At 40.8% G+C, this 71,340-nt stretch overlaps 3 protein-coding genes, 1 long non-coding RNA gene and 4 other non-coding genes across 10 annotated transcripts; 4 read left to right on the plus strand and 4 right to left on the minus strand.

Annotated features, from left to right (window-relative positions):
- The first annotated feature begins 16,401 nt into the window (after positions 1-16,401).
- On the plus strand, positions 16,402-27,293 carry ctps1a (CTP synthase 1a). Of its 2 annotated transcripts, none has more exons than XM_086281441.1 (18): positions 16,402-16,591; positions 19,142-19,324; positions 19,403-19,573; positions 19,665-19,765; positions 21,986-22,102; positions 22,385-22,468; positions 23,373-23,453; positions 23,537-23,688; positions 23,788-23,920; positions 24,243-24,331; positions 24,435-24,529; positions 24,642-24,704; positions 25,565-25,608; positions 25,698-25,794; positions 25,874-25,929; positions 26,117-26,213; positions 26,312-26,456; positions 26,535-27,293. In XM_086281441.1, exons 2-18 carry the CDS (start codon positions 19,156-19,158, stop codon positions 26,617-26,619), a joined length of 1,779 nt encoding a protein of 592 aa, XP_086137567.1. In that variant the 5' UTR covers positions 16,402-16,591; positions 19,142-19,155; the 3' UTR covers positions 26,620-27,293. The 2 variants fall into 2 exon arrangements, with proteins under 2 accessions (XP_086137567.1, XP_086137568.1); XM_086281442.1 differs by lacking the exon at positions 16,402-16,591 and adding an exon at positions 16,665-19,057.
- Positions 27,294-27,351: 58 nt separating this feature from the next.
- LOC147304377 (uncharacterized) lies at positions 27,352-29,504 on the minus strand. The gene is made up of 6 exons (XR_015127038.1): positions 29,402-29,504; positions 28,714-28,764; positions 28,408-28,466; positions 28,189-28,232; positions 27,859-27,927; positions 27,352-27,692 (listed from the first exon to the last, which is right to left on the minus strand). It is a non-coding gene; the product is annotated as an uncharacterized LOC147304377 (long non-coding RNA).
- Positions 27,755-27,826, minus strand: LOC147304378 (small nucleolar RNA SNORD99). The gene has a single exon (XR_015127060.1). It is a non-coding gene; the product is annotated as a small nucleolar RNA SNORD99 (small nucleolar RNA).
- On the minus strand, positions 27,998-28,128 carry LOC147304379 (small nucleolar RNA SNORA44). Its single transcript, XR_015127055.1, has one exon. It is a non-coding gene; the product is annotated as a small nucleolar RNA SNORA44 (small nucleolar RNA).
- Positions 28,539-28,676, minus strand: LOC147304380 (small nucleolar RNA SNORA16B/SNORA16A family). The gene has a single exon (XR_015127048.1). It is a non-coding gene; the product is annotated as a small nucleolar RNA SNORA16B/SNORA16A family (small nucleolar RNA).
- Positions 29,505-30,008: 504 nt separating the features above from the next.
- On the plus strand, positions 30,009-37,565 carry rab42a (RAB42, member RAS oncogene family a). Its single transcript, XM_086281444.1, has 2 exons — positions 30,009-30,382; positions 32,234-37,565. The coding sequence occupies exons 1-2, from the start codon at positions 30,024-30,026 to the stop codon at positions 32,670-32,672; spliced, it is 798 nt and encodes a 265-aa protein (XP_086137570.1). The 5' UTR covers positions 30,009-30,023; the 3' UTR covers positions 32,673-37,565.
- An 877-nt stretch (positions 37,566-38,442) lies between these two features.
- LOC147304382 (U11 spliceosomal RNA) lies at positions 38,443-38,575 on the plus strand. The gene has a single exon (XR_015127062.1). It is a non-coding gene; the product is annotated as a U11 spliceosomal RNA (small nuclear RNA).
- Positions 38,576-38,831: 256 nt separating this feature from the next.
- gmeb1 (glucocorticoid modulatory element binding protein 1) lies at positions 38,832-55,398 on the plus strand. 2 transcript variants are annotated; one of them, XM_086280544.1, is made up of 10 exons: positions 38,832-38,966; positions 42,522-42,721; positions 42,861-42,913; positions 43,953-44,068; positions 44,810-44,913; positions 47,741-47,889; positions 49,101-49,232; positions 49,368-49,505; positions 49,785-49,922; positions 52,864-55,398. In XM_086280544.1, exons 2-10 carry the CDS (start codon positions 42,582-42,584, stop codon positions 53,718-53,720), a joined length of 1,827 nt encoding a protein of 608 aa, XP_086136670.1. In that variant the 5' UTR covers positions 38,832-38,966; positions 42,522-42,581; the 3' UTR covers positions 53,721-55,398. The 2 variants fall into 2 exon arrangements, with proteins under 2 accessions (XP_086136670.1, XP_086136671.1); XM_086280545.1 differs by having other exon boundaries at positions 49,107-49,232.
- Positions 55,399-71,340: the final 15,942 nt, after the last annotated feature.

Raw genomic sequence — 71,340 nt, forward strand, 5'->3', positions numbered from 1 at the left:
TCCTCAGTCCCGCTGCTTCACACTCGGCTGCGAACCATTCCAGTGTGAGCTGGAGGCCCTCACCCGATGAAGCCAACAGAACCACATCATCCGCAAAAATCAGAGATGAGATTCTGAGGCCACCAAAGCGAAAGCCCTCCGCCACTTGGCTGCGCCTAGAAATCCTGTCCATAAAAATTATGAACAGAACCGGAGACAAAGGGCAGCCCTGGCGGAGCCCATCACCCACCGGGAACGAGTCCGACTTATTGCCGGCAATGCGAACCAAGCTCTTACAATGGTTGTATAGGGATCGAATGGCCCGTAGTAATGGGCCAGATACCCCATACTCCCGCAACACTTCCCACAGGACACCCCGAGGGACACGGTCGAATGCCTTCTCCAAGTCCACAAAACACATGTAGACTGGTTGGGCAAACTCCCATGCACCCTCAAGTATCCTCGAGAGGATAAAGAGCTGGTCCAGTGTTCCGCAACCAGGACGAAAACCGCATTGTTCCTCCTGTATCCGAGGTTCGACTAGCGGACGAACTCTCCTTTCCAGCACCCTGGCATAGACTTTCCCAGGGAGGCTGAGGAGTGTGATCCCCCTGTAGTTGGAACACACCCTCCGGTCCCCCTTCTTAAAGATGGGGACCACCACCCCGGTCTGCCAGTCCACAGGTACTGCCCCTGATCTCCACGCAACATTGCAGAGGCGTGTCAACCAGGACAGCCCTACAACGTCCAGAGCCTTCAGGAACTCGGGGCGGACCTCATCAACACCAGGGGCTCTGCCACCAAGGAGTTGTTTAACTGCCTCAGTGACCTCGCCCCCGGAAATTGGCGGGTCATTCCCCTCATCCCCAGACTCTGCTTCCTCCTCGGAAGACGTGTCAGTGGGATTAAGGAGGTCCTCGAAGTATTCCTTCCACCACCTGACAATTTTCTCAGTCGACGTCAGCAGCGCTCCGCCAGCACTATACACAGTGCAGGTAGAGCACCGCTTTCCCCTCCTGAGACGCCTGACGGTTTGCCAGAATCTTTTCGAGGCAGTCCGAAAGTCTTTTTCCATGGCCTCTCCGAACTCCTCCCACACCCGAGTTTTTGCTTCAGCCACTGCCCGAGCCGCATTTCGCTTGGCCTGTCGATACCTGTCGGCTGCCTCCGGAGTCCCACAGGCTAACCAAGCCCGATAGGACTCCTTCTTCAGCTTGGTGGCTCCCTTCACCTCTGGTGTCCACCATTTGGTTCGGGGATTACCACCACGGCAGGCACCAACCACCTTGCGGCCGCATAAATATAAATATAAATTAAAATATGAAAACAAAAAGAAGATGCATATTCTCTGTCATATGGGCATAATGATTTCCCCGTCCCCCAGGGCATGAAGCAGGCATGGAGGAGATCCAGGCCCCAGACATCCAGAGGCCCCAGAGTGCGAGAGCCCAAGGAGGACCCCCGGAGGGGCATCCGTGCCACCCTCCTGGGAAGCCTGACTGAGCAACAGGCGCCAGGCCCTGCCAAGTAGCCACCGGGAGTGAGCTGGTACATACATGAGCGCCCAGCCCTGGACACCAAGAACCACAAACGCACCGACCCCTGAGGGCATCAGCCACCGGCAGGGAGTGTGGTGAGGGGAGATAGGCCTCCGTACTTTGGAGGGCCTGGGAGTTCCCAGAGAGGTGGAGTCTAAGACCCGACCTGACATATAGACACATACAAACAGGCACACACAGACACAAACATGCATTCCCACCCTCATGCACACATATACAAATACTCAGCACTCACCCAACGTAAAGATAGACACAAATGGACATTGTACACACAATCACGCTCCCCAAACATACTCTATACCCCGGGTCCAGTTATCCTCTCCTCCAGAGGGGGAAACGGCACCTAGACCCAGGAGATGTTACCCTTTCCCCCGGGGTGGAGGCAAGCAGACCGCCCTGGCTCCACAGCAGAAGGGAGGCCCCGCATCCCAGATCCCAATCGGACGGCCAACACCTCCTCCCAGCCCCCCCGCCCCGATGGCCAGCAGAGAACTGGGGTGTGTGAAGACCCCATACCTCTTATTGGTATGGGAGCTTAGTTAAAATATATAGTATTTTAAATAAGCTCAACCTTAAACACCTACAGCAGTAATATTAATCGACTTAACACTGGCGGAGAACATTTTTTTCATAATAATTACTTTTTGTTTTATTGATTTATGTAAAATTAGTGGGGTCTTTTCAAAATGATTTACTGGCACTTTTGCTAAAGCATTATTTTATTATTCCTCTACTACTCGTCATAGTCAGGAAGGAGTTTAAAAAGGTGTAGAAGATAAAGGACTAACACACAAGCAGCACAAAATGGTACGTTTTAATCTGCTCCGATCTGTCTTGAACACATTTAAGATTATTTTTAGGATGGCTTCAGATCGGAACAGGCAGTTTTGCATTTGTCAGCCCTGATTCCTGTTATTACACTGGAACCACCACTTGTGTTTCCAGGTAATCATCAAATTACTTGAAGTTTGCTGTAATAGGTTATTTGCATCGAGCATGACTTTGATGTAGTTTTCACTTAGCTAGCCCTTGTATATTTCAAAATAATATGGTCTCAAATGATATATATATATTTAAATCAATTTCTTAAGAGTAATAGTATGAGTGTAAAATTTGCATGACTTCATTAACTATGCTAAAGTCTGTTCATTCTTAGCAGACTGTAAACCTATCATCAGTGAGTCAAAGACAATACAGTATATTATCAAGACACAAATGTTGCTGCATTGGCGGCTTATTTTTAAGCATAGTGAAAAGTTCAGCAACATTATCCCTTTTTTTCAGCCTCAGCTTAACTGAGCTCCTCTCCTTTATTCTAATGGCTATGTGCTTCCTGCTGCTCATCCACAACAGAGCCGAACATTCCAGGGACCATGTGATTTTCCCCTCTGCTTCCCTCCCCCAATCTCTCAAAACCACCAAGCTATGTGACCACAGGGCTATGTCTCCCAGGGAAAATATAACAAACAGGCACTTAGGTGGTCTGCAGCAGCAGGAAGAACAACTCAGTGTGTTAAACAAGGGCCCGATTATACCTGCCGCATCACTTGTGATATCAGCAGGCACCTGCTGCACTTTTCTCCTGAATGATAGGTGTTGACACCCAGACAAAACCTCCACATCAGCAAGGGTACAGGAGGAAAAGAAGAAGTCCAGAAGCAAAGAATTCGTTTTTTCAACAAAGTCTCATCTTTACAAACTGTTTTTTTTTCTCCAAGTAGATGTGTTAGAAGCAGGAAAAATGGGTGCGTGTGACTCACTTACCTGGGGAACACCTGACACCTGGTCACTTTATACACTCTGGGCTTACTGATGTGCAAGTTTATGCTCTGAAGTGTAAATATTTTCTCAACATCCAGAGTCCTAACTGAAGTGTGAATTTGCCAAGAAGAAAGTATCTAATATCCTTTAAAACAATACAGTTTATTCTGAACCAGTAAAAATCTCTACACCTTTGCCAACTTGTCTTTTTATTACATGGAAGACCTGTGTGTGCTGCTACATACAAGAAAGTCCTGTTTGTCCGTAAATGACTTGGATTGAGCTAATAAACAGTGGTTTATGGAATATGGCTTGATGATTTCTGGCTTTTGCTTTTTAATGGTCAATAATGCTGGCACTGAACACTACACTGAGTATCTTCCCATTGCTTTCTCAGCACGCTATGATGCTAACAAGTGGGAACATAGCTCAACAGCTCAAATGGTACTGATCTTATTCTGATTGGCATACCATGGTCATCGTCATTCCTGTCCTCACAACTATAATACTTGATGACAAAATTCTTGAATTTTACTTTTTTCGGTTATGCCTAAGCCAGGTGTACATATGTGTATGTGCTCAATTCATGCACTGGCTACTAAGAAAGTCATAAGGGCAGTTCATAGAATAAAGACTGCTGGTTTTCTGACCAAGCATTGTGTAAAAAGATATAAAAGGCACAATTTATGCCACAAGACTTTATTGTAATTGATGAACAAGACTGATCCAATTTTGTGAGACAAATTAAAAAGTTCGCATTCATAAGTAAATAACAGTTCTTGTCAGGTGTTGTCAGGGCTGGACTAGGACAAACAATCCACCAAACAGACAAGCAAACAGGTTTTAATCAGGTTGGTAGTCGCTGATGGGTTAATCTTTAGTGTAGCATTTGACGAATATTTTACCTGAATCCTTGAATTTGTGACTTCCTAATTACTTCTTGTACTTGTATTTTCTTACCAAGTGAATTTCCCCTTCTTAGTTTCTTCCTCTCTTCTCCGCAGCTGGTGCCAGCAGCAACAGCCTCCTGTGACTGGGAGGCCCGGTTACTAATTGCTGCTGGTACTACTGTTCACAGTGCAGGAGCACTGACAGCTAACCTGTCGGTTAATTTTGTACATTTTGCTACATCTATTATTAGTTTCTTTTTATTGCTTTCTCTCAGCTTTCCAGCTCCACCTTTTCACCACTTCTTCCACACTAAACTTTTTCCCCAATCTACATGACGCACAACAAAGATAGGGTAGGGGCCAATCTCATTAAGAGATCTGATTGGGAAATCCAGCATCAGTCATGAAAATGAATGAAGGGGCTGCTGTCAGTGCTTGCACACCCCATTTGCAGTGGCCCTTCAGGCTGGCCCGTCAGTCCAAAAGTGTGTCAACCCACCAGAAAATTGCCCGGTATGCCAGATTATCAGTCCAGCCCTGAGTGCTGTGCTGGATCTGGTACCTTTGTTGTCTAAACAATGATATGACCAAATGTAGTATAAAATGGTCACAGTCAGGAGAGTCAAAATGAGATGTGATTAATAGACACTAACCCTTCTCTAAGCCAAGTTAAAAAAAAAAAAAAAAGTAATAAGACAATCAAGGACAGCATGTATGACTTGTTAACTATTCTCTCAATTTCTTTGAGGTCCTAAAATATAAGAAAAGATAACAAGAGGAGTGCTCACTTTTCCCTTCCCTGGGTCTTAGTTGATGGCAGCAGGAGAGGTTTTGATTTATGATTCCTAGGATTGGTGCTCTAGGAACAACCCCAGCTGTTTCATTGACACAGCTGAGGCCAGGAGAGAGATGAGTAATGTAATTAACAAGTGAATGAACGGAGGAAGATGGAGAAAGATCAGTCTGCATGAGAGGGGGGTATCGTTGCCCACTGATGTTCCCACACGACAGAGCTATATCTCAGTGTGTACTAATGTCCCACTCTGATGTCATCCTCTCAGCATAATTAAATGAGATAAATGTGAAAGAGAAGCAATAAGCCTTAAAGGGCAACAACCGCATCAGTGTGGTGCTGCTCTGTGGCTGGGCTTGTGTTTTCGTGGTACAAATATATTCTGTTACATCTCTGCTAGAGCAGCTCCACAGATTATGCGCATATTAAAGACAGGGATGGAGGAAGAAGAACATCTATATCTCCTTTTACCATGACTCTGGTCACCGTTTCATTTACAGTACTTAAATAAATTAAAGCTGACACAAACATGAAGGTGCAAGCTATGAGACGGACACTGCAAGCCCACGTGTAGCTACACCACAAAATAGCATAAATAAATCTAGTGGAATGACTGAATTTTATTCTCATAGACAGTATAGAATTATTGTGACTTTTAAGCTCAACGTTTCTAGGTTTAACTTTCACACTAGTTTAGATATAACAGTGGATTGTCTTCCAATTTGAAATAACCAGAATGAATAAACTCTGAGAACTTTAACAGCTGATAAATGTAATCACAACTGTTTCTTTACATAGCAATGAAACCGTGATTTTATATAGATAGATAGATAGTAGGGGTGCAACGATACACAAAATTCACGGTTCGGTTCGGTTCGGTTCGATACTCTGGTGTCGCGGTTCGATATTTTTTCGATACAAAAAAAAATGTTCATGCCTTTTTAATTTGTCATGTATGAAATTTTCACGGCACATTCCGCACCACATCTCTGTGCGTTCATCATTTGTTTGAAGCCAGCTCACCTCCTGCAACTACTTTTCCGAGAATACGCGCTTCTTTTGTGGTTCGGACTCCTTCTAACATTTCTTTGGAGGTGGAGGAACACCAAAGTAATTGCTTAAAGGAGCTTCTTCGACATCTTTAAGAGTTCTAAACAAATGTCTGTCCTCCTCCTGAAAATCTTATGTACGCAAACACGCGTTGCAACTTCTTATCTTGTGCGCATTTTTTATTTTGACAGCAAATGCGCACCTGCGGACCACTTATGTGCAGCCCCGGTTATATAGCTCGTCATATTGCAGCCACAGAAATTCTTTTGTCCATGAAACCATAAAGATGCACTTTCTTTTTGCCTTATAGTCTGATTTGTCATAACTTTTCTGTTTTGTGGTAAGCTTTTCTTTGGCTGTCACTTCTTCACCCTGACCTGTCTTATTTGGCTCAGCAGAACTAAAATATATATCCTGCTGCTTTTACACACTCACTCACATAATGCTCAGCGATTCTCTGCGTGATCAACCTCTCACATGTTTAAGCTGCCGGAGATTTCACTTGTCATGTTTGCATAGTAAGCTAACGATTGATAAGACGATGTCAGAGGAATTGGTGCGCAAATGATCGTCACTCACCAATCAGTGCTGTCGCTCTCTATACACAGTTCGCGCGATTGCAAAGTGAAAGCAAAAAAACAAGCGCAAATTCAAACGCGATTTCAATATGTCACATATTGACAGTGGCTCACCGATGCCAATGACATAATTACCCAGCTACATTTCTGAAAGAATGCAAAAGCATTGACATATATTTTTCCTTCCTACGATAGGCCGACGGGCAGGGAAGAGATAGATTTTGGTAGCCCGACTGGAAAAAATTTGCGAGCCCTGTATCTGATTGAGGAATCACTCATCTTTGGAAAAGAGAGTTTATTACAGAGAAATGTCCCTTTCCAAAATAAAAGCTATACTATCCGCTTCTTCTGGGCTATATTCTCAGCAGCATATTAAACATATCAGGTCCCCATAAGGAGGATCATGTGCTAACGGCTGTCTAAATGACTCGGGTAAAGTTTGTAGCATGCGTGCTTGTTGTTTTTGTCGGCTTCCACTTGTCTTTGCACTAGGATGATGTCGGAGTAAATGTGCAGTCATATTCGTTGTGTTCCCACTAGTGCTGTCAGCGTAAATCTCGTTGAAATGACGTTAACGCCAAGAAAACAGTCCATAGCCAAGAAAACAGTCCTCATGAACTGGAAAAATAAAAATTATCTTAATTCTAACCAATATAGAAATTATCTATTAGATTACATTAGTCTTGATACAGCCTCTGCCACCACATCAGATCAATTGCTCTGGGCTCCTTTGATCAGCTCCATCACCTAGTGGGGGTGGGGGGTCATAGTTTGGTCCCGCCTTCACTGTTGTGATTGGTGTGGGGGTAGGGACAGGCTTAGGGCGTCGGGGGGTTCCCCGGAGGCATCTTCCTTGGGGGGCTCAACCCGGGGTAGCGGTCATGTCCGGTTAGGGGCTCTGTTGGCTCTCCGGTGACTGTTTCCTCGCGGCTGCGTGCAGCGGGGCTAGGGGAGGGTCTGTGCTGACGGACGTGGGTTACTGACCTGGTAGCCTGGCTGCCCCTGGGTGGGTCCGGGATGGGCGTGAGGTTCTGGGGGCGCTCCGTCTCTGGGCTGGGACCCGGACCGGGCCTCGGGGGCTTGGGTCCTGGTTGGTGTGTTGCCGGGGTTGTGGGCGGGTGGGTGCATGGGGGCCCAGCCCTGGAGCAGGGTGCCGCCGGTGCGTCGAGCCACCTGGGGGGCTCTTCAACTGGTGGGGAAGATTGTCACATCTTGCAGGAGCTTTCCTCTCCTCAGGAGCTCCCTCTGCAGGAGGGGGAGATACAGGAGAGGTGGAGGAAGATCTCAGCCTGGGTGTTTATTGTCTTATGTAGTCTGGAAGATGAGTGGATGGTGGGGTGGGTGCAGTTTTCTCTGTGGTGGGGTTGGGTGGACTGTCCCGGGCTCTGTGGGGCCGGGCGGCGCTGCTGCACTGGGCCCGGTCTGGATGGGCCTGGGCCCCCTTTCCCTGGCGGGTCGCGGAGTATGGGGGTGCCTACTGGGGTCAGCGGGGGAGCTGGCCCCAGGGAGGGGTCACTTGCCCCTCCCTTCCTTCCCTCCCCATCTCCAGCTGCCTCCCTCTTCCCGCTCCACCACAACCACCCACACATGCAGGGCCTTGGAGTAGGGGTATGTCACCAGGGTGCAGAGGAGGCTACCCCCCCCCCCCCCCCTCTGTCCCCTTCTGGCTGCCTCTGCCTCAATTTTATCCCACAACTTAGACATTCACATTACTCACACTCTCATTACACATACATATAGGATCTTGGGGGTGGGCACGATACACGGAGTCCAAAGTACCATCAGGGTGTACACCCCACCCCTGGCATCGTTGCCCACCTCTCAATTTTAAATACACGTAGACATTGAGGGCTAGCAGGAGGGACCATGCGCTTACCTGCTGCTCTCTGGCAGTTAGCTCCATGCCCTCCTGGGTTTTAAATGCACCTTAGAACACACATGCATCAACATTACAATGAGCGGGTGGAGGGAGGTTCGGAGTCTTCTCTCACCCCCGTTCTCTGCGACCTGCTGGAGCAGGGGGGCCAGGACTAGGAGGAGGAGTTGGCCGTCCGACTGCGGTCTGGAGTGTGGAGCCTTCCTGCTGCTGCGGAGTCGGGGCGGTCTGCCTCCCCCCACCGCAGGGAAAAGGGAAACACCACCTGGGTCTGGGTGCAGTTCCCCCCTCCAGGGGCGGGGGCACCTAGACCCGGTTTGTAGAGTACGCTTGGGGAGTGTGATCGTGTGTACAACGTCTCTTTATGTCTGTCTCCACTTTGGTTGAGTGTGGAGTAATTGCATATGAGAGCATGAGGGTGGGAATGGATGTTTGTATCTGTGTGTGCCTGTATGTCTGTGTCTATATGTCAGGTTGGGTGTCAGGCGCCACCTCTCTGGGGACATCTCAGGCCCTCCAAGGTTTGGAGGCCTATCTCCCCCTACCACCACTTCCCCTGCCAGTGGCGGACCCCCTCAGACATCGGTGCGTTGGTGGTTCTTTGTGTCTGGGGATGGGCGTCCAGGTACACACCGGCTCACTCCTTGGCGGCCGCTTATCGGGGCCTGGAGCCTGGGGCTCACTCGGGCCACTTCGGAGGTGGGGTGCCCCCGGCCTCTCGGCCTGGGGCTCGGTCACTCAGGCGCAGCTGGCTGCCGGCGGAGCTCACGGGCGCGTCACTGCAACTCCCCCTGGCTTCTGCTCCGCGGCTGCTGAGTGAGCCCTCATCTGGGACTCTCCTCAGCTCTTTCCGGGACAGTGGCGCGGCTGCCCCTCTGTTGGTCTTCCTTGGTCTCTTGTGTTCTGGGGGCCTCTGGATGTCTGGAGTTTTGATCTCCTCCACACCTGCTTCACGCCCTGGAGGACGGGGCTGTGGCCCCCCCACACCCTCTAGCAGATTATTACATGAAAGAACCTTTTAAAAAAACAAAAAACAAGCGCGTCCATGCTCACAGGTGTACACACGGGTGATCACACCCACAAACTACACCCTTTTTGGCTCCTACCTCAAAGCACACTGTGTTCTGTTGATCTTATGTGCTGCACAATAATGTTTAACATTTAGTATTTACTGTCATATTCCCATATATCATTGTGATGTTGTTTATTCTATTACTCTTGTTCTCTTCTGCTTGCTTTCTTTTTTCTTTCTCAGCAGGTGATCCAGGTGATTGATATATGCATTTTTTTTTCTCTGCCCGTTCTGTTGGTTTTTGTCTTTTGCCCTTCTCCCCCGTCCCTCTTCTCAGCTGTTTCTCTTTCCCTCTTTCTTTCTCCCCTTCTTTCCCCCAGTCAAGTCTGTCCCGTATTCAGTAAGTGAAAATAAAATAAACAATAAAAGGTGAATCAAATGGACCATTACGGCAAGGCTGGGATGGTCAGTTTGGTAAAGTAAATCCGTTGGGCATCTTTCTTTGCCTTTAGACAACAATTCTGATGGCAAAAGAGCCAAACGGGACAGGCCAAAAAAAAAGAAAAAAAAAAAAGAAATAACGTTAACGCCACAACACGGCAAATCTCCGTTAACGAGCTACCGCGGATTGCCCTGAGCGTGGGGCTGGACGGCCAACACGTTAACAAGCTAACTGCGCTAACACACTAGCTCCCACCCATGTAATTGAGCATTGCATGGCACATCCAACATACTGTTTTACTTTAGTCCATGACGCGCTTACCTTCAGGGTCATACGTCACATGAAAACCAAAATAATTCCAAACGCCAGATCTGAATGAGGATGGGGGAGGTTCAATTTGCCATGTTGCAAGGAGAGCTTAACTTCTGTCTCGCTATATATATATAGCGAGATATATATATATATATATATATATACATATATATATATATATATATATATATATATATATATATATATCTTTGTTATCATCCGACTACATTTCTCCAGTCGGAATGACATCCCGACGTGCCTCAGGTATGGACAGCTTGCTGTATTTGTTATGCACCTTCTTTGTCGCACCTTTCTGCAACTCTGATAGATGGCTAACCTCCCTCCATGCTACTTTGATCTTGCCCTTATAACGAAATGTGCACAAAAATGTGAGGGCTGTACTAATTTTTGTGATATACTGTATCAGATTGATTGTACATATTTAAATTAGAAATCAGTTATGTGCAAACCCTAATAATAAGAGAGAAAAGTGTAGGACCAACAAGGAAAGTATCGATAGTATGTTAAAATATACACAATAAGTATTAAAAAATTTGCAGACAAAATGTTTTACATTAAACTCTTTGTTAAATTGACTCAAAGTAACTGGGTAATTGCTAAATATCAATTAACTGGTATGAAATTATAAGCTGTAAATGCAACCAAGACAGAACAACCACAGAAAACTGCTTAACCACTGCAAATAGCAGAATAGAAAAGGTTGGTCTTCATAGATAATTCAGAGACACTCCACAATATAACACAGTACAACACACAAAACATGTGATCAGTATTTTAAATTGGCGGTAAATATCTGATTAAATGTTATTGATTTTGTTATGAAAAAATGTTATGTTCTTTGTGCCTCAGTGGACAATGCCTGGGAAACAAGTCAGCAATCAATATACAGTTTAAAATTCAGTGTATTCTAATTGGCAACATGTCTTTGCAAACAATTCAAAACAGTACAATGGAACACTGATCTCTGCAGTGTACACAAACTGGCTTGGAAACAGCCTCCACAGCAAGTCTCCACTGCACCTAAAGCAGTAAATTATTTTGATAATTAATGTTTACTCAATGTGATGGTGACAAATTGCATTAAATAAATAAATACTGCAAATTTACTATTAGTCTTGTTAACCTTAATAAATCACTTTTTAAGTATACACTCACTTCATGGGCATAAGTTGCTAGTGCTGTGTTGGCCCCTATTTTGCCTTGAGAACTCCCTTAATTCCTCATGGCATAGATTCGGCAAGGTGCTGGAAAGCTTCCTCAGAGACACAGGTCCATATTGATATCATAGCATCGCGCAGTTGCTGTAGTTATGTTGGCTGCATATGAGGTGACTCTACTGTTCCACCACAAACTCAAAGTTGTTCTGATGGATTGAGAACTGATGATTGCAGAGGCCATTTGAATGCAATGAAGTTACTTTTGTTATGTTCCAGAAGCCAGTTTAAGATGACTGGAACTTGTGACAAGATACATTATCACCCTGGAAGCACCCATCAGAAGATGTGTACACTGTAATAACAAAGGGATGGACACGGTCAGCAACAATACTCAGGTAGGTTGTGGTATTTAAAAGATGCGCAAAGCCTCGATTATACTAAAGCCTTGATTATGCTCCACTGCAGACATAGAAAGCTGGACTTACCTGATGACCAAATAATCATTCCTGTTAGACTGCCATCTGGAGTGCATGCTCAGTTGGTACACTGCAATGTAAATTCTTGGTGGACAAGTCTGGTCTGTGCAGTCAAAAAAAAAAAAATGGCCAGATACATGGATGTCCGCACAGATCGTCACACTCACTGCCTGATGGCAAAATTTAAGCCACTCAGACATGGGCACATCCAAGCAGAGTTATCGATGCTGAAAGTATAGTTGAGGCTTAAACAGTTCAAAATGTCCCAAGAAAATATTTCCCACGCCATTACACCATCACTACCAGCTTGAACCATTGATACAAGGCAGGATCAGTCCATGTTTTCATGTTACCAAATTCTACCCCAACCATCCGAATGTTGCAGCAGAAATTTAAAGGACTGGCAACATTTTATAATTTTCTGTTATCTAATTTGATGAGGATGTGTGAATTATGGCCAATGTTTCCTGTTTTAGCTGACTGTTGTGTAGCCCATATGGTTTAATGTTCAATGTGTTTTGCATTATGAAATACATTTCTACATACTTTGTAACAAGTAGTTATTGGAGTTATTGTTGTCATTCTATCAGCTTGAAGTAGTTTGACCATACTCCTCTGACTCCTGACATCAACAATGCATTTTTTCCCCCAATTAACTGCTGTTTACTGAATATTTTCACTTTTTTGAACCACTCTCTGTAAGCCCTAAAGATGGTTGCGCAGGAAAAACCCAATACATCAGCAGTTTCTCAAATATTCAGTCCAGTCCAGCTGACATCAAAAAACAAGTCACTTAAATAAGAATTTTCCATTATTCTAAGGCTCGGATTGAATTTCAGCAGCTCATCTTGACCATGTCTATATTTCTAAAGGCTTGGAGTTGCTGCAATGTGACTGGCTGATCAGATATTTCCATTAACACGCAAATGATCTGGTGTACCCAATAAAGTGACCTGTAATTGGATATATTTGAGGTAATAATCTATTACACGCAAGTGTTTTTTATTTGTTACATCAGATTTTTTCCCCCCATTGTTGAACTAGTCATAGAATGGTTTTTAATTAGCATTTTAACTAATGATTCTTCTTTTCTGAAGTAAAACTGGTTGGAAGGCTCTTAAGATGCTCATGAGTTTCTTAAGCAAAGCAGGAAGCGGAGCAGCAGGAAGATATGAAGTAGGAGAAATATTCTTGTGTGCCGAAAAGCAGTAAGTTAATAAAACATGACAGATTTTGAAAGGATAATGATTACGGCTGACCTTATTTGAGATACCCGGTAATATTGCTATATGGAAGAAATGAAAGTGGACATGGAAAAATTCAGCAGTGGAGCAAAAATAAAGGTGTGTCAACCTTCTATGAAACAAAGTAGTATAGATTTTTATATTTTTTTTCACCACAGACCCTAGTTTTACAGCAGATTCAGTATGACTTAATACTTTTAGTGAAGAAATTTTGTCTAATATTCCCACACTCAAATTTGTCAGCAGAAGAAATATCCCTCTCAGGTATAAGTACACAGTTGTAGGAATCACAACTTTAAAATTAAAGGTCATACATAGCCACGTAGTTTTGACTAGACATCTGTTTAGGTCACACATGAAGGTTAAGCAAAGAAAACACACAGTAATTAGTGATCTTCAATGTGATATACATTTTCACTTTGCACAAAGCAAGGTTGCTTGCCCCTTCTTCTACTCTTTATGTTATGTAATTACTGCTTGTATAACATAAAAATATATATTTCCTTCTTGGTGCAAAATTGCTCCAAGAACGGATGGAAGTCACAAAAAATAGCAAGCTAAACCTTAATATCCACCATCATAGAATAAGTGTGACTATATACATGGAGCACTAAAGAGAGTACAGAGTTGGAGTTTGTGTTGAGGCTAGCCTAGAGAAATGTGAACAGCTAGTCTGACTATGTTGGACTACAAAATACAACTGAAAGCACATTTTAAATGCAATGCTTTGGGCTTTGGGCAAATCAGAGTAGCTGTTAGACATTAAGAATGTGAAACAAGAAGACACAGGTCAGCTCTCTTTCAGTAGAAACATGACCTCCTGGTCTTGGAGAAAAAAATCCAAATGGTTTTAAAATCTATGTATCTGTTCTGCCCTAATTATGTTACTGGTTGTATTTATTTAATTTCAACCACATTTAATTGTACCTGAGAGCAATAGCATGACGCTATTGAAGCTAATTCTGGTTAAGCTAACCTGGGCTAACCTGGGCAATATTTTGACAGAGGTTCAGTGATACATGTGGGGCGAACTAAATATTACAGCACTGTGCAAAAATCTTTAGCTATCTCTCATTTTGAGGTCTGGAGTCTCGAGGAGGCCAGTCCATGACTGATAGTCTCCCATTGTATGTTATGCTAGCTAGGTGTGGTTTTACTATATTTCCAGTGAGTTTTGGATCATTTTCATGCTGACAACTTAAGTTGTTGCCCATCACATTCTTTCCAGATGGTATTGCGTGGTGAATCAAACTCTGATGGTACTTCTCTATGCTCATAATTCCATCAGTTTTGGAAACATGTTTGGAAAGACAGAACTGACTGAAATACAACTCCAAACCATGCTAAGACATGCCAAGTTATAGGCTAACAGCTCTTTGACAGTAACTTTGTTGGTACAAAAATATTATTTTCTGCCTGTAAAAGAGTATAATCTTCAGTATTTTTGTGATTTGAAATGCAAATTATAAGGCATATTGAGAAAATATTAAAAGCTCAAAAAAGAGGGACAAAATTAAAATATTTAATCTTTTAAAAAATTACAAGATTAAAGATTAAAAGACCTTTAGAAAGCCCAGAGAACTATTGCTATTGTCAAACATGAAGATATGAGAGGTGGTTTTAGACTTTTGGACAGTATTGTATATTTAATATAATATTTGTGATGAAAACATTGGTCATTTCTTTTCCCGCATAATGAAAAGGTTCCTTAAAAATGTACAACAGAACACCATGCAGCTGCATCAACACATTAGCCGACCACAAGGTGAAGCTAGCAGCAGACACGTAAGCCCTGTTATATGTTTCCATAAAACACTACCCCCCAAAAAATACAGTCATATCAGACTGACCTGCCTCCCTGCCTGCTGCTTCTGTTACATCTCTAATAGGAGGAAATGGCTTGTGGTGAGGAGAGGATCCAGCCCTTCTGTGGGAGTTTAATTCAATCACAGCGCTGGTCAAAAATGAATTAAAACTCTCATTAAGCCCCCCTCCTGTGTTCCAGAGACTAAGCTGGCTGCTAAGGCTCACAAGTATGATTTGGGTGTTACACAGAAGCATCAGTCAGCTCTGGAGCTATCTGTCTGTGAGTCAGCCATCAGTCACTAAGTCCCTCATTTTTGTTATTTTAATTTGCAGCACTCACCCACACAGTGCACCCAATGAACCTAGTTGTGGATGATCCAAACAAGCTGTGGACATCTTGTTGTTCAACCTGAGTGAGTCACAGTGTGGCAAAATTGAGACTTCATATCTCATTGAGCACAATGAAGATTATACACCACGATTTACACCACAAGATCGTTGACCTTTCTGCAGCACACTGTAACTAACCACTTTGCACTCTGGTCATTTATTGTATAAAGTCTCATTCTGTGTCAGTGGGAGAAGGGGGAGCTGGTGTGCTGTAACCTCAACTCTGCCTCGAGCCATTTATGTGTTTCTGCTCCAGGACCAATTGAGCTTTGCTTTGTTGCTTCTGTGAAACATCCATTATCACTGGATTCACACTGATACACTGTTACGTCTATTGTCAGGACACCATAGCTTATTCTATTATTGAACAATGATTGTGCTGTACTTATTCTGGTGTAGTGTGCACTTAAAAGAATGAATGCGGTGTGAACAAATTTGTTTTCACATAAATTGTGCAAGACATTGAGATTCTCAGCTACTTAAAATATGCACAATGCAAGGGGACTCCAAGCAAGATGATATAAGGCAGATAGATGCCTGGTGTGTGTGAGGGGGGTGGGGGTGCCATCTTTTCCCTCTCCGCCCATTAACCATGAAACATGAGCTCCCCCTGCTGATCTAAAAATACAAACGGTGTTGCCTTCAAGGGCCAATGATATAAAACAACAACAAAGAACAAAAAGGTCATTGTAAATCTGAGGAATTGGACTTAATAAACATAAATACATTTTTTTTAATCGCACAAAAAAAACGACAAAAAAGTGGTTCTATAGACAATGTGATTAACAATTATTCTGTCTGGCCTCTCAGAAATAAAGTCCCCATTTTATTAATTAATTTGCATCAGGTAGGTTTTCTGTTTATTTTTCTTTTTTATTTAAGTATCAGCATTTTTCTATGATAATAGGTGTTTGTCTTTTGTCAGCTAGTCAGATTCCTCTGTGCTGAACTGCATACAGGGATGCATACAGGCTTTTATTTGGTCAACCTCGTGGAAACCAAAAACTCCCCCGAAGGCCGCAGTAGTTTCCGAGGCGTACCTGAAGGTAACATCGTTGTCGTAAGTGTGTTGAATGACGTAGAACAGCCCTCAGTCGTGCTTCATACACGTGTGGGGCTAGTTTGTGGATAGATAGGATTTTAGGGAATCACAGTACCAAAATTCGAAATTTCGAAAGGTCCTGCTAACTGTTTGCGTCGCTGACGATCCTTTTACAGAGGAGTCTTTGGTTGCGGAATATTTCGGTGAGTTGAAATCTGATAGAGATACAGAGGTTGTGGTTGGCTAGGTAGAAAATTATGTCAAGGTAAACGAATACGTCTCGCTTCCGGTAAGAATAAAACAAAATAAAATTATACTCGGAATTTCTTCTTAATATTATTGTAGAAATGATTGGTTATATTACGACTCACATTCTCGTAACTAGAAACATAGGGCTTAGTTTAGACTTGGATGGCAACGTTTAGAAATTTGAGAATATAAATTGTTATGTGCGCGTTTTTAAATACCCAACTTCGCTTTTATTTTGAAAGCCTTGTTGGGTATCGTAACAATTTGGCAGGCTTGATAGAAATGGAACATTAGCCACCCTTTGTAGTTAAAGAAACTAACGAAATTGGTACCTTGTTTAGCAAATCTTAAGCATCTCCTTTGTCTATTTTAGATACTAACGACCGCCTTGGTCTGCTGTAGCTGAAAATAACTCCCGTAACGATGTTGACCATTAGCTAAAAGCTAGTTGTACCGGCTGGTTTTCTTCAATTTGCAACTGTGCCGCGCGGTCTGCTCGTGCTCCCTAAGAGCCATGCTTCATGTATAAAAAAACCCGAAGTTTTTCAGGGTTGTAATACGACACAGTATGTTTTTAGACATACTTTGAAACACATTTAGTTGTCGACCTTCGAGCCTATGTAACGTTACTTTTATTTTTACTTAAGTTCTATTTACCTGAAAACAACAAAAGTGTGTTAGTGTGGGGTCCATTTTTTTGTACAAGGAGGAGGACATACGTGGTCTGGTCTGTTAACTTTACTGAGTTTTTCTTTGCTGAATACTGATTTGTTCATATTTAGCTTTCCTGTTAAACATTTGCACATCATACGTATATTGCAATGTAACGCAGCTCAATAGGCAGTATGACAATGTATGATAATGGCCGCAAAACTTTCTAACTCGAGGTTCACCAAATTCCAAAGCTTTTAACTACTTCATTCTTTAGCAAGTTGGCCTTTCCTTCACAATCAAGTTGAGTTTGGTATGAAAATGAAGAAAATGTTTTAAAATAGTTCTTATTTTTAGCAATGTATCTTGTTTTGACCAGCCACATGTCCCACATGGTTAAAGTTTACCTAAAAAGACAAAACCTTTTTTTTCCACTAAATTATTAGAACACAGACACACAACTGGTCTTATATATCAAAAACATTAAAATGGTACCATTAGATTATTCACTGTCATATATCCCACTGTATTAAGACTCAAGTTGAGGAAGAAAACAAAAAGGATTTTGCCATTAACTTGCAATATGGAAGTGACATCAGTTATTTTCATCCATTTTGCTCTGCATGTGGTATGTAATGTAACAAGTGCTTCAGCGACTCCCAGTGGAGTCATTTGTTTACAATGGGGTTACAATTATAATACACCAGCTACTAGCATCCCAGACTTTGCTGCCTGGTTGCACTTTATGTGTGATTGATGATTTTGCTATACCAATAATTTTTCAATACAACATTGTTATATAGCATAAAAATTTGTACAATATGATACAACACAGCCCTAGGAGGAAGGTAGCAATTTGCTTCACTTTATTTGATATGCTAAAGTTATTCTACAAAGAAGCCACACAGACGCACGCACACAAGTGAAGACACTCAGTGATTTTTTTGTTTTTGGTCATAGACTGAACAAAGGAGAATTTGGCTTGGTCACATGATAACTGTTTAAGGGAAACAAGATTGTAGTCACTCATGCTCAAAAGTAATGGCTAACCGCAACTAGAGGTTGAAGCCAATATATGCTAATACGCTACATCAGAATCAGAATACTTTATTGATCCCTGGGGGAAATTATTTTTTGTTACAGTGCTCCATTTTAAACCAACATTAAGACAAGACAGACAATACGCTAACTAAGAATAGTACAATATATACATATATATACATACATACATACATAAGTCACTTATAAATAAATAGTTGGAAAAGAAACATGTGTAGTTGTAGCAGCAAACAGTGTGTTAAGTGGATGCGTTGTACAGGGAGATGGCCACAGGCAGGAATGATTTCCTATGTCGTTCAGTGGTGCTTTTCGGTAATCTCAGTCTCTCACTGAACGAGCTCCTGTGACTGACCAACATGTCATGGAGTGGGTGGGAGGTGTTATCCAACATTGTCTTTATCTTGGACAGCATCCGCCTCTCCGACACCACCTTGAGGGAGTCCAGCTCCATCCCATACATTGTTATAATCGTATCTTATCTTTGTTTTTGTCTGGCAATTCTGGTATTTCATCTTATCGCATGATATGATAATAGCCTATCTAGGAACCTTTACTTTGATAAGGTCTTAAGAGGAACAATGGTCAGTGAATGCATCAATAAGACCAAAGTGCCTGGAGAAAAGTGAACAGCAACTACAACTGAACAAATATGTTATCACAAACAAAGAATTATTAATTCACATTTAATGTGGGCCAATAAGTTACTGCAGGTAAGCTTCTGAAAATGACTATTTTAAATGTCTGACTAGTTATTAGTGGTTTCTGTTGCTTTCTAATCACTCATTTACCTCCAGGTATCAGAGCAACAATGATGAAGTACATCCTAGTAACTGGAGGAGTCATCTCAGGTATCGGCAAAGGCATCATTGCAAGCAGTGTGGGCACGATCCTCAAGTCATGTGGCCTGCATGTGACTGCAATTAAGATTGACCCTTACATCAACATAGATGCAGGCACTTTTTCGCCCTATGAGCACGGTATGTCAGCAGAGATATTCAGTATAAATGAACACGTGCAGGCTTGTCATCTAATTGTTTACCCCTCACTCTGTCCAGGTGAAGTATTTGTGCTGGATGATGGGGGCGAGGTTGATTTGGATCTGGGGAATTATGAACGCTTCCTCGACATCCGGCTGACAAGAGACAACAACCTAACCACGGGCAAGATCTACCAGTCAGTCATCAACAAGGAGAGGAGGGGAGACTACTTGGGCAAGACTGTGCAGGGTATGCAACGGTCAGGTCATTTAGAGAAGGATGGTAATGTCAAAGATGAGTCATTAACCGAACACGCATTTTATGCTTTGCTCTTTTCCAGTGGTGCCACACATCACAGATGCAATCCAGGAATGGGTTATGAAACAGGCACAAGTGCCAGTTGATGATGACGATATAGAACCTCAAGTGTGTGTAATTGAGGTAGGCTGGCTGCTCGAATGAAGTATGATTATATGAAAAAAGCATTTTTTTTCTATGCTGATTTGATTTCTTAATCCTAAAAACAGGTTTCTTTTCAATAACATGTATTATTACATTTGCATAATTACACGTTAGAATGGCGTGGTGGGTAATGCTAGCTAGCCAGGTAGGATAACCCGTGAAATACAGTGGCTTGCAAAAGTATTCGGCCCCCTTGAACTTTCCCACATTTTGTCACATTACAGCCATAAACATGAATCAATTTTATTGGAATTCCACGTGAAAGACCAATACAAAGTGGTGTTGGTCTTTCACGTTTGCACGTGAAAGCTAAACCAGTTCCACACCACTGAAGCTGCAGCATTTTTACAAACCAATTCTGGTTCATCCGTTTCATTCAACGATCCGCTTTCACTCTTCTCATTCTGCGTGCGTATGTAAACAAAGGCACTGCGCATGCGCATTTTACCCATATTCTATCGCGATATTTCATTTTCCTATCATTGCCCAAAATTACACCGGTATTACCGTGAACGGTATGATATAGCTCAGCCCTACTTCTGAGTATAAAACCACCACAACAACATCCAGTGTATTTTAGGGTTAACAGCTGGGAAGACCTCGTCTGCTACAGAACGTCCAAGAAGAGAAAATAGTAGCCGTGACGCATCAATCAGACTTTATGTTGCTTGGTGTTTGTTTACATAACTGTTTGGCTATACAGAGGGATGGATTGTGGGAATGCAACTTGCTCAGGTGGTTGGGGGGGGTTCAAATAGTTACGCAATCTCCCTCTGTATATCTCTGAGCTTCTGTGCTGGAATGTAATTAAAATGGCAGTAAAAACTGGCATGATAATACATTCGTGTCTTCAGCCCAGCTACGACAGCTCCAGCCAAATGTGCCAGGTTTCAAAAATCGAGAGGTGCACGACATATGCGTCAGGGATCACACTGTGAGCATAAAAAAAACCACCCTTACTATTCAGTATTGAAAGCCAATTATAGTCCACACCATCGGTCTGCAGGAGGGAAAACTCATGAGTGTGGTAGGATAACCTGCTCTGTTATAGTGTCTCACTTGGTACATTTTCAGGAGTGTGGTATGCCATAAAGCGTAATATCAATAGGCTGTTAAGGGCTGAATAACTGTCATTGATCACCAGAGATTCCCTGTATTTTGATTAAATGTCATTAGGGTCTAGCTCTATTATTTTGTGTAGGCAAGGCAAGGCAAGTTTATTTGTATAGCACAATTCAACAACAAGGTGATTCAAAGTGCTTTACAGAGACATTAGAAACAAGAACAAATAAAAAGCATGATTTAAAATTGAATAAAACAAGCAAATAAACTAACTAACTAATTAACAAACAAACAAACAACAGTATATAAAATCAAAACAGATAAAATCAGAACAGTAGATAAAATCAGTAGTTAAATGTAAGTTTTGAAATTTAAGCTTAAAGTGTGGATTTGGTGCTTTATTCAAATGCAGCTGAGAACAGGTGAGTCTTCAACCTGGATTTAAATAAACTGAGTGTTTCAGCTGATCTGAGGCTTTCTGGGAGTTTGTTCCAGATATAAGGAGCATAAAAGCTGAATGCAGCTTCTCCGTGTCTGGTTCTGACTCTGGGAACTGATAAAAGACCGGATCCAGATGACCTGAGGGATCTGGATGGTTCATACTGGGTCAGGAGGTCATTGATGTATTTTGGTCCTAAACCATTCAGAGCTTTATAGGCCAGCATCAGAACTTTAAAGTCTATCCTCTGACGGACAGGCAGCCAGTGTAAAGACCTCAGAGCTGGACTGATGTGGTCCACTTTTTTGGTCTTAGTGAGGACTCGAGCAGCAGAGTTCTGAATGAGCTGTAGTTGTCTGACTGATTTTTTTAGGTAGACCTGTAAAGATGCTGTTACAGTAATCAAGCCTACTAAAGATGAATGCATGGACTAGTTTTTCCAGGTCCTGTTGAGACATCAGATCTTTTATCCTTGAAATATTCTTGAGGTGATAGTAAGCTGACTTTGTTATTGTCTTAATGTGTTTTTCTAAGTTTAGGTCTGCATCCATCACTACACCCAAATTTCTCGCCTGGTTTGTGGTTTTTAGATGTATAGATTGAAGTTCTCTGGTGACCTGTAATCGTTTTTCTTTGGCGCCAAAGACTGTAACCCCCCCCCGCCTTGATGGTCACTGCCAGTGTTTGTGTGTTTGTAGCTGGGAGGGACTGTCGGAGACATAGAGAGCATGCCATTCATCGAGGCCTTCAGGCAGTTCCAGTTTAAAGTGAAGAGGGAGAATTTCTGTAACATTCATGTCAGTTTGATACCACAGGTAAGACAGCCATACTTTTATATCTCACCTTACATTTAACGAACATGTGAAACTGCTGCATACCTGAATGTGGCTTTAATGCAAATATGCACTCTTATTCAGCCCTGTTCAAAAAAGGTGAGTATTTAGTAAGAAAAATACTGAAAGTTGTGCCCAGATTTTTGTTCTGCTTTAATGAGGTGTTGCTTAGATACTTCTAAGAAATGAAACTAGCTTTTAGAGGGTGATTGTTGTAGACTGTCTCATTATGTACCAGTTTGTTGTTTGCATGGTTGTGTCCAGCCCAGCGCAACAGGAGAGCAAAAGACCAAACCGACACAGAACAGTGTGAGAGAGCTGAGAGGCCTAGGCTTGTCTCCTGATCTGGTGAGTGAGTTGCTATTACATAAACATGTTTGATGCCTCATTTGCATTTAAATTACATTTCTGGATTAAAATGGATTTTTGAGTGGCATATTTTACATGTTGAAACCCAGATGTTTTATGTGCAAAAGATTCTTTGACTCCTAATTCATAATTTCACTATAGGCAACCAGGGATTGGAGTGCCATGAAAGTATTTGCCCTCTTTCCTGATTATCTGGGGGGTTTTGTTTTGTTTTTTGCATATTTGACACACTTCAGGTGCCTGAACTTTAAATGCTGCTCCAATCTGCTTCTTCAAATGAAAAATGGATTAACCATTTATTACCGCTGTATGGAAAAATTGTGCAAACTCTTTGTACAGTCACCATCAACCAACCATGGACCCTTAACTGTGATTAGTAATTGGAGTGCTAGCATTCTGATAATATTGCAAGCAGTTTTGTGTTTGTACATGATGTATTTGCACTAAAACATGACCCCGTTAAAGGATAAAGCAAGACTATTAGATCACTGGTATAGTGGGGTGATGCGTTCATGCATTGATGATATGATGGTTTTAACTTCCTGGGAAGCTTTTCTGAAACAGAATGGACATGATCCTGCTGAAACATTAAATCAAGGAAAAATTAAAGCCTCTTTGCCTACAAGTCACAGTACAAAAAAGAGAAATTTAGTCAGAATGGAGATGGAGGCCATTGCCAGCTTGCACATAATCAGGACTGTAAGATTAAGAAAGGTGCTCACACAGATTTCTATAAATTTAAAAAGAGAAGTCATGCAAGAGGACACATATTTTCTTACTTGAACCCAGCCTCATGTGTGCTACATGTGGCGAAGTTCAAATTTGGACAAACTCGGAATTGGATCTTTAAAGGTTTTTCTGATTGTTTGTTTTTCACTGGCAGATCATGTGCCGCTGTACAACTGCGCTGGAGAACTCTGTCAAGGAAAAGATCTCAATGTTCTGCCACGTGGAGCCTCAGCAGGTAGGTGAAGCACCTGTCAGGCTCGATTAAGCCATAAAGCTCTCTCCATAAACATCTAAAATGGATTACCTGTCTTCTTCCAGGTCATCTGTGTGCACGATGTGTCATCTATCTACAGAGTGCCATTACTGCTGGAAGATCAGGGTGTGGTGAGCTACTTGAGCAGGAGACTGAATATGCCAATAGAGACCAGACCAAGGAAGATGCTGACTAAATGGAAGGAGATGTCTGACAGGTGAGTGAGCACCTTTGTGGGTTGAACCTTTCCCATGAGAAGTCATTGTCCTCCAGAGAAGACCGAGAAATAAATGGATGCCCATATTTTTCCTCACAGGTCAGACAGACTGCTAGAGCACTGCTCTATCGCACTGGTGGGGAAGTACACAAAGTTCTCAGACTCCTATGCTTCTGTTATAAAGGCTCTCGAACACTCTGCACTCGCCATCAGCCACAAGTTGGAGGTTAAGGTATGTACACAGAATCATAGTCTTTAGTCTCAAATGATCTAGACATGGTTCAAAGTGAAGCCAGCTCCTCCTAGATTTAGTCCTTCCTCATTGTATTCCATGGCTATGACAGTCTTTGCAGTACCCTGAAGTTTAAAGGTATTACGGCTCTAGAGTAGGGGAAAGTGTTGATAGTTATGATTAGTGATTAAATAGTTGATTTTAGTTTGGGGTTTTTGTTTGGTTGTTTGTTTGTTTTTGGGAGGGGGGGGGGGTTGTTTTAAACAACTTGACTTGTGCCTTTAGACCAATCATGTAAGCTGTGAACATCTCTTCTTCTCAGTATATAGACTCTGCTAATTTGGAGCCAAGCACTCTGCAGGAGGACCCAGTGAAATACCACGAGGCGTGGCAAAAACTCTGCAGCTCTGAGTGAGTGCCCTGTAGGAGCACAATGTCCTGTCTCACTAGATAATCTAGCCTGAATATTAAAATGGAACTTTTATCAACATGACAATGTTTCCACTGTCCTCAGTGGCATCCTGGTTCCTGGAGGTTTTGGTGTGAGGGGAACTGAAGGAAAGATTCATGCCATCAACTGGGCCAGGAAACAGAAAAAACCCTTCCTCGGTACAAGAGTTTCTGTGGATCACATTACATGTTTTATTATCTTACTCCATATTTAATGTCAGTAAGTAGCAGCATCAGAAACACTACTTGACTGGTGTTCATATTTCTGCAGGTGTGTGTCTTGGAATGCAGCTGGCTGTATGCGAGTTTGCCAGGAACGTGCTCGGCTGGACAGGTAATGTTTTTGATATTATCTTCACAGTAAAGAAGAAGAAACAAAGCAGCATTACCTTTTAATGTGAATGCTGAGTGATGTAGGTAATTAATAAATGATTGAAATTTCATAGATGAAAAGTGTATATTGTTCCATGTATACAATAATTTTGGATGGATAGGTAATGAACATAGGATCTATATCTATGCTAAGTTTCATCATTGAGATTGTTTGTGGGTACGTATAGGTAGATCCAAAGAGGACCATTATAATCTGATTGTGTGTCCTTGTGTGTGGAGGAATAAAAAAGAACCACATTGCCTACTTCGTTTTTCAGTCAAAAGTCCCGATTTTCCTGCAATACCCTCGATCTCAATTGTTAAGGTTCGCCTGGAATTGGGCAAATTTTTTGTGCCAGTTGTGCCTGGAAATGTATTTGGGGGGGGGGGAAACAAGTACTTGTTTCTTTAGCAGCTTAACCAGCAAAGGTTCAGATGTCTGTTCCCGCTGTGCATCAGTCCAGTTCTTGTACATTTAGTTTTGTAAAGGCGGTTCCTATAATACTTAAACCTAGCCTTCTGATCTTCAAAAACGTTACTGCTAACTTCAATAAATTAATAAACTCACGCCATAAACACTGGTTCCAGCCAGTGTCCGCCTTCTTGTCAACTTTGCAGCAGCCGTAATGCTAACATTGAACCTTGAAAATACAGAAGATAGTCTGTCAAAACGTGTTTGTTACAGCATAGTTATTTGAGAGCTTTCTTCAAAGCATAGTCAGTTTTCAGCTTGAAATGCATCTCCTACTCATAAAAGGTGGGCACTGGTGGCTGACTGTTGATTAAAATAACTAATGGCATATTGTTCCGTTTCATACTTAGATGCCAACTCGACTGAATTTGACCCGGAAACAAAGCATCCTGTGGTAAGTTTTATGCATTGCACAAACAACCTGACTCCTGCATGCACTGTAACTGTATATTAAAATCCATCCTTTCATTTTAATCTTTGCAGGTGATTGATATGCCAGAACACAACCCCGGACAGATGGGTGGCACCATGAGGCTTGGGAAAAGACGGACCATTTTCCAAACCACCAACAGCACACTGCGTAAGAAAAGCTTTTAGTTCAACCTGGACCAGCCGGTGATGAACTGTTGCTCTGTGCTTACAGCTCTTCTGTATTCCAGGAAAGCTCTATGGAGATGCAGAGTATGTGGATGAAAGGCACAGACATCGATTTGAGGTAATGCTAAACTAATATTTCATCATCATTAAGTGTTCAGTGCAGAAACAGGAAATTGGATAGAGAGTTAGTGGGGGACAGACGTATAAGCAAAGGGCCAATCCGGGGTTGAACCCAAAGCGCCGCATTTAATCTTGGTCACCTGCTCAACCTGTGATCCAAATGTATACCTTGTTTTTGTGAACAGGTCAACCCTGAGCTTAAGAGCCACTTTGATGAGAAGGGCTTCCGGTTCGTAGGTCAGGATGTGGAAGGAGAGAGGATGGAGGTCATTGAGCTTGATGGTACAGAAAAGCAAACAGAATTATTTTCAGTTTTAATATATCAACCTTTTCTGTGAAACCTTCAACAGACTGTTTAAAATTGTTTTCTCCACTTCCAGATCACCCATATTTTATTGGTGTGCAGTACCATCCCGAGTTCACTTCACGTCCCATCAAGCCATCACCCCCCTACCTTGGTTTGTTGCTTGCTGCTGCGGGGAAGCTGCAGAGCTACTTACAGAAAGGCTGCCGTCTATCTCCACGGTAAATAGAGTGTATGTCTCAGTTTACTCATTTTCTAAAGGTATGCATACTAATTGAGACTGCTTCTGTGCCACACAGGGACACATACAGCGATCGGAGCGGCAGCAGCACACCAGACTCCGAGATATCAGAACTGAAACTTCCTTCACTCTCCAATGAATGACCCATCTGTGGAAGATATCTTAATTAAGTGTCCTACCATCAGTTGTCTCAAGTGTTGGAAAACTGTACTGTTCACAGATAGGGCTGGCATTTCCTAGAGTACAGAAGTGACTACAGGCAGCTGCAGATTAAGTTATGGGACTTTCAGCTCTAAACTACGCTCATGAAACAAACACCACTGAAAACCATAGTGTTTAAATAAAATTTAAACTGTTACTATTCATTTTTGCTCTTCCTATAAATGTTACAGAACTATGAATTGGAGTGGTTAACTTCAGTTGTCACTCATTTCTACAACAGCACTTTAGAAACTGGTTTAACATGGGAGTTATGGGTTTCCAGATTATCTTGTAAGTTTAATTTACTTTAATGGATCATAGCTGAAGTTTAGCTTAACGTCGTCACATTTATTGCAACAAGTAAGCAATAATTGTGACTTTAGTCTACCTATTTTGCTTTTTGTACAACTCAAAGTCGAGAGGTCTCCAATTAGGTCACCTACTGCAGGCATACAACATGGTTTGTGATTAGCTTTCTACTCCTGCTTCATTGACTTTCACAGGGTTTGTCACCTGTGGCATACTGTTGTAAAGAAACTGTTACTTTTGTTTCTGATGCCACTCTACCACCACAGTACTGTTGTGGCCTTAATGTAAATAAATGTGCTACAAACGGTTTGTAGCATAGTTCAATGTCTCCATTCTTTTGATCATGTTACAGACAAGTTTCCAGAGGTAGTCAAGTCAGTTTTATTACAATCTGCAATTGTCACACACAGGGTTCATTTTCTTAGGTTCAGCCCTTAACCTCTTAGGACCTGGCGTCCACATATGTGGATTTCACATTTTTGGCTTATTTAGACCATTTAAAAAAAAAAAAAAAAAAAAAAAAAAAGCATGCCATGGAAGAGTTCAGGTCTTAGGAGGTTAAAGAGCCAGGTCAACTCATTCATTTCACAGCTGCAAGAAAGCTCCGATCCAAGTTGGTTTTCTTCAGTAGTGTTTGTGCCTAGCCGGAAAGTTGGCAGCAATTCTCTCATGGAAATGTCACGTCACTCCCAACGTAGCACCATACCTGAAAAATAAACACCTCAGGTTAGCCAAATTCAGAAACTTTTTGTAAACATTCTCATTATGCACTGATCTCAGTCCCATATCCGCAAGCTTCATCCAGAAGTCAACAATGTATTAAGGTCATCATAGATCAAAATAACCACTGACCAATTTCAGCATCAACATACCTGTAAATTACAGATGTGAATGTACTTTGTTACAGCTCTGCAACACCAAGAGGTCAAGCAGATAGACGCCTAAAATTTAATAAAAAAAAAAAGTGAGATCACAAGTTGCATGTTAGCTTAGTCTATTTTTCTAGCAGATGTCTGTTGGACAGCTGAGTGGCTGCTGATGGCACAGAGTGGCCACAGCAGTCAAAGACCACCCTGTTTTCTTGCATGCACTTGGAGAGCATGGAGCTACAAACAAGCACCGACCCTTAGGATAGCATGCTGGAACAGGGACATAAGTGGCCTTTTAATATTTAAAAAAAAAAAAAAAAAGTGAACTCTTACCTGAATGAGCAGTTTTCATTTACAAATGACAGATCTCCATTCACCTAACAAGAAAATTTGGTTAGTCGTTTTGCCCCAACAAACATTGATTAAAGTCAGTCAATCCCATCAAGTTTTAATAAATGTGGCTCAGGAAGAATAAGTCTCAATCAAGACTAGATCAGTGAGGGCAAGTTTGTCATCACAGCCAGGATTGTCTGAATTATTTTGAAGAGTTACCTGCATGTTGTGTTCTCATTTGATGGTTTTGGTCTTGCACCTTTGGTGTCACCCAGTACCTATTGGAAGACAAGGCAAATCACTTACATTTCTTTGAAAGTTTGCATTTAATCCTGGGATAACTCACTGATCAATGTCCTTCCCCTAAATGTTGCTGTAGCAGTCATTTTCAAAACCGAACAGCGACCGTCGGTGAAAGTCTTCATGTCGGCTTCCTTTTGACCGTTCACTGCTACATGGGAGCATGAACGGCTTCGATAGGAGCCTTTTCACGATGGGACAGCTAGTTTTAATTTAAAGACTCACCTGCATTCTGCATATTGGGAAGCAAGGTTGAACTGCCATTTCAAATAGACCCTAGAGACAAAATAAAGAAGATTAAAGATTAGTTATGTTGAAAACAGTTGCCTGTGCCATCACCTTTTATAACAAACTGCATTTAGTCTAATTTTGATTCTAAAGGTAGTTTAAGTTTGTTACAATGACATCAATGCTATTAACGTCAGAGGCCTTAAAGGCTAATGTTTATTAAAATGAGCTAGCATAAATGGCTTTGATTTTACCACCTAGTCTGATTTCCATGCCACCCTAAGAAAATTTCTCAAGATCCACCCCTGGCCACGTGGTACAAACCCATTAGCGTCCAAGCTAAGCTATCAGCAAGCTAAGCTATAGCTAACCCTTAGCATGGTCACTAAAGCCTAGGTATATCTACTGTCGAGTTCCCAGTTATATGACAAGTCAGCAAGAAGTGTTGATTATAAAAACAAGACTATACTACATACCCCAAAGTATTAACTAGTCAAGCATTATGGCTGTAGATACAAGCTAACGTAAGGTCGTTCACTCACTTACGCTAAAAGCGCTATATTAATGTTATAACAAAAATAATGAGTTCTGTGTCAAGGTGGACTGGATTTAAAAGCTGCGCATAATTAATGTAAATACCTGGACACATGACCTTAGTAATCGACAACACCAGCATAAAGCTTACCATAGCTCTTTCTTGGGGACTTCAGCTCACATGGAAGACTGCAGGAGGAAGAGAGAAAGCGGCAAGGCCCGCTGTTCTTATATACTCACTCTGATGTCCGGCAGCGGTGCGCTGATTGGCTCGCGTTACTCACGCGGACCGGTTGAATAGTGGGATATGTAGTATCACACTCCTCCTCCTTCTTCTGTTTTTTTAAGCAATGCCTGCTGTATTTATTGAAGTTTACTGAGACTCAGGCAATAGGGTTTTACACTTAACTAGCCACGCATTTTTCACAGAGTACAACGGCACAGAATAAACTGTGTGCAATTAGAGAAATATGCTGTAAATCCAGACCATCGTCGGAAGTGAATATAGGCTACTTCAGAACCACGGACAGCAACACACTGCGTGTTTTAGGTTTTGTGATATCAATAGCGGACGATATATTAAATAAATGGGGGTGGTTAAGGAAACTCTGTGCAAAACATGCCCAAGACGGACCTCATATAGATATATTGTTCTGTTTTTGCTGCTTTTAAACCCCCTATATGATTCTTTTACAACATACACAGGCCAGATGAGGTTGTAGCGGGTTTATTGGAGTGATATTCGACTAGTAGAGCATAGGTAAATCTATCACATGACTGCTGCGGCCGCTCTGTGCTCCGCGTCTCTTCCTGAACAGAAGGCAGTAGCAGCAGCTGGGGCTCCATGTAAACACGCCGCGCGCAGGGCTTTGTTTCACACACACTCACTCCGCAGGTATCTTCCCTCTAGTCATGCCATGGATATTTTGTGGCAATATCAGTTTCGAATCATTCTACTCGGGGATTCCACAGTGGGCAAGTCCTCGCTGTTGAAGCGTTTCACGGATGGAATTTACAGCGATGTGGCGGACCCGACGGTCGGGGTAGATTTTTATGCCCGCTCGCTTGACATCGAACCCGGGGTGAAAATAAAGCTCCAGCTCTGGGATACGGCTGGCCAGGAACGATTCAGGTATAGTGAGGTGAAATGTATCTTATATAGAATCTATCTGAGCTAAATATGTATACAACCATAGTCCTTCAAAGAGATTTTTAAATAAATAATTGCGAGCCCTCGGTTTAATGTCGTGTTTGGCTACTATTCTCAGTCCCTTTAAATTGAATATGGGCCATTTCCCCTTCTCGTTAGCATGTAATGAAATGAGTTTAGACAGCGGAGAAAGGAGGCCAATAGAAGATATTACGATGTCCTGACCTGTATAACAACAGGACACGGCGACTTACATCATGCTTTCATGGATGATGGGCAGCCTCCTCATATTTAGGCCCCAGTTTGATTCCCTCATATACAATTTCCAGGCCTTCGCGGGGATGACAAGTCCCGATCCAAATCTATTTGTTGTTGTTTTCATTCATCTATCCTGTTGCTTGCTCTGCTTTTCATGCCCACTGTCACGGATCATTTCCTTTAAAGAACTCCTGTGTCTGGAGAAGCTCTTAGATCTGCTTTCCCGTTTGAAGCCTCTGAGGGTGTTTTCCTCCAGGCTTCACTTCACTTGTCTTTCACTTCTGCCTATCTGCCTGTAGAATCTGTGGTTTTTAAAGCATCAAATGCAGAGATCAGAGTCTGTATGTGCATATATTTTTATAAATAGAATAGTATCATGCACCAGATGTTATGACCCAAAGGATCCTTTGTGTTTTTGTATTTTATTTCACTTGATGGCATTGTTTAGTTTCCATTTAATTAAGCACATTAATGTATGAAACGTTAAAAAAAAAAAGCATTCGCATTGCAAGTTTTGACTTCATAAAATTACAGAAATTGTTTTAAGAAGCCAAGAGAGACAGACCTTCCATAGCAATATGACTTGAATATATTTATTAGACCTGTACATTTCACAGACTTTGATCACAAAAAAGTACCAAATGTTAGGTGAGGTCCAACTTTATTATCAAATTATGTATTATGCCATTCAGTGATATATTACCATCATAAATGAGGTCCTGACACAATTCACTTAAGTACACAATTTACACAATTTATTAAGTATGCTTCAGTTTTAACATATTTAACTCCCCTCATATTGAGCACACTGTCTCAATAAGTAGTTTCATCTGAATGGCAAGGCCAGCTAAAGCACAGATGTAACTCCATGAGTCTTACTAATGTAAAACACCAGTAACACAGCTTTGAAAGGAAATTCTTGTGTCATTTAAGTGGTTAGCTTGCAAATAGACAGTTGAAAGACTTAAAAGAGAGCATGCAACCACATTCCTTGACTGACTTGGAAAACAGTGTGAAAATTGATTTGGGATTGTGTCAAATGGGACTTGATCTTATCTTAGTTTCCGCTGTCTTGACATTTGAGCTTCACTTTGGCTATAATATTTAAGTTTGTTTTCTATAAACTGATTAATGGGAACTATGACTACTCTTCTATTGTAACTGAGCACTCAAAGCGCTTTTTTATACATGTCCCATTCACCTACACACACTCACACACCGAAAAACGCATCAGGCAAGTTGGGTACAGTATCTTGCTCAACAATACTTTGACATGGAGACTGGAAGACCTGCTCTACCTCCTGAGCTACAGCCACCCCTTTTCTTCAAAGACTTGATTTGACTCAGGGTTTGACTTGACTTGCTTTGGCAGAGAGGACTTGGACTTACCTCAAGTGATATGAATTTTCCACCACAAAAATTAAACTCATATTGTGATGTTACAAACAGCAGTATAAGGGTAGTGAACTGGTAGGAACCATCCAAGTTCATAGAGCTGCCCAAGACATTTAGAAGTTATAAGTCTAGAGATGTTTGTCTTTGGTTTCTAACACCAGTAATGTGTCTTTCCACCAGGTCTATCACAACATCATATTACCGCAACTCTGTAGGTGGCCTGCTTGTCTTTGATCTCACCAATCGTAAAACCTTCGACCATGTGAGGGAATGGCACAAGGAGGTGAGTGAGCACATCCTGCCTCACCACATGGTCTACATCCTCATCGGCCATAAAAGTGATCTCAACAAGGACCGGAAGGTGAGCAGGGATGAGGCAGAGCAGCTGGCCGCTGAGCTGGGCATTCGCTATGTGGAGACATCAGCCAAGTGCAACAGCAATGTGGACCGGGCCTTTGAGCTGCTGACCAGGGACATCTACGAGCTGATGAAGATGGGGGAGATCGTCACCCGTGATGGGTGGGATGGCGTGAAGAGCGGCCTGACTGCCAAGGTTCTCTACTCTGCAGAGGATGAAGAGTTGGCCCCTCCATCAGCTGAAAAAAGCTGCCACTGCTGACTGAGAAGTCTTTGTGTTCCAACACTATCCTATCACACCAAGAGCTCACTTTGTCTCACAGCCGATCATCAAAACCAAATCACTGAGGCTTAGCACCCTGTGATATCACCATCCATCACTTCCTCACCTTGTGTTTTGTGACCTTTCTGTGTTGATTTTTCAGACCACTGGGATTATTTTCAATCAGGATGCGAGAGTAAATACCAATGTGTACCTGTTGGGAAAGTATTGTATTGTTAATTTGATATGATGTAGCATGAGTCGAGCTGTTTTGAGCCTCATCTTGCTCAAGAAAAAAAAAAGAAAGCATGCCGATGTGATCAGGTGTTGTTGCTTAAAGTGTAGCCAGTACTCCTTTTCATAGCAATGGAGCTAAAGGACTACTGAGCATACGAAAGTACAAATGGACTATTATGGTCTGGCATCATCCACATTTCATATGGTACTATTATGGGTTTCTACTTGTCAAAAGTTTGTGCAATGCTTTGCCTGCAGTCTTAAGTGGCTGTAACATTGTAAATAATAGTTAAATCTATAAAGATGAGAGCTAAAGGTGACTGAAAGCTATTTAATTCATAGTGTGAACAGTGCACTCTGCAATAAGTGTCACCATATTAAATCAATGTGCTCCTCCTGCTACTGTAAGCTGTGTGTGCACTTATGCCAAATTGACCTTTGACCATTCTGTGAATAGATTAATAATGTGTTTTTTTTTGTAAAAAAGTAGAGATTATTTGTAGTAAAAGTGTATACATAAACATAGATTATTGTAATTAGACTAAGTGTAACATACAACATTCACAATAGCAGTAAGTGGCAATGTGAGAAAAGGAAGTTTAAGGTCTAAATATGCCCCATTGATATAGACATAGATGATATGCACAGCAAAACCTAATGAGCTTTGATATGTTTATTGCAGGCCTCTAAACTGGCTTTAATTCAGCTTATCCGGGCCATCAGCCCAACAAATGTCATGTCATGAAACCATGACAAAGGATTTAGCTGCATTTTCTGCCTTTTTTGCTTTCATTTTCTTTTTGCTGTACAAATGAACCTGATAAAATTCTTTGTAGGGCCTTAAAAGTGCTTAGAGAATTAGAGAAAAGCTCCAGCTTAGCTTAGCATAAAGAATTGAGAGTAGTAACATGTTTAAGCAAATTAATTTTATGTTTACATTCATGGTTGCCAAAGTGCGGCCTGTGGGACAGTGGTGGCCCTTGGTAATGTTCTGTAGCTGGATCAAAACAGAATCAAACAAAGGGAGCATTTGTTGTCTGTTTTTGTTCTGGACAGCTTTATAAAACACAGTTACAGTTGTCAAAAAATGTAACAGACAAAATTGCAATTAACAACTTATAACCCCTCCCTCTGAACACCAACTAAAAGGGTTTGTGTGTATTTTTCCTGTACCTGTATCACTTGCCTACTGGTTCCCTAAACTGGCACTTTCTTGTTTAAACCATGTCTGAAAAGCCACTAAAACCTGTAGTTACCAAGTTTATCTATTACTCTTCAACAGCTGGAGGCACTCAACCAGTTAAGTTGTTAATACGCAACTGTTTTCCAAAGTCACTAATGTAAGTGTTCTGTTGTTATTGTGTTTTTTATGATGTTTTTAGACCTGTTATATAAATGTGACAAAGGAATTTCCCATTATTAATTTTCTCACGCTGATTTTACGCACATAAATATAATTCTAAAACAACAGTTTGGAGCTGCAATATACCTACACCCAAAGTCACTAAAATCCCTTGTTAGCTAACAAATGTGATAAAATCTTTGTTGTGACTTTAGTTTTTCTTTGCTGGCTGGAGACACTCAAAAACTCTCTCCAGAATCCCTGCTGAATTATTAATAAGAAAAATGATTTAGACTTTTTTAAACCACAGATTCAACAAGGAAGATAAGCTGTGCATTTTAGAGGCGCTAGTATCGCTAGCTATTGTGATAGCTGTCACTCCTGCTTCCAGTCTTCATGCTGAGTTAGCCTAGTTTGCCTCTTTGGCCCCCACATATCAGTATCTTTTCAGCAAAATCCTAAAGAATATTAAATGTTTTTTGTTTTTTTTTAAGGGCTACAGTAGTAGGCTATTGTATTTTAGACCTGTTATATAAGTATAACAGAAGAAATCCCTTTTATCAGTGTTCAAAAGCAGAATTTTTACCAACCTATATATAGTTAAGAAGTGCAAGTTAATCTTTCTCACATTGTTTGTTAACTAACTAATGTACTGTAGATTTTATTCAGCTGTAATGGAGAATGATTGGGTGTCTGCACACATGACTTCCAAAACCTGCAGTGAATACCTTTAACAAAGAGGATCATGAATTCCTTTAAGGCTCTAGAGGCTAATAATTTGCTGCTTGCAAGCCTGGATCTTGTTGCGTACAGTTTGCTTTCCCTGGGGCTTCTACAACACACACTACACTGTAAACAGTAAGAAAATATGCATTCTAATGTTTTTACTTAGCATTCATGTGACCAGTCTGACACTTTTTTTTCATTTGTCTGAACCAGTTAATAAAATGTACATCATGTGGTTGCAGCTTAGTATTTGACAAGGAATGTATTCTAACTCATTTCTGCAATCCCTTTTCGTTTTTCATTTATTGTTTTGCACTAATTCAAACTGCATTTTTTCCCCTGGTGAAAGTCTGTGTTTGTTTGACAATCAAATGTTATCATTTTGAGTTCTTGGTATAGGTGAGGAATACAGTGTTGGGGTGGCAAGCCTTGAAAACGTGCTGAATGAAAACTAACAAGTCTGTACAACTACCTTTCTCACTTTTGCCTCTAAGGGTTACATTGTATTGTATGATACTGTGTGTTAGCACTGTGCTGTGAGCGTTACTGACGACTACAGACTCATGTAGTCGGGAGGAAAACACTGGAAAGACAGGAAGAAGTATTATTTTGAAAGATTGAATCTATGGGATAAAAAGACCAATTGAAAACTTATATATACATCAATCAACAACAGCACAAAAAATATGATTCATTTCCATCTTATTTGTAATCTTACAAGCTATACCAATACATCTGCAGTGACTGTAAGTAGTAATATTACTACAATGAAGGTGAATGACTAACTTTCAGTCCAACTCTAGCTTCTCTCTGTGTTCTTTGAAAACAATTTGTGGAAATATTCTTATTTGCTTTCTTTCCAATCTCTCTTTCCCAGTGAGATGACAAGACTGATGCGACATTATCTTCTAGTGTTCTGGAGTCAGGAGGCAGTTAGCATAGCTTAGGATAAGGACTGCCTCCATCTGACTTATTTCAACAAATGAACTGCAAAAACACCAAGCAGCGAACACTTCTGAGCAAACAGACTTCATAGTTTGAACACATTAAGCTGAATCGTGTAGCAGACATGCACTTAGTTTACAAAATCTTAATTTTTGTCTTTGACTTTTTCCAAACCCCGAAAAATGATTTAAATATTGGACTTTTGGTGCCAACCTAACGTGTTCCAGGGGATACACATGTAGACAAATAATCTTTAATTATTCTATCTTCAAATAGATATATTTCATTCTGCCAGTTTTGTTGAACGTATGATTTAAATGTAGCTTTGCTGTAAAAAATATACTTCCTATCGTTCCTTAAGCATCACTAGTTTATTGGTTTAGTATCACTTTTTACTATATTACACTTGGATTCAGCTTCAGCATTATTTGTATGATATAATAAACCGAAATCCAAAGCTATTCTAGCATCTTTTTTAATGCAAAAAGGAAAACGGTAGCTCTATTCAGTTTATCAAAACCTGTGTTACTAGTTTGTCTTGCTTTACAAACTGTGCATACCCTTGGCTGTGCTGTTTAACTCCTGTTTACTTTCCACAAATTATTTTTATGTTTTAAACATATCACCAAAATTCTGTTTAATTTTTCTATATAGGAACATAAATAGTAAAAGATCATTATTCAATTCTGGCCCAATAATTTAGCTTCATAAAGTTCACCAATATGTAAATGTTTCAGTTTGTATATGTAAGTGGAGTTATCGTTCTGGAACTATTTTTTGGTCAATCAAGCCAAAACCTAACATTTTTATATTTTAGTTTGTGAGCAGCTTTTTGGAATACAATATAAAGAGTACCTTTTTGAGCTAACAGCATGGCAGTTCAATCTCTTTACTGACCACAGAGAATGTGTATATCTGTGCTTTAGATTTTAACACCTGTAGAAAGAAAAGGTAAAAAGAAAATAACCTTTTTTTCTCCAGTATACACTTTTTCTTCTAACTGACTTAACCACTGCTGCTTTCTCTCTCTCGTCCCTCAAACTGGGCTTTAGAATCTGTAACCAACTATTTCCGTGGAACATAATAAACAAACATCTTTTGCCAAGAGGAGCCAGAGGTGATTAACAGCATGATATGCTCCAAATATTCTATTTAACCAATCAGAAATGTCCTGCTCTAAAAGCCCGACCCCCTTGTAGCCCACTGAAACTTTGAAAAGTACTACCAAAGCTTTTTACATGCCTCTGTGTATGGACTTTTTGGTCGGTCAAATAATTCTTCCCTTTTCCTTACTTTGACAGCATAGCGAGTCCATCCAAAGGTCATAGTCACTGTTGTTCCTGTTGTGGAAAAGCAGCTATTGATACCAATTATCTCTCATCAGTCTTAGAAAGAAAACAAATAAGAACATTTAAAAAAAAGAAAGAAAAAAGAAACAAATCACCCATGTAATTAATAGTGTCATATCCAGTGAACTGATCAAAATAATCACAGGTAGGGTTTCTCTACCATGTAACATCAACAGTACAGCTTCTGATCCCCCGATGGTCATGTTCCACAGTATTACTGAATAAATGTTATTTATTTTTATGTTATGTATAAGGGATATTGGTTATTAAATGAATAAATAGATGTACGTTGAATATTGTTTGGACTGGATGGTCTTCTTAACAAAGATTTGGCGCCCTCTTCTGACAGATTTAAGAAACATAATCGTTGCCTGGATTTGATTGATTTATGGTAGTTAGGTAAAAATTTGGACAAATGTTGTTGGTGAGGCCGATCCAAACCAAGAATTAGGACCTGTATTACACTAGGTTAGCTTTAGAATATTACTGATTTTCTTCAGCTATGAGAACATCATAAAAGATCATTGCAATACTTAAATGTATATGATCGTATATGCTACTATTCAGATAACTTAGTAAATGTCCTCAAGTTGCGCCTGGGAATCTGAGCAACAGAGAACACGAACACCGCACACACACACCACAGTATTATGATCTTTCTATTGATGTGTAATTCACTTTTAATTCAGCGTAAACAGTATATAATAAAATTAAATATAACAAAGTTTTATTTTTCAATTAAATTCGGTAATCTATGTAAGGCTCAGGGAGAGGTCGAAAAACTATCAAGATTCTGTAATCGCTCTTAAAGAATCTCACAGAATCTCACGATTACGATTGTAACCATGTAATCGACTTTCCCACATTGCCTGAATGCAACATTAATTCGAGTGCATGTAGCATCCAATGGCAGCATTCAATGTCAATTGCCCCGCCCTCTTTACCCATCATGCTTTTCGGTGTCCAAAACTAAATAGCCAAATACGGTCAAGTTTTTATTCCCGTTGACTATATAAATATATAAATGAAAGATAAAGGGTTGATTTGCCGTATTTAGTTATACAAAATACTGTGAAACTTTTCTGTGCCGACTTGAGGTTTATACATCATGAACCCTGAGTGAAGAACAGGTTACCTCTGGTCAGGTTGCAGGATGTCCGGCGTACATGATAAAAAGGGCTTCTGCCATGCTTGGCACAGGAGAGGTGGGGTCTCCGCTTCTCTTGCGGAATCGCCATCAAGAGATTTCGGAAGCATAATTTTTACTTCTTGGGCTGCCGATGATCACATATCTTGGCGCCCTAATTTCTATTGTCAACAAAGAGACCAGCCATGTCGGAATACACATAACTCCTGCGTTGCAGAAATAAGCATTTGTCTTCTTAAGTTTAATGCAAGTATAATAGTACCAAAATGATCTATGTAGAGTACACACTGTCATAAATTAACATACAATTCTTTGAGATATGACCAGATAAAACATATATCAAGGTAATACCCACTTATTCTCGCCTGCATATATAGGTTCGCTAATAAGGAGTCACAGTGGTGGTTAAAAACCTGCGGTTTACACAGGGTTTACACGAGAGTGAAAACAGGGCGAGCGCTGTTCAGCAGGAAGTCGAACTATAGCTACTGAGTGCGCATGCTCCGCAGCTCTCCTCTATCTAGGGATGCGTTTGGCTTCTTAAAACGGTAAGAACGAGCTATTTTTTTTACTGTGTGTTTTTAAATATACACAACTGTAAAATAGCGACCGCTCTCGCCACACAAGCTGTAGTTTTAGCGGGGTGGTTTGGGTACATTGCGGAGGGGGTTCAGTCAGCCAGGCTCGAACTGAATGGAGGGGCAACGCCGTCGCCGTGCCGTTGTTTGCTGTACGTGCCGCCGCACAGGGAGACGTCATTTTGAGGGGGAGCGGAGAGTTAAAATGCAGAGTTACGAAGGGACGTACGGTTCATAGACAAGCGGCACGTAGCCGTCACACTGTAAATGCAAAGCTTTACCCGTCTCGGGCAGTGGAGTTCACGCTATTGTTTGGATTCCCACACATCAAGTTACGCCCTTGTGTTAGCAGTAATGGCTACCGTCGAGCCTGGTCTGAGGAGCTCCGACAGCGAAAAGTAGTCAGCTGGCTACAGCGGTAGCGATAACCAAGCCAACTTAGTAAAAGTAATTTATCTGCAGCAAAACGTAAAGGTGTAGTTTTAATTGAGCTGCGAATGGTTTTGTAGCCACTTGTTGGTTAGTAGCCCCCAAAACACGTAAAACTGCGGTTTCTAATGCCTAATGCGCGTGGGAAAAACCCACTCTTGCTGTATTCTACTAAGAAAATGTATCCGTTTAAAAAAATAAAAGCTTGCTTTTCTGGCTATCGTGGTTTCACATTTCGGCAAAACACAGCTTCTGAAAATTTACTAGCCTATATAATCTCGCGTGTAACCCTTACGTGCACACTAGCAAACCGTTACGTAAAAATATTAGTCTCAAACAAGTGGACCAGTCAGGCCATTTACAAAACGCGGCATTCTTTGGTTTGAATTAGCTAAGCTCACCTTACTTGGAAACAGCACCTCAACATTGAAATAAGATTTATATTTTAATCTTGGCAGATATTTTTCCAATCCAATTTAAAGTAACATGAGTTCAACTAATGTCAATAGCAGAGTTTCGCAAAGAGTGGGCCATGAAGCCAGGAGCTCTCCTTCAAGAAGTGGTCTCTAAGAAGTCACTAACAATGAAGTAAAAGGAAACGAGTAGTTTTGTGTAATTTAGTTTTTAAATTGCATCAAATATTTACATTTAAACAAAGAGTTATTAATAATAATAATAACAGGATTTGAAAATTTCACATTACTCATCTTATGAGTATTCCTTGGGGCACAATTGTCAGATTTTGAAGCAGGCTACAATTGTCTGGATAATATATACAGGGTGAAACAAATAGTGTTAGGTTGTTTTTGTTGTTTATTTTTTAATCAGCTTGTATATAGCTGCAGAAATATTAGAGATGGCACGATACCACTTTTTTTTTATGTCCGATACTATACCCTAAATTTGGATATCTGCGATCCCGATATAAATCCGATATAGCATATTTTATAATCAATAAAATGTTTTTTTTAAATATCTTGTTGCATTTTGTATAAGTTCATACTCAAGTTTAAAAAAACAAAACAAAACTAAAGCTATTCTGTTATACCTGTATGCAAAAAATACACTGTACCCCAAATATGTCATAGATCAGCAATACTGATCAATCTAATAAACTTAAACCCACACCATCCTCCCTATTCTGGTATTTTAAAGAGTACTTAGTGGAAATATTAAGCAACCTAACTAATAAGGTTGCCAACTCCGAACAAAAAAGGAAAAAAAAAATAGGGAACCACCCCCCACCCTCTGCCCTATAATGCTTAATTGATATAATCAACTCTAATTTAATGCACATGTAAAAGAAAACGCACAGAAATCAATAATTTTTCTATAATAATTAAATAGATTCAACATCCTCCTTCAGCAGAATTGCAGACTGCACAGATGGTACCTTCCCAAAGGAAAAAGTACTATAGCTTAGTAGGTTATAAATTTGACTTTATAGTTAATAATGGATTTCTATACATTTTACATCAGATGAAAACTTTGGTTGTAAGATTCAGATAATTATTTATTAAAAGCTAGACATGACAATAAGAAAGAAAAGTATGTCTTTGTGCCCTCCTTTTCCCTGTTAATGCCCTACCTGGCCCCCCTGGCAAAACTTTGCTAGACCCGCCCCTGCACAGTTACCAGCCATCAGCTACGTAGAAAAGGATCCTGGTGTAGAAAGTAATATTAAATAAATTCTAACAACAGCTTGTCTTTGTGGCGCAAAGTGGGCGATACACTAACAAGAGAGACGGACTCGCGACAGAAAAGCCGATCAGCTGATCATTGATCAGTTTCATGATTGAAGTAGCAGCAGGAGAGGGAGAGAATGAGAGGCAGTCGCTCCCAGCATTCGCTGGGAATGCTTCACAAACATTCAGAGATGAACTTACACACATGCTTTACTCATCTGGGATAACTTTCTCGGAGATTAAATTCCGGTTTGGTAGCGAGGCTCCAAATCCTCAGCCAGACCACCGACAGGTCTCGCATGCCATAGCCGCTCTATCACAACGCATACTCCTCCGACGTGCTAAGGTTATGAGCTGGGTTACGCTATGTCGCAGGTTTTGTGAGGTGCTTTTGAGTGGATCGGATTACATTTTTTATTTCTCTCCGATATCCGATTCAGTAATTTAGGTCAGTATCGGACCGATACGTAATATCGGATCAGTCCATCTCTAATAAATATTTGAAACTTACCAGGATTTCTTTTATCTAAGCCACTACAATACAAAAACACAGCTGAAAGTGATGACTGACAAAAGCTTATTAGGATCTGGCCTTACACAGTAGTCAGCCACAGTAAAGAAGTCGATTGTAGTAACTAAGAAAATCTTTTTAGTTGGGTCAAACTTCATCAGGCGTTTCCTGTTCTCCAAGCACAGTGGTAAAGTTTTATGGAAAGAACAATGAAGGCCCCACAGTTCCTGTCAAAATAAATAAAGGTAGTCCAAATCTTCAGGTACAACTTCTGCTGTTTTAGCCAATACAGCTGACTAAATCTGAGTAAATCCAGCTGATGCCAATAAATGTCACATAACTAGTCTTTATTTGTAGGCACGTGTGCACTTACATTCTTATCTCAGCTGGAACGCCTCAATGAATTGAATGTAATCAGTGCAGAGGCTCACTAAATATTCAGGCTTTTTCTTTGTCCTTTGAGGACAAAGTTCGCTAACTCATCAGTCATCTTGGGATGCCTAGAGATACTTCAAGATGGGTTATCAAAGTTTTCTGACTTTAGCTCAAAAAAAGTTTTAAAATATTTTATCCCCTTGAGGTTATTTTGCTCCCACCCTCTTTGAGCTTTTTTTGGAATTCTGCTATAAATTGCATCTTAGTATTTTTGGAGTGTCATGTCTCTTTCTTATAATGTTATACAAGTCAGTTAGCTCACCCAATGTTAGCTAGCAGAAGTTAACTAATAATACCTATGGTGGGCTTTTAAAGATGAGTTAAGGGCTCAGATATTCAGCTATTTGTAGGTGAAGCATTTTTTTCTTAATTTCAGTTTGAACTGAAATGCAAACAATCAGAAAAATGTACAGCCTTTTATAACCATCATCTGCCTTTCTTTTTAATATATTTATGGCTTTTCAGATGAACAAACCCCTAGGTAGCTGTTGCACAGAAGTGGCCCCCTCCCTCTAGTCTACTTCAATGAGTGTGATGGCGACCACTGATGAGGTCACTGTACCTATGGGGGAAGTGGTGATGGTAAAGGACGACAGTGGTGAAGGTGACCCCGATGACCCTAATAAGACTCAGGTCATCCTCCAGCTCCAGCCAATCACCACTGGGTATGTACTGAGAAACTACAATTCACTTCAAAGTTGTATAACACCACAATCAGAGCTACAGAGATTCCAGATGGTCAGTCATTTCCCATGCTTACTCTGCTGTACCAGGAGAAAATGTCCCAACTATCTATCCTTTCAGAGACGAGTCTGCTGAAACAGATGCGGCTGTCATGGCTGTTGAATCTCATTCAGGTAAGTGGTTGTCACTAGAGCAGGGAGATGTGACCAAAAATATTTATCACAATATACATTTGAAAATTTGCGATAACGATATAACTGACGATATAATTGACACTAGACAAAATACTTTACAACTCCACAACTTTATTAGTGCAAAAAAAAAACATCACTGTATTTTCACATAAACAAGCAGCTGTTTTTATGTGCATTAAAGTTATATAAAGACGTAACAGTGCAAATTCCTTGCTGACAGTTTAACCAAAAGACATTTCCAGTGGAAACTGGCTGACATATCCTCAGCATAACCATGTATAATATCCACAACACTTAAAAAGAGGTTATACACACACAATACGGTAATATTATGTTGAAGCACAGTACGTATCACTCCGCGAGGCGCCTGCCTACAATAGCTGTAATGCTCCGACAATCCATCAAGCGGTGCGGGTTCGTAGCTTAGCAAAGTCGTACTAAAACATTTGACAGATTTTCGAGCGCCGTGTACGACATAAAATCGTTTCGAGGTCGGTAAACAACCAGAATTCATACATAAGGCACACAGGATTATAAGGGGAACTGTCGATTTTCAGAAAAATCAAAGGATTGATTTCAAGTGTACCGTATTTTCCAACAAACACGGTAATAACGACGGCCCGCTAGCATGCTGTACCAAAAATAGTGCTTTGTTGTGTATCTGACGGACGAAAGCTAAACCTGTTCCACACCACTGAAGTTGCAGCATTTTTACAAACAAATTCTGGTTCATTTCCTTCAACGATCCGCTTTCGCCCTCCTCATTCTGCTTTTTCCTCCATGTGCGTATGAAAACAAAATCACTGCACATGCGCGTTTTACCCATATTCTATTGCGATATTTCATTTTCTTATCGTTGCCCAACATTATACCGGTGTTACCGTGAACGGTATGATATGTCCCAGCCCTAGTTGTCACAATGATTCAGACAACTTGAGGGATGTAACGATCCATGAGTTTTGCAGATTGCATTACATAAAGCTTGTTGGTAAATGTTGCATACATTTATTCCCTGTAGAGCAAACTGAGGGAGACGACGTTGAAATTGGCTGCCCTATAACGTGTGGTGACTGTAAAGCTGTGTTGCTAGTGAAAAAGTTTGTGTGCCCAGGAATCAATGTGAAATGTGTGAAGGTTAGTATCCCTTTTTTTCTTTTGGCTCACATGGAGTAAAATGACAAGTCATTAAAACATTGCCAAATATAGCAACGTGACAACTAGGTCATTCAATAGACTCTGAGCAGGAAATAAACATGTAGCACTGACAAGTGTCCCACTATATCTACAGAGTCATCCAGTTCATTTCTTCTCACTGCAAGTAGCAGGTTTCAAATAACCATGCTCCAAGCAGACATGGATGAAACGACCGAGCAGTTATGAGATAAATGTTCTCGTTCATGCTTTCACAACAATGCTCATTTTTTGATCGCAGTGTTATGAGTTGAATTACATAGGTCAGACTGTATTTGTAATGAACTACTAAGTCCATTCAATCTTCTGATCCACATGAAATTCTTTGTTGTCTTGTGAGCATCGAGCATACACTTCCATTAAATAGGAAGTGTAGCACTGAAAAAACAGAATTCAGTACATCACATGAAAATTATTATTTAAAGTTGAGAAAACTTATGCATATTTTATATTTTTTTCTCCTGATATAACACAGTAAAAAAATATTTCGCTATTCTAGCTGCTACAATTGCTCATGGTTAGAAGTCTACCATGATTCTAGAACCACAGCATATCTATTACATTTTCATATTAAAGGCCAAAGACAAGACATATGATACTGTAATGTGTTGCTTTTAGTTATTTCTGTTGTTTCATCATTGCACTTATTGAACATATTTACTAAACTGGCAATCTCTCCACTAGTATGAAGACCAGTTGATCAGTCCCAAGCAGTTTGTGCACATTTCTGGAAAAGCTACTCTGAAAGACTGGAAGAGAGCCATCAGGATGGGGGGAGTCATGCTGAGGTGAGGGGATTTATTTTTGAGACAGAACACTGACATTCTATGGCCCTTAGATGAGCAAGTGCTGGTTGGTTGCGCTGCACCACATGGTAATGAGCTGAGATGTGACTCATCCATCTAGAATAAATATTCAAATGTTCTTCTGTGGCTCTGTGACAGGAAACTAACAAGCCACTGTTGCCTCACTTCTGAGTGTGAGTGAGATGATAACAATAAACCACGGGCCTTCCTGTCTCTTTGACTGGTCGAAATAGATTTTTCTATATCACGTTTAAGCTGCGCTAATCAGTATTACAATGAAATGTATGTTGCCTGTAGTGGAAAACCTGACTGTGATCATTGTGTCTTGCAGATAAATTCATGGATAATTATTTAGTTTCAGGGATACACTACCGTTTGGATGAGTAAAGTAGACTTATTTTATTAATGTAAAAAACCCTCTGTGTGTGCTGTGACTTAGCCGTATATTGCTTCAGTGATCACATGGCTTTTGGAAGACTGCACTGCAAATAATACAGTTTGCGTTATTATACACACTTTTCAGTTTCTTGGATTTATTTGACATCATTTGACAACAATATTTCATCTATGCTTTACATCTTGTGTAGTGATCAACTCAGTTTGACAGATATTGAATCATTTTCATGCCTTTGACATTTGTGTCTGGCCTTGGATAAAATTAGTTGTTGGTTTCTAGCAGTGAAAGAATGAGCAAAGTGGGGTTTTTTCACATTGAGTTTTCTATTTCAAATTGATGAATTGTGTCACAGCTATTTTCAATCTCTCTTGCAGTCTAAAGGTTACTAGTCTGTCACCAACAATGTGCAGGGTTAAGATTTTCTTTACTGGGTAGAACATCTGTATATGCGCCTCTAATTAAAAGCACAGGAGAAGCAGAGGATTTTGACTATCCAAAAAAAAAAAAAAACTGCAGCTTTACATAGATGCAACAGTGTCTCCTTCTGACCAGTGACTCTTATATGGTTACTGGCAATGGCACAGCATATCCTGTCATGTGGACGCACTGCAGGCAGTCAGAGCCAGAAGGTAGTAGCACTGGGTGATCCTAAGTCTCAAAAGCAAGAAAGCTGTGAGCCAACAGATTCTTTTTTTTTTTCTAGGTTTGAAGTGTTTGAGAAGTAATATAGCTTCTATAATATAGTTAATAATAAATTGTTTACTAAAAATAATCCCAAAATAGACATCCATAAAGAAATTACCCTTACTTTAAGCCCTGTACACATTTCAGGGGACCTGTTGTTTTCTGATCCAAACGAACTATTTGTCTCAACCTTGGTTCCAGAAATGGCAGATGTCCAAAGCTAAAGCTGTACATTATTTGCTGCATGTGAGAAGGCTAACTCTGAAGAACGTCTTAAACATTTAGGAGTGAAGATATTTTTCCTCATGTACCGGAGGAGAGCAGAAACAATCCAGATAAATGTTTCTACCTTCATCACAACAACAGCTTAGGCTAAAGTAACACGTGCCAGACGCTGAAGTGTATATGACAGTAAATATGTCATTTATAAGGATTTAAAATATGATTTTACATTTGACCTTTCGCCTCTGGTTCAAGAGCAAAATGTTAATCTGAAGGTCAAAGTGATAGTTACACTACATAGAGCTATTTAAACTCATTCTTACTGCCACTGTGTGTACTGACAAGATGTATGTATATAGGAAATATAAATATATGATATAAAAACACATTATTTTATTATAACATTACAGTAACAGGTTAGATAACCACTGAAATATAAAACATGTGTATAATATTCCTTGTTGAGTATTGTTTTGTTTTGTTTGTTTTTTTGGGGGGGGGGGATAAACTTGTGATCAAAACTTTTTTTTTTTTATTTGGGTTTTTTTATTGAACATTTAAATAAATTTACTAAACAATGAAATGAAAGCTACACATTCGAAATAATACCAAAATAAGATTTCATTATATTAAGTAAATACAGAGAGTGAGCTGCCTTGGTAGAGGGTTGTGCTCTCGCAGTGCTTGTTGTTTTACAACTGTTTTGGCTGTAGATCAGTGAAATAATGCAGTCCAGCAAAACTGGCAACAATCAGCACTAAAACACAGCATTAAATTAACATGTGGAATAGCCCTGCAGCAGTGTTAAAATAAGAAAGTGGAAATAAATGCAGGAATATGCACACACTTAAACCAAGACCAACATTTTTCATGTTCTTGTCTCATGTTCTTGTCTCATGTTCTTGGCATGAGATAAAATAGTTGGGACACATTTTATGAAGTGTCTTAAAGCAGTGGGCATAAAACTCCCTTTTTTTTTTTTTTTTGAACTGTTGTCGTTCAACCAGGAAATACTTTTGAGAGATACACAAAGACAGAGAGACTGTCACACTAAAAAGCAGCAGCTTTAAAACATGCACCTTCTAAAGCTTCTGTCAGCTGCACAGTAACTCTAGAATACAGGTTTGCACAGAACACCAACTGTGGATTTTGCCCTGCCAGTATGGAAAGGACTGCTGTAAGCAAAACTTGATTTAAATGCATACAGATATTGCATGTATTGCAGACGCACTGCTTAAGTCTGTTGCACATTTTATGTAAACCTCTTCTAATATTCTCTCCAGGATATCTGTGTGGGCAACTCTCAGACACGACTTAGTTGTTGCACTTTACACAGTTGCTCCTGTGGTTATTAGTTCCAAACAGAATAAGTGTACTGAAAGAAAGGCACTGCACTGGATCTTCACTTCTAAAAGATGCAAATGTTTTTGACAACGATGATAGCATCTCTGGTCAAACAAACATGTTTTCCCCTTTTTTATATATTTCCTCATTTCTGTTCTCCAGAAAAATGATGGATTCCGGTCAGCTGGACTTCTACCAGCACAGCACTCTGTGCACTAACACATGTCGCAGCACCAAGTTTGACCTTTTAATAAACAACACACGCTTCCCTCCTGATGGCACCGGACTTACCACACCTACATCCTCTCAAGGTAAAAATCTGAATATAGTGTATTATTGTGCCTTACAATATAAAGCGCCTTGAGGCAACTGTTGTTGTGATTTCATGCTGTATAAATACATTTGAATTGAAATGACTAGAAGGTGCAGTGAGTCCAGATTTGCTCATTTAAACAGCAGTGATGTTATAGTCCATAACTGAGTATTTTGTTATATTTGTTGTGTTTTTCAGTCAAAAGATAGGTTTAACATAAGGGCCACTGACTGTTTCTACTAGGCACAGTTACAAGTTTACTTCTAAACCCTTATTTAAAAGTCCTTTATGCGGTCTGCGTTTTTACAGAAAAGAAACATATGAGCTTGCTGAAAGAATGTGGAGGTTTTTTAGTGTCATGGAAAACAAAGCAGGAGGATGATGCTGGTGGTGGAGCTCTCCACAATACAAGCGTTTCTCTAGACTGAAAATAAATGTGTGCAAACTGCACACTGTGTTTAGGTGCACCTGTGCTCATGTAAACTATTATAAGAGTCAACAAAAGCTGCTTCTGCTTTTCTAAACAAAAATCTGATAACACAACAACAGTGAAGATGACATTGTCATTAGTGGTGTAATTTACAGCGCAGCCTCTCCTCTCTGTCTGACACAAACAGCACAAAATCGAGACATTGAACCCAGCTGGAGAAAACGATAGCGTCCTTCTAGAGTTGATAGCAACGGGGCTCATTGCTGTTACCTTCATGGCTACAGAGCCAACAGCAGTATTATCAAACCACCTGTTCAACAAGCTTAGTGGTGAAGAAAAGCAATATTTTCACCTGCTTTCATCCAACACTGACATGTTTTACAGTGACAGCGCAGCTGAATGAAAGAATAATTAAAAAAAGAAAATCTGTCTGTCTGCAGACAAATTGCTTATTTAGTTTGGCTTGATCTTCTAAGTTTTTATAATTTCCTGCAAACTACTGCTGGGTGTTTAATACACTGCATATCATTTAATGCTTTAGGTGATAATTATTCAGCCCACACAGAGAAATGATATGATACAGAAAACTGCTAATTAACTGTGAGACATGATGAAAGCTGCCCAGCAGGATATAAGGTAAAATTAACAACAACAAAAAAAAGATCACTAAAGATAAAGAAGTGTGGTGGGGGAATGTGACACTGAAGTTTGGCTCCCTCTTAAATCCAGAATTGCATTTAAAATTCTTCTCCTCAGTCATGTCTGTTGTCTTGTACAAGTTACAGGTCAGGTGATCCTGGGTAATGGTGGGGCAGCTGCAGAAGACCGAGCAAAGGTCCTGAGCGGGAAGTTGGACTGGAGCTCAAGTTCATCGGAGTCTGCAGACAAAAAGGGATCAGCTGAGATCTCTGGTAACACTGAGCACACATCCAAACACAGATTAAGAGTATAATAACAGCACGGAGATGGAAATCATCTCCAACAGCATGGATATATGTAACACTGTGTGTGAGTAAGATTGCTCTGTGTTGTCTGTTTGTCCGCAGAGGACACACTGAACTTTTGGAAGGGCATTGCAGATGTGGGTTTGTTGGGTGAAGTGGTGACCAACATCAACACGGAGCTTGTGGAGCTGTTAAACAGCGTGCAGCAGCGCATGGATCCGGCCAGCCTACAGGACACAGGTGCAGAACGACGCCAACATGCACTGGGAAACTGCATCGCCAAAACAGAGGCGTTGTGTGGGACACACTCTGACCTATGTGAATAAGAAATGCATGGAAAGAAAGAGCAAATTCAGCTGCTGTTGGAAACTGAAAATGACTGTCCAACAGCAGAAAGCTTTTTAGAAAAGCTTCTTTTAGAGTAATACCACACTGATTTACTGTGCAAACAGCTGAATCTGTTCCTCCTTTCTGACTGACCAAGTAATTTTTTTTGATTGCTTGCTGCACTGATCCCAGATTCCTGTCTGGTAGAGGTGGCCGTGCTCAGTAACCTCGCCCAGGTCTTCGATCTGCTCGATGTGGTCAAGAAGATTGTGGAGAGGAGAAAGCAGCAGACGGATCCCAGTCAGGAGCAGGTGCTCAGCATGCTCACCAGTGAGTACAGAACACAAACAAGGCTCTACTTCAGGAGCTGCCACATAGAGCCGCTAAATTCATACGAATTTTATTTAAATCATTTTTATAGAGCCAATTGTTAAAAACAATCATGGCTTTACGTAATAAAGTAAAGGGAAATTGAATTAAACTGCAGTAATCATGTGAGTCTCAGTTAGCAAGCACTTTTGCAAGAGTGGGAAGGAAGATTTCTCTTTTAACAGGAAAGGAGGGGCAGCCTTCTGCTGATGGGGATTGAGGAGAGGAAGAAGGCAAAAAAAAAGAAAGAGCACAGAGAGTGACCCTGAATAGCTTATAGAAGACATGCTTAGCGGATCCTAGGAAATCCCCTAGCAGCCTGAGCCCAAAGTAGCATAACTAAGTGATGGTTAAGTGACAGTTGAGGTTTGAGGCTAAATTCAAAACCATCGAAAGATTGAATTTGTCTCCTGAATCCAAACTGGCAGCTGGTTCCACAGGGAGGGGCTTAACAGCTGAAGGCTCTGCCTTTCATTCTACTTTTGGAAATTAGGAAGTGTAAGTGTTGTACTGGGATAAATTGGTACTGTGAGGTCTTCGGGATATTTAAGGACAATCTTTTAGGACTTTGCACATGCCAATGAGAATGATCTTGAAGTAATTTCTGGTTGGAAGACATGTGGTCATATGGTACACTTGTGCTGGTGTCCTGGATGAATTGTAGCCTTTTCAGGGACCTTTTAGAGCACCCTGATAATCAGTAGTTACACTAGTCCAACCTCTATGTAACAAATGCATGAACTAGCATCCCTCTGAGTCAGGATGTTGTCATAGTGCAGAGATAAGTGAAGGTAATCCTAGATGTCTGTTTAATGTGTCAGTTAAAGAAAAACCCAATCAAAGATGACTCCAAGGCTCCTGACAGTGCTATTGAAGGTCAAGATAATGCCAATCATAGTAAATAGTTGTTTAGGCATGTTTCATGCATCAAATCTAGCAGCTTGGGTTTGAGTCCAACCTGCAGCCCCTTGCTGCATGTCTCCCCATGCGCACGCTCCCCATTTTTCCTGTCTACTCCTCAAAAAGGCAAAAAGCCAAAAGTCAATGGCTTTATTGTTACATATATGTGGGAAAACAAGTTACTTTTGTTTGTTATTGGTGAGAGACATGAGGTTTAAAAGAAAAAGACAAAAATAGAGAATCGAAATTTGGTTTCAGTCCATCTTGAGTTCCACTCTTTGATTAAGCAAAATTCTTCAGACAGTTGTTCTAATTTGCAATCTTTCAGTTCCTGATTGTGAGGCTTTTGCTCCCAAATGCACTACACCAGCGGTCCCCAACCCCCGGGCCTCGGACCGGTACCGGTCCGTGAGTCGTTTGGTGCCGGGCCGCGAGAGTTGATGCTCAGGTGTGAAATGTATAGTTTTCAGGGTTTTTATCGGTTTTCAGCGTTATTTTGTTATCCTTTTTATCGTTAACTCGGTTTTCCTGGGTCTTTTCACGTGTGTTATGAACAACTCTTCTATTTTTCAGTACCGGTACTAGTTTTATTTTGTTGTATTTATCCGCGACACCTTAAAGGCCGGTCCGTGAAAATATTGTCGGGCATAAACCGGTCCGTGGCCTAAAAAAGGTTGGAGACCGCTGCACTACACCATTACCCAGCAATAATTAAAAGGTGGTGTGCTGCAGATCATCATTATTATCACTATATCATTTTAAAAAATAAAATGCAGCCACAGTCACACTATAACTGTTCTCTTTACACATTTTTCTGATAAAATGAGCAGTGACACAGGTCAGTGACAGCAGCTGTGCTTTGAGTCTGACTATGTTGATAATGAAAAAGAGTGATGACTCCCACTGCTCCCATCCGAGGTAATAACAGTCAAGATCATTTTCCCAGATGGTGTACAGTCTTGCTTCCTCCATGACTGGATATCATTTTTGGGTTCTTATTTTTTTATTTATTTACCTCTGTGTCCAACCTCCCTCCAAGTCATTTTTTATTTGTCAATTATGGACCAAGTTTACGGAGAATTTAGGGGTATTTGTTTTAGTATTTTTTATTATTATTATTTTTTTTACAAACAAGGTAGGATCATCGCTGTATAGAAATTAAATTAGATTTATCATTTGCCTGAACCAAGACAGTGATGGTCTCGGTTGGCGCTCCTTGAACCCAGAGGGAAGCAAATGGAAGCTTTGCTTTTATGCTGAACACTGATGGAGAGTTAACTGGCTACATAGAAAATAAGGAAAAAAAATAATTACGTGAATGCAGAAAGACGCAGACACAGTTTGTATAAAGGATCCAGAGAACACATAAGAGGTTTGGATATCTGGTTAATATTAGTCACTTTAGAATCACCAGGTAACCCAACTCCATATGTTCTCTTTGGACTGTGTGAGGAAGCCAAAGTCCCAGCAGACATGGAGGGAACATCCACACAGAAAGTCCGCGACTAGCTGGTGGATTAGAACCCAGTACCTTCATGCTGTGAGGCAACAGTGTTAACCACTACACCACTGTGTCACCCAATGTGACAAAGTTTACACTAAATACTTTCTGTTGCCAGTCAAAGTTAACAAATAACAGCTCTGGTGCGTAACGTCGTAAATCAATTCAGAATCCTAACAGAGTTCATGACTTTTGACTCATAACAGTCAAAATTTCTGTGTGAATATATTTTTATTTCACTCACATCTATCATGTTACTCAAAACTGTTTTTGAATACTTAAAATGAAGAATGACGTTTTTATTGAGTTAGGGTTTATGTTGTGAAATTAGATTTGACATTTGCTGGATTATACATGCCTAGCCTGTCTGACGAATATTGATATTAGAGATCAATATAAGAACGTGCACGTTGTAATCTTGTAAAAATCTGCCCGGCTGAAAATGAATGCATTCTTGTGGTTGACTCAGCCCTCACTGTCAGTCCTGTCATGTCTCTGCAGACCTGGAGGTGCAGCTGGAAGAACAGAAGAAGCAGCAGCAAGTACGAGCTCTTCTCACCTGCCCCCAGCCTGCCAAAAACAAAACTTCCACTAAACGCCCGACCAAGCGGCCTCGACTCCAGAGACCTGCCTCCACCACCACCCTCCTGACCACCCCTATAAACCAGCAAGCCACTCTGCAGCCTCAGCAGTTCACCGTTCTTTCACCCATCTCGCTGTCCTCAGTGGGGCAGCCATTCACCGTGGCAGGCCTACCTATTGCCTCGCTGTCCCAGTCCTCCAACACAGTCACATTACTCCCTGCTGGCTCGCAGGTCTTCACCCGCTACATGGTGGCTGGAGATGGTAAGACAGAAACCATCACCCTGCATCCGTCCTCAGGTTTGACACTGGTTGGCACCACCGCTTTGCAGGACTCCAGCCAACTGGGCACAGTAATGAGCCCCATGGAGCTGGTGCAGCTAAGCCAGCAGGCCAGCGGTGCAGAGGTGGTGCCCATAGAAGGCCAAGTGGTAGACGGCACCATGCTAGTGCAACAGGAGGTGATGCAGGGGGAAGTGGAGGGCAGCCAGGAACACACGGTCATTGAGATCAATCCAACTCCTGTGGAGCAGGCAGTGGGAGTGATGGAGCTCCAGCTGACCGGGGAGTCAGGCAGAGAAGGGGCCACCATGGTGGTCCAGAGTGGGGTGGAGATGACCATGTCGGCAGAGACGGAGGAGGAGACTCAGCACCAGCTGCAGGAGGCACACACTGAAAGGGTTCAGGAGGTGCAACTGGATGCTAGCGGACACCTGTCGCACGTACAGATAGTGGTGATAGGAGAAAACACTCAGGAAGAAAACAAGGTCAAATAAGACACAACCATCTTTATCCAGCACAGCAGGTATGAACTCATGGACTGAGCCATCACGGACTCGACAAACTGTAAATACACAGGATTTCCAAATCCACAAATTGCCTTGGACTAAAACCAAGCTTTAGGGTAGCCATTTTTCCTTTTTTGTGTCTTTGTACATGCTCCGCTAAGCTTGTTCATTTTTATTGAAGCAAAGAGGGATCTGCAATATATGAAATGCTTATGTTTGTTTTCCAGTTGAAGGTTCGAGCATATAATGACTTGGCTCTAAAATTTATAGTTTTGGCCATTATTTCTGTTCTTTTTTTTATTTTAACCCTGTACTCACCAAAGTAACTGCTACTGAAATCTGGGAACACTGGGACTGTGACTTCAAAGAAACTTGTACGCTTTAAAATCCACAAATTTTTGATGTGATAATTATGAAGTTAAAGATAAATGTATTTAGAAGCTTAACACACACAGCAAAACATGACGCCTGCATGTGTTAGATGATGTTGAAGTGAAGCAAATGCTGTGCGAAATCCCCGCTTTTACTTTGATTACAATGTCTACATAGAGTTTGGGACAGCACATACTTTGATCTTAAATCGGTGCACATGTTTTGTTTATGAGCTGTTCCACACCATCAGTCCAGTTCACATCAAACTGTTTCACACAATGTCTTCATGTCTCTTTTTTCCCGATTAACCAGACAGGCACAGTAAAATATCCATCAAACATTGTTTTTCCTCAGTAAAAAGAAAAGTTAAATATTTCAAATCCTGACAGATAAGATAAGAGAATACTTGGATGTTTTACTTGAAAATGACCTGAATTATAAATATATTTATTCAATTTTCTGCTGATGGACTGATGGTCCCTGGGGGTCTAATAATAAGGAAAATAATGGCCAAAAGTATACAAATGGGATCATGTCTTTATGAACTATAATTTTACTTCAAGCCTCTGCGAACAACCTGAGGTCAGGAGAAAGCACTGTAACAGTAAAGTCAACATGGACGGCTTTAGAAAAGGTGCTGATGATCAGTCAGATTGGGCAGCGGCAGTCTGCAAGTCCCTTCTGTTCATCAGACTCGTTACCAGTAACAGTGTTGGTGTTACCTGAGGCTAGGAGGAATTGCACTCTGTTTTGCGTGGTAGTTTTGCAAACTGTTTTTGTTTTTGCACTGTGTGACATCCTCATGGGACTATAGGAGGATGTTGGCAGTGATGCCTGCTCTCGCTCTCAACACTTCAGAGGAAACAGACTGAACTCCTTACTGGAGCGGTATCATTTATCCACATACTGTATTCTCATCAGTTTCATGCTGCCTGATAAATCTTCTCCACTCTTCATTTATTGTGAACACCTGTTGCTTTTTTTCCGTATCTTGGATAGTGTGAGCTACTGGACTGATTGTTCAACTGAGGATATAAAAGAACATAATATACTCAATGTCAGACTTGCCTGTATTTTACACTTGTCAAGTAGTATTTTATTTATTAGCTTTCAAAACTGAAGTTTAAGGAGCAGATATGGGTTCATTTGAGCTCTTGGTTAAAGCTCACATCAACAAAAACCTGTTCATGACTTGTGCTTTTTCCAATAATTTAATTTAAAAAGATAAGAGTATTTGCATACTGACTTTGTAATGTGTTTTAATATCAGATTAAAACAAACCAAAAAAAGATAAGTAGTATTTTTTTTTTATTTCACCACCAGAGTGCGCTGTTTGATCACTCCACTACGGGCTTTAGACGATCTGCATTAGTAGATGGTGGAAATGGTCTGCTGCTATAATCTCCAACTCCATGTGTCAGACTTATTGTGGAGCATGACTTAATCTGGGCTGCTATGGACTGATGTGCAGGCCTTCTGGAGGATGAGTCGTGCTGACAGGGCACAGGGCTTCACTGGTTATTACGTTTCGCTGCTCTTGTAGCCCTTAACGCTCTCCGACAGGCTACATAAGGGGAAGGCGTGAGGATTTTGGTTGAGCGCAAAGACAGACAAATACACAACCACGAGGCTGAGAAAGACCTAGACGAACTTATTATATGTGGAGTACAAAAAGAGAAAAGGCATCAGTGGTTTGATTGTCGAGCAGCTGGGGGGCCCGGTTAATGCTAAAAGGCTGAGACACTGAAACAGTATAAACACTGTGTGGTGTGGAAAAGGAATAATCATGAAGTGTTCAACAGACTGCGTTGCATGTTTTGCACAAGACAAAGAAATCAGGCTGAGCGCAGGCATCAGTTGCATGTCTGAAATGTCTTAACGTCTCTGGAGGCGATAAAAGGTTGTTAAAAGAGAGGTTACCACGGCTGACATGTTGTCGGTATCACCTCGGCCTTAACAGCTTTAGCTGAGAATAAATCCTTGAACTTGACATCTGGTAGTCAGTGTGCCCTACAGGCAAGGTGGCTTCAAGCTATATCTATAACACCAGGGGAGGAAAAATCTGCCAGAACATATCGGACTTGGAATTTTGTAAAAATTTATTTATATGTGTTCTTAGTCATGAACAGGAATTTGTAACAAATATGTAACTGATGTAATTCAATATATTTCACACCATCAGCACATAAACCACTAAACCGTCCTTCAGACCTCCAAATGTCAGCTTTCTCGCCCTGTAAAAGAAAATCTGAATTACATGGACACAAATCAGTACGCATGAGACCAGAGAGATGAAAAATCATGTTCCAGGATAAGAATCAATAGATCAGAGGTCATTACTGCCTTGAGCCTACGTTGCGCAGTCTGTGTTTACATGTTAAAAAGAAGCTGACACTCGAGAATGAGAATCAGTTATACTGGAAAAGTACACTTAAGCCATAATAGCCCCCCAAAAATCTGTAAGATTCTCACCAGGAAGCCTGTTTAAAAAAATGTTTTAAATAATTTTTTAGGAGAGTCCACAGAGTCAACAAAGTGGTAGTACTGTTTTGTAAGAAGCTAAAGCCTGGCCATTTAGTATGTTAATACAAGAATTCTAAAACTAAAATATATCGGGGGAAAATTATAACAAGTAGAAGTAGAAAATAGAAGTGATTTGAGCTCACTTGCTAGAATGTTTTAATTGTCTGGCTGCAGCATTTTCTATAGCTTAGAGGCGTAAAAGAGACGATTTGTCCAACACAGTAAATACAGCACTGCAATAATCTAGACGCAATGACACAAATGTATGAGTAATTTTTTCCAGTTCAGTTGAGGAGACCATATATCACAATATAGAAATGTTCCTTTAATAAAAGACACACAAATGAGAGAAATATCAAATATTACACCAAGTAACAATAGGTATTGCTAGAGAGCCAGTTACTAACTTGGGTGAAAATAGTGGGCTAGGGCAGATAACCTATCCGCCTGAGGCTTAAAAGACATATACAGCTGAATGTCTTCACCATAGAAATGATAAAAAATGGCATTCAAAGAAGGAATGATGCCAGATAAAGGAAGCATATAGAAAGAAAATAATAATGAACCCAAGACAGAACCTTGTGGAACCCCACAGGTTAAAGGGTTGGAGGCGAACTTGCTTGTTCTAACAGATAAAATCCTACCAGATAAGTAAGAAAACCAATCTAACGTAGAGCCAGCGATACCAGCTAAAACCGTAAGACTGTTAAGCACAATGTTATGTTCAATGGTATCAAAGGCTCCACTGAGATCAAGTATTTACCTATTTATTTAGGTAAATACAAGGTGAAACAAGTTTAATAGGCTGTAATTGTATCTAAACGTCTCTACCAGATTCTTTTCCAACAAGAGTTATTTTTTTTCCACAAGCAAAACTTGACCAACTAGAAATTTTAAGGTTACAGGAAGTGTTTCCATTTCTCTTTCCACTGGATCTTTTCACAGTGTTGTAGTTATCTGGTCATCTTTGAAAAGCAAATTTCTGTTATTCCAAGGTTATGTGGGATTACTGGACAGCAAGTGCAGGCTAAATTGTGTTGCTAGCAGTACTGTAGTAAAGTTCACAGCAATGGAGTCTGCTGTACTGGTGTAGGACAAGCTGCAGTGATAATGGTCTCTAGTCTCACTTGCTATATTTATCATTGTACTAGCTTGCTAGCTACAGCAGGTTAACATACAGTAGAATGTAAACCCACAAAGAGAAGTCAACCTCCGAGCCAGCAACAGCAAATCTCAACAAAATATCTAACGGACAATCATTTTTCATTATTTTGTAAAAATATATTGTGACTTATTTCTAAACTAGTAATTTTCCAACACCGCATTGCTAGACAGGATCTTAGAACCCCCAAATTAGTAATTACCACTTTAACTATTGCTTACAAGTGACAAACATTTGGAGTCAATCCAGATCTGAACCAGAAATATTTATTCATTACCTTATTTAGATATGTTATATCTTGATTAAAACAAAACACATCACATTGGAAAAAGAACAAATGGGAGGCACTCTCTTGATGTTTTCAAAAATAAATATGACTAAATAATCCAGATGCAAATATTGTTTTGCATTCAGGCACCAATTTCATGTATGAAACCAATTTTCAGCATTTACAGAGGTATTCTGAGCCTTGTACCATCCCTCAGTGTCAAGATCCTCTGTTGGGTTGTTGTGATTGATATTTTATTGAATGCTATTTTATTTATCATACTTTATTGTTTATTTAGACAAAAAAGAAATAAGAAGACATCACCTAGGGCTGTGTGAACTTTCTGTGGGTATTTTTGCAGTTTGCTAATGTTTTAAAGAAAAACATTTACATGATTAATTGAAAACTAATCTTCAGAATTTAACAAAAATAATTAGTTGCAGCTCTCATTTAAAGCCTACAAATTGAGCATTGTGGCTCGCAGCCTCGGCCTTCTTAAGCAGCACTTTAAAGCTTAACTAAGCAGGATTTAAACCTCCCTTATCAGCCTCAAGTGGCAATTATGCAGACGAAGTGATGGCTGTTGCTGCTGCCAAAAGACTTGACAGAGCATCTTCACCCCTACTTTTGCTGCTTGTAGTATACAATTTAATAATGTCACATTAGCTCTATGTTTTCTGAGTGACATATTTTTAAAAAATCCTCATGAGGATCGGCCTTTCAGGACAGCCAGGTACAGCTCTGGGGGTAAGGTGAGGCGAGTGTCACAAGAATCTCAAGAGTTAAAAATTCATATCTGAACCAAGCTTTAGATGATGAAGTGCTCTGTATTCTAAAACGAATCCTGATCAAGCATGCTGTACCCAAAATCTCCTTGCTATTGTCTTGGTTGATGCAGATTGCTGCAGTGTCTTGTAAATGCATTGCTTACACCAGGGGCGTCCAAACTTACATAAAAATATAGGAGGGGCTGGGCCACTTACTAGAAATTAGGTATATAACCTTAACTTTACTGTATTAAAGTTAGAAAAATCACTTAAAAGTGGTCAAATGTGTTATATTGTTGAATATAATTAAAGACAAAACTGCCTTCATCACAGCTTTCCATAAATGGATCTTTATTGATTTATTCAGAAAAAGCTTTGGTTGCTCATTCTCAGAACAGCAGCCTCAGATTTCTTCTTAGAAGATTTACAGAGAAAAAACAATAAAGGGGAAAATGGGACGAGTACATTTCAAGCTTGTTATTTAAGTTATTAGGCTTAGCAAAACATCTATTAACGTCCGTTTGAAACAATTATCAACATTAGACTCCACCACACCTCTCACCCCCTTTTCCTCCTCCCTGAAACTCAGAATACACACTGAGGATGTGAGCCGACTATTCCAGAAACAGAAGCCCAGGAAAGCCCCCGGACCAGACGGCGTCTCACCCTCCTGCCTCAAAACCTGTGCTGAACAGCTGGCTCCCATCTTTACTCGCATCTTCAACAGATCCCTGGAGCTGTGTGAAGTTCCCTCCTGCTTCAAACGCTCCACCATCATCCCTGTTCCCAAGAAATCCACCATCACAGGACTGAATGACTACAGACCTGTCGCCTTGACGTCTGTGGTCATGAAATCCTTCGAACGACTGGTGTTAGCCCATCTGAAAGACATTACAGGCCACCAGCTGGACCCTCTGCAGTTTGCCTACCGGGCAAACAGGTCAGTGGATGATGCAGTGAACATGGGGCTGCATTACATCCTGCAACACCTTGACCGCCCGGGAACGTATGCCAGGGTCCTGTTTGTGGACTTTAGTTCGGCTTTTAACACCATTGTGCCTGAACTTCTCTCCTCCAAACTCTCCCAGCTCAGCATGTCACCAGCTACCTGACAGATAGAAAGCAACAAGTGAGACTGGGGGAGAGCACCTCTGAAACTCGGTCCCTCAGTATTGGTGCCCCTCATGGATGTGTCCTCTCGCCACTACTGTTCTCCCCCTACACTAACGATTGCACCTCCAAGAACTCGGCTGTTAAACTCCTGAAGTTTGCAGATGACACCACTGTCATTGGCCTCATTCAAGATGGTGATGAGTCTGCAGGAAGTTGAGCGGCTGGTGCAGTCAGCACAATCTGGAGCTGAACACTCTTAAAACTGTAGAGATGACAGTGGACTTCAGGAGACATCCCTCAACTCTGCTCCCCCTCACAATATCAGATAGCCCTGTGTCGACTGTGAAGATCTTCAAGTTCCTTGGTACCACCATCTCCCAGAACCTGAAGTGGGAGACCAACATCAACTCCATCCTCAAAAAGACCCAGCAGAGGATGTACTTCCTGAGACAACTGGGGAAGTACAGTCTTCCACAGGAGCTGCTGATCCAGTTCTACACTGCGGTCATTGAGTCTGTCCTGTGCTCCTCCATCACAGTCTGGTATGGAGCAGCCACTAAACAGGACAGGAGCAGACTGCAGCGGACTGTACGGGCAGCAGAAAGGATCATCGGCACGCCCCTGCCCTCCATCCAGGATCTGTACCTCTCAAGAACCAGGAAACGGGCAGGGAAAATCATCACAGACCCCTCACACCCTGGACACAGACTTTTTGATCTGCTGCCCTCTGGCAGACGGTACAGAAGCCTGCAGACCAGGGCCACCCGACACAGGAATAGTTTCTTTCCCCTCGCCATCTCCCTCCTAAACAGTTGACCTGTCACACTGCTCCCACTGCCAGACTGCAGCTGCACCTTATGTACATTTTGTAGTATTCATTCCACCTCATTCATTTCTGTATTTTATGTATATAAGTTTAGATTCGTTATTTATAGTTGGTTTACACAACTTTGTTTAGGGGAGACCGGGGATAGTTGTAACGTGGGTCAGTTGTAACACTTCCAATTTCTCCAATCAGGGCTAAGTTTCAAATGATGTGACTCATCCTGTGCATGCCCAATTCAGTTCTGCTATCACATGTGAAAAATCAGCACATTTTGTCAAACACAGACAATTTAACACAAAAAAAGTAATTTGTATGCCAAAAAGTAAGTTTTTCTACTTTATTTCAATTTCTAATAGCATTATCTGCTTTGCAGTTAAACTCATCAAACTTGAATTATGTTATTTGTATGTCTATGGGGATATATTCTGTGTAGGTCTTTAGTGCTAATGTTTTAGCCGTTGGCTGTAATGTTAGCTAGTTCATGGCTATAGGAGTCTGGGTCAGTTGTAACAGCAACAGTCTGGGTTAGTTGTAACAATAATGCAGATGTTACAACTTACCACACTATTACTTTAACTTATATTAAACAAGTTGGGGCAACGACATCAGCAGAGAGAGGTTCACTGGTCACATTTGTATATGTGGTTAATGCCATTGGCAACACAATTACTCCACTGTTTGTGTTCCCCACACATACATTATGCAGACCACTGTGTCAGAGATGGACCAGTAGGAAGTACTGGTAGTGGAAATAAATCAGGATGGGTGCAAGAAACAGATTTCCTCATCTTTCTGAAGCACTTTGCAAACCACGCCAAGGTAAGCCATGATAAAAAGTAATGGAATTGCGATGCTGGTGAACAACTACATTTTTTCAGATTCATTGTTATGTTCAAAATTGGTGCAAGAGTTGTAGGTTATAATGCCCACTGAGCCAATGAGGCCAAACTCAAGGAAGACCAACCAAAATGAATGAAATATTCAGTTGCAGAAAATTCCATAATTTGTCTTTTTTGGGGGGTTGGAATATGTTCAAAAGCTAGATTTCTGCATTCTGTCACACACACACAGAGCTACATAAATGGCTCTAAGTGCATTCATGTGTTGAATAAACAAAGATTACATGTTAATGTTTTGTTAGTACCCTTATTTCATTGTGTTACATTTTACCCCAGGATATGTTACAACTAACCCAGACTATGGGGTTAATTGTAACATTTCACTCTTCGTGTTTGAGACCATACCATGCAATGGGTAATTGTGCTGCAGAGAAAATAGCTGCACTATTTAATAGCAGAGACATGTAAATACTTTGCATTACATTTTGAATCCACTACCTTAAAAGAGCTTCAATTTACAGACAGAAATGTCAAAAATGTTACAACTATCCCCGGTCTCCCCTATGTATGTGTATGCATGTGTAATGTGTGTATATAGACACGTGTGTGTGTGTGTGTGTGTGTGTGTGTGTGTGTGTGTGTGTGTGTGTGTGTGTGTGTGTGTGTGTGTGTGTGTGTGTGATTTACATTGCTGTGCTTGAGAGCCACCATCTACCGGAACCAAATTCCCTGTATGTGTCTGCACATATACTTGGCCAATAAACACGATTCTGATTCTGATTAACAGCCTGAACTGGACTTAATAACAGGAGTCCATATAATTTTAGTAAATTATTCTGGTGAGTATCAGCTGCGCTGGGTATGTAAATCGGGCCATCCAGCTGCGGTGCTGATCGCCACTCGTGGCAAAAATCCAGACAAATGTCACTTGATCAAGGAGCAGATCTGCATCAGATGAGATCAGCTGACTACAGTGGGGCAAAAAAGTATTTAGTCAGCCACCGATTGTGCAAGTTCCCCCACTTAAAATGATGACAGAGGTCAGTAATTTGCACCAGAGGTACACTTCAACTGTGAGAGACAGAATGTGAAAAAAAATCCATGAATCCACATGGTAGGATTTGTAAAGAATTTATTCGTAAATCAGGGTGGAAAATAAGTATTTGGTCACCTCAAACAAGGAAAATCTCTGGCTCCCACAGACCTGTAACGTCTTCTGTAAGAAGCTTTTCTGTCCCCCACTCGTTACCTGTATGAATGGCACCTGTTTGAACTCATCATCTGTATAAAAGACACCTGTCCACAGCCTCAAACAGTCAGACTCCAAACTCCGCCATGGCCAAGACCAAAGAGCTTTCGAAGGACACCAGGAAAAGTATTGTAGACCTGCACCAGACTGGGAAGAGTGAATCTACAATAGGCAAGCAGCTTGGTGTGAAAAAATCAACTGTGGGAGCAATCATCAGAAAATGGAAGACATACAAGACCACTGATAATCTCCCTCGATCTGGGGCTCCACGCAAGATCTCATCCCGTGGGGTCAAAATGATCATGAGAACGGTGAGCAAAGATCCCAGAACCACACGGGGGGACCTGGTGAATGACCTGCAGAGAGCTGGGACCAAAGTAACAAAGGTCACCATCAGTAACACACTACAACGACAGGGAATCAAATCCTGCAGTGCCAGACGTGTTCCGCTGCTGAAGCCAGTGCATGTCCAGGCCCGTCTGAAGTTTGCCAGAGAGCACATGGATGATACAGCAGAGGATTGGGAGAATGTCATGTGGTCAGATGAAACCAAAGTAGAACTTTTTGGTATAAACTCAACTCGTCGTGTTTGGAGGAAGAAGAATACTGAGTTGCATCCCAAGAACACCATACCTACTGTGAAGCATGGGGGTGGAAACATCATGCTATGGGGCTGTTTTTCTGCCAAGGGGACAGGACGACTGATCCGTGTTAAGGACAGAATGAATGGGGCCATGTATCGTGAGATTTTGAGCCAAAACCTCCTTCCATCAGTGAGAACTTTGAAGATGAAACGAGGCTGGGTCTTCCAACATGACAATGATCCAAAACACACCGCCCGGGCAACAAAGGAGTGGCTCCGTAAGAAGCATTTGAAAGTCCTGGAGTGGCCTAGCCAGTCTCCAGACCTCAACCCCATAGAAAATCTGTGGCGGGAGTTGAAAGTCCATGTTGCTCGGCGACAGCCCCAAAACATCACTGCTCTCGAGAAGATCTGCATGGAGGAATGGGCCAAAATACCAGCTACTGTGTGTGCAAACCTGGTAAAGACCTATAGTAAACGTTTGACCTCTGTTATTGCCAACAAAGGTTATGTTACAAAGTATTGAGTTGTATTTTTGTTATTGACCAAATACTTATTTTCCACCCTGATTTACGAATAAATTCTTTACAAATCCTACCATGTGGATTCATGGATTTGTTTTTCACATTCTGTCTCTCACAGTTGAAGTGTACCTCTGGTGCAAATTACTGACCTCCGTCATCATTTTAAGTGGGGGAACTTGCACAATCGGTGGCTGACTAAATACTTTTTTGCCCCACTGTACGTGTGCGTGCGCTGTGCATATAAAGAAAGTGGTGCGAAAAAGCAGGTTAGTGACATAATTGATGCGCATTATTGATATTTGAAGCATGTGTACCTGCACATGCATGCTTATTAACACATCGCATGCGATGGAGTAAAAATCGAAAGCACAGCTTTATCAGACAGTTGCAGTTTAATGTTGGCTGACAAGTCTTCAGTGCGTCGCACAACTGTATCTCTGGACATGCTGACCTTGTTGAAGTCCTGCACCGGGCACATTATTTCGGTGACTTTAACGAGGTCTCCATCTGAAAAAGGCTTGCCATGTCTTGCGATGAGTTGGGCGACCTCATAGCTGGCTATTGGAGCCTTTTCCTGGACAATTTGAGCATGAAAAAAATACTGTTGAAGAATGTAACCCGCCTTAGGAGAAAACAAAAGCTTAAAGGTACAGTCAGTCAGTTTTTATTGTACTCACAAATATACATTGATTAGTGTGTAATTATGTCGTCCCAGAAACTGATGCATTCTCATAAACTTCGATTTAATCTATTAGAAATACATAGGAGTGGGTGCGGGTCTGTGAAACCTGCCATCATAAATGTATTGTGGCCAAGATGGACATCACCGTTCTGCCTAATTACGTTTTATGTATTTGAACCAGTAACAAGTCTAGGTAGTGTTTACGTGCCATAGAGGCAAATTTAAATTAATCAAGAGTTCTAAAAATCTGATAAACAGTTTGATTATAGTCTCACATCTTATGACAGTTTATTTACTAAGCATCCAAGTCCTCCACTTCAAAGAAAATTTCACTAACAGTGATTATCAGCAGCAAAAATAGCAGCACTTACTGAAAGTTTAAGACATCCTCAACCACCATAACCCCCCCAAAGAAATATCTAAGTCCTGATGTAGGTCTTAAGCAGGTCCACTTTTTTTTACAGCTGGGATTTAAGTTTCAGCCATAGCCGCTCTGAATTCTCTTTATGTGTTACTGGAACATAAGAAACCTCGTCTGAATCTTTTTTTGGAGTCGGGGGAACTAATAAAACTGTGGCAGCCTGTTCTGCCACATCGTTTCACTCTGGTTGGCACACGCCTTCAGCACAGGGTGCGACTTCTCTTCTCTCGACGAGTAGACGGGTGAGACGGGAGGGCCCCGGTGAGCGATGATGGGTGCCCGGCTGATGGACAGAGGTGTTAACTCCGTGGTCAGGCAGGGAGAGATAGTGGCGTTCTTGTTTACACAAACTGAGGCCGGATTGTCACCTTGTCTGTCAGTGAAAGAGCCTATCTGCCTCCTCTTATCTCGCTGTGAGACAGCCAGCAACTCAGCTGCAGAGACCTGATGTAGCTTCATCACCATAAATTATTTCCCTTAGCCATACCATTGCTGTTTTTCCTGTTATTTTTCTGTCCAGTCCGCTCAGCTCCTTTCAGCTCGTGGATTGTTTTCACATTTGGTTCATTACCACATGTTTTAGCCGACCATGACCCTTTGTTCCCGTGTGCCCATTGTGCATTGTGAGATTACAAAAATAATCAACAGCAACGACATGAACGACAAAACTTGTGGGATCACAGATATTTGTCTGATTCAAAAATTCTACGGAGCATTTATTTCAATGTTGAACATCAGCAAAAGTGAAAGGACATTGACAGTATGCTTTTCTTGTCCAATTAACATATACAGCTATTTGTCAGATTCAACATGGCCACTCAGGGAGAGTGATATCATCTGCAAGAAGTACGCCGGGCAGGTTAAAATGAATGACAAATAAAGCTCTACAGGAAGGAAGCACACAAGAGTAATGAAGCGCACACTGCATGAGAAGAGTTCAAAAAGCCTGAGGACATGAAGAGGCTGTGCGGATGTGCCATTTTAGTGATGGACAGCTACTCTAGATATAAATTTCAAGGACTGAGGGGGCGAGAGCAGCAGAGAGAGGAGAGAAGAGTAGTCCCAGGAGGTGAACATTTTCATAAATTGATGACTGCTATTGTAGGAAGCAAAAAGTAGAGGAGGAAAGTGTTGAGTAGAGAAAGATGAGGATTTTGCAAAATTGCTGAGGATTTTCCCTCTTATTTGTCCATTAAAAGAAACACAAGAAAAAATGTTGTCAACCACAGAGTGGGACTTCCCATTTGAAATTGAAAAGCTGTGTGCGTGTTTGTGTGCACATAGTGTCAAAAGATAAGACAGCAACACAATGCAGAAAGCAGAGAACAAGAAGAGTGTGCAGTCGAGCTTTTTGTTCGTCTGTTCAGTTTTGTTTGCGTTTCACAGGTGCTGGTTCGTCACTATGAAACTACTCAAACAAATATCGCAGCTTGCCTGTATATCACTAACAGCATACACCTATTATTTTGCTGTCACTTAAAAAGAATTTAAAAACAGAAGCAAAGACTGAGTTAGATACATACCTTCGTATGTCTTACTGACTAAAACTCAGTAAAAATAAAAAATAAAAATCAATTTTATGTCTTTTTCAAACATGAAGAGAAGCTGTATTGATTCTCGTTAGGAAAGCAGGACACAAACAGCAAATCGTTCAGCATGTTGCATTCTGACAGATTCAGCAAAGCAGACAAATGTAATGTGCCAAACTCCAGGTGTTCAAACTCTAGAGACAGCAACGCTTGCACCTCTGAGATTGTACATGTGGCTTGGAGCGAATGCAAACAACAGCATGGTAAAACAAATTTGCTAAAAATGCTAACGTGGGATTTCTGGAGCCACATAATGCAAATTCTCATGACCATTGATCAACAACCACTGACCACTGGTTGTTGATCAATAGTCATGAGAATTTGCATAATTACGATTAAGGAACTGACCTCCCAGCCCATTGTTCCTTCAGTGGGCTGGTTTCAGTCATTATGCAAATGTACTGTTTATAAGGTTGGGGAAACCTGCAGTCAGCTGAGACTGAAGAAGTCACTTGGATGAGTGACGAAACGTTTCTCCCACAAAACGCTACGTCCAGATGAACAGAATCAAGATTTACTTTCCTGGATGATTGAGAATGCATCAAGACGTAATGTTAGAGACAAACTTTTAAAGACAAATCTCTATTTCAAACCTACACAATGCATAAGCTCTCCATCCCCAACTCTGTGAACTACAGTGCTACAGTGCTATGATGAACACAAAAGTAGCAACCATGAGAGGCACCTACATAATTTATTTCTACTGGACATGGATTTAGAGTCTGAGTCAACAAAAAAGATGTGTGCCTTTTACTACTTGTACTTATTTACGGATATAGTTTTCATTATGGCCTCCTACTAATATTTGGTGTTTCCCCATCGATGCTGTAACGCGGAATGGAACAAAAGGAAAGTTGATTTTGAGAAGGGAAACTGAGATTGAGAAGAACAATGGTCACACGGGTTGGATGCTTCTCTACCACTCTTCCATGTTTTCAAAAACTTCCACAGTGACTTTGAGCATGTCAGGTCTAAACCAGGTGCATCCATCAAAACCAACGTCAATGTCAGTCATTTGTCAGATACGTGAAATATAAAATGATGTGCTGTTTTAAGTGGAAAAGATATGATTTACTGCCTGACACCCTGATGTGCTGCCTGATGTTTGAGCACAATGAATGTTGTTGGGCCTGAAATAGAGAATCCCGTCCACTTTCATTTAGTGAAACATTGGTATGTGGTGATCAGTAGGAAACGCTCTCCTCACACAGAACATGACAGTGACTTGAATGGAATTCCACCCGCTGTGGCTGACAATACACACCACGAACCAGCTTCCTACTGCTCCAGTCAAAGAACTCTACCTTCCAAAATAATTAAAATCAAATAAAATAGTGCCACTAGCTTAGAGGTAGGTATAATGTTAAAAGTCTGCCCCACCCCCCCACTGATATAAACCTGTGCTGGTGGTAGTTTAAAATCTTCAAAGTGCAAGTGAATGTACCATAATTTTAGTATGGCATTTCAAAGCATGAATTGATCTAGCCTCAACTCAAGATTGAACTTTGACATGTAAAATATAAAAAACTGTTAATGTCTGGCTGACTTTAAAACAAGGATGTGACCTGTTGTTCAAGAACTATTGATTGTAAGGAAGGTACAGGGAGTTAACAATATCCTTGTATAAGAAACAAAAACGCTATAGTGGAGCTTACCAGGTACAGTATTGTCTTTATCAGCTTCTTTTCACAACTAGCAGAAGTAAAATTACCATTGCCAATTTCTCCGTAAAGTTGCTTTCAGTTACTATTACATTTGCCACCTGGTCAGTCAGTGTTCCAGTCATGTGATCGTGTTTTAAATGTGACATTTAGAACGTTTTTGCTCAGAATGATAGAAAATGCTATGACTGCAGACTACGGAAAATGTGATGGTGGTAAAAAGCTTGATTGGCCTGTAGTAGTCACTAATGATGCTGTAATTTGGCTCTTTTACAAACGAATTTACAAATATGTATAAAATTACTTTTCATGTTCCCAAGACCCTCAGAACATACCAACTCTGCTTTTTAAACTCTGCAACCTGAGTCTCGCTACTGAATACAGTAGGCCTAATATAGGAATTAGGTAATGGTTTAGCTAATTTAAATATGTAATTATATGGGCCAGATCATAAAGATCAGAATTTGTAAAGATGTGAAAAGTTTTGATCTGAAATATTGCGTGAGCAGAAAGTAACCTATCAAATAAGTAGGCTTTACAGTTTGAGATGAATAAATTATAGAAGTGCAAGCTTAAACCTTACATTAGTTTGATTAAAAAGAAAAAACAAGATAGGGATAATCAATTAAAGTTATGAGGAACTAAATGGAAGGCATTCTAAATAGAAAATAGAATGTGTTTGAATAGTGGGTCATATTAGAAAGGAGTAAAGCATCATAGGTCTGAAACCAAACATAGGATTCAAATGCAAAACTCACTCAGTTGAGTGCTTTTATTTACAGTGGAAAAACACTTCAAACAGAAGATCAACACTAGTGAAGGTCCTGGGATTTCTGCATGATAGAGTCATCCACAAATCCACACAGATCCAATGGTTCACTCCCAAGAACACAAAACAACTCAGTGTTCTTTGGTCAGGGTCTCTTCAGCAGAAGGAAACAACAGGTAAGACAAGAAGCACATACACAGAGATAAAAGAGCCACACTCACTGTTTTTAACCACAATGATCCAGGGAAGACTGAAGGTCTGCCCGTAGTTACCACAAATGAGAATATCGGGAACAGGTGTGTGATTGCACAAAGTGCGTGGAAGCAGAAGATGGGAACCAGTGGAAGGCCCTGCTTCTGAACCAAAACCAACACACACACACATGGTAGAGGAGAGAGAGACTGCTGAGAGGAGTGAAACACACAGAAAACGGTGAGCCAGCATGCTGAGGACAGAGGGATGATGACAGGCTGCCTGAATGACTGGACAACCAATTAGTTAGAAGAGAGGTTTTTGACGGGAAACTAAAACGAGTGTCTTTGCACACTGTCTTCCAGAAAGTTTTTTTTTTCTTTTGGTCCATGGCTATGTCAAAATAAACCTCTCTCCTCTTGACCACTGCCCCGTCTCTCTACAGCCTAGCTGTGAGCAGTGCAACACTGCAAAACACACACAGATACTGTTTTTACCTGTGGGCCAATGTGCATCATGTTTTAGCTGAGATGGCATTTACCCAGGTCCACAGGGTACTTGTGTTCTTGTTGCATGCTTCATGCCATCTCCATCACAAAACACAAATGGGAGTTTTTCCCTGCTGCTCACCTGGGCACAACACTGGCCAATGAATACTTTCTGTCTTTGTCGACACTGCCCACTAAAGCCACAGGTGGGCAGTTAGACTCACCTTTTCCCAGCTGAGTGTCGAGGTGGCTGTTAATACATATGCCTCAAATGCCAACAAGTAGTATTTGGTGTATTATAGCTCTTAGTTTTAATCTTCAAAGTCTCCATCCAGTCCTTTTTTGTTGTTGTTGTTTATTGCCCACAAACTTCCTGGCAGTTTAATAGCAGAATTTTTATTTTTCTCCCATCTTATTTTATCTCAAAAGCATAACCTTACATTACTGGGTAGTGTGAAACAGTTTCACCTTGTTACCTTGTTTACTTAGAAACTGTTTCACACAAGACAGTTTCCTTTAGCTTCTTGATGTACTACCTATAGATTTTTAGTTATGAATTGGGCTCAGTCAGCTGAGGATATGTCGGCCAATTTCCACTGGAAACTTTTGGTTAAACTGTCAGCAAGGAATTTGCATTTGCACTGTAAAATTTTTACATAACTTTAATGCACATAAAAAATAGCTGCTTGTTTGTAAAGTTGTAAAGTAAAGTAATTTGTCTAGTGTCAATTACATCATCAGTTATATCGTTATCGCAAATTTTCAAATGTATATCGTGATAAATATTTTTGGTCATATCGCCCTGCTCTAATCTTGTGTACATTAGAAGTAACTGCCAGTAACTCTGGGATTACACCAGACACAGAGCAGGAGATCTTTTGTACTGAAAATCGACCTGATTCTCTATAGTGTCCCTTTTCATTTGCTCTATAAAATCTGGTGTGGCTTCCAAAAAAATGTTATCCTGAGACATTTTAACAACACGAAATGCACAGACAATTCTGTGATGTATCTGTAAAAACCATGTGATGCATGCAGTTTTATGCCAGCTCCAGTTCTGCACTGGCATCTGAGGACAGCACAGCCATGTTTGGTGTATTCCTAAGAGAAGCATATTTAAGTCACACCAAGTCCATGACTGACACATGGGCCACAAGCTGCAGCTTTAACAGTACTGCAGATTTAAAGGAGCTGCAGTATTTGTGATCTTGTTTTATATTTACCAGGAAAGTGTCAAACACTTCATCTTAAAATGAAAAATTGACAGAGATTTAAGGTGGAGGTGAAATTAAACAAATCACTTCAACCCCACAATATAATCCACATCTGTGTATTATGAGTGATTATTCGTGTACTATGTGAGAAAGACATACACCTGGTGTTCCCTCCACACACATACATACACATACACTGCCACAAGCAATTGATATTTTTAGTCATGCTATTCGATCAGCTTGGCTGGCCACTATAATGAGGCGAGGGAGATGGAGACTGATTCCTTTCATAGGTCAGCAGACTGACAAAACCCAGTGTCCCGGTCTGGAACTGGGGAACTGTCTGCTTGCTGTGGCTTGTGTGGG

The sequence above is a fragment of the Aulonocara sp. 'chitande type north' Nkhata Bay genome, linkage group LG22 (assembly GCF_057382095.1).
Source record: "Aulonocara sp. 'chitande type north' Nkhata Bay isolate Kocher_YH1m ecotype deep benthic linkage group LG22, A_spYH_male_GT1.1, whole genome shotgun sequence".
NCBI classification, from domain to species: Eukaryota; Metazoa; Chordata; class Actinopteri; order Cichliformes; family Cichlidae; genus Aulonocara; species Aulonocara sp. 'chitande type north' Nkhata Bay.

Bases quoted from the DNA above. Each gene is read 5' to 3' on its own strand.
- ctps1a (XM_086281441.1), top strand. From the start codon at position 19,156: ATGATGAAGTACATCCTAGTAACTGGAGGAGTCATCTCAGGTATCGGC. The intron at 24,705-25,564 runs GTAATGTTTTTG...TTTCATACTTAG, and splicing joins GAACGTGCTCGGCTGGACAG to ATGCCAACTCGACTGAATTT. The intron at 25,795-25,873 runs GTAAGAAAAGCT...TCTGTATTCCAG, and splicing joins AACCACCAACAGCACACTGC to GAAAGCTCTATGGAGATGCA.
- rab42a (XM_086281444.1), top strand. From the start codon at position 30,024: ATGACTGCTGCGGCCGCTCTGTGCTCCGCGTCTCTTCCTGAACAGAAG. The intron at 30,383-32,233 runs GTATAGTGAGGT...TCTTTCCACCAG, and splicing joins GCTGGCCAGGAACGATTCAG to GTCTATCACAACATCATATT.
- gmeb1 (XM_086280544.1), top strand. From the start codon at position 42,582: ATGAGTGTGATGGCGACCACTGATGAGGTCACTGTACCTATGGGGGAA. The intron at 47,890-49,100 runs GTAAAAATCTGA...GTCTTGTACAAG, and splicing joins CACACCTACATCCTCTCAAG to TTACAGGTCAGGTGATCCTG. The intron at 49,506-49,784 runs GTGCAGAACGAC...CACTGATCCCAG, and splicing joins GGCCAGCCTACAGGACACAG to ATTCCTGTCTGGTAGAGGTG.